Below are 72,089 nucleotides of genomic sequence, written 5' to 3' on the forward strand. Positions count from 1 at the left end.
TAAAATAAAGTGGTTTATCTAAAGTTAGCTACATGTAATTACAGTTGACAAATGTAAAGTTGCTAACTTCACTGTACATAAACAAATGTTAATTCCACATATTCCAAATGTCATAAGCATACATATCATTCATATAATGATAATCTTATTATCCGTTGTTGTTTCATTCATGTGGGCTTTATGTGGCGCTGAGTTTATTGCCAACCGTGTCACATCTGCATACGGGGCCTACCCGGAAACATCTTTTTTCGATTCCACGCTGCTCTCCTCTTATTCTGCACAAACTTCTTCCATAACGATTTCTTCTCACCCTACAGCCGGATCCCCTTGGAGTACATAATTGTTGCCCGCCTATTTGCGTGATTTCAGTTAGGATCACGATCAGAATCAGAAGTCCAATTACTACCACTTTTGTGCCCTTTCTATCAAACATGTTTGTAAACTGGTAGATGTTCCTCTTCTTCACAGCACCAGATCTTTAAAAGATATTTAAATTTTAGCAAGACAGACTACTTCTCTATTCTTTGAGAATTAAAAATTTTGTAATGTAAATTTATCCTTGTTGAATCATTCTGTTACTAGATATAGCTGATAAACGTGTATAAACTGTGTTCAAAGATATGGAATTTTGATATATCTCATGAAAACACAAAGTCGCTCTGATAACTTTGCCTCATGTTACAGTTAACACGGCACGTCATCAAAATCCCATCTTATCATTTAACAGTTTCTACACTTTGTGATACGCTAAACATGAGACACAATGATGTTACTTTTAACTATGTCATGTTTTAGTTTTCAAATGAAAAGAAAACAATAAAAAGAATACATTTGTTATGCGCATAATGCTAATATTATAACAGTTCACACGTTACGTTATTAAAAAAAGACATTGATTTAGTACAAATAATAATTCCGAAGACATATAACAATTACATAAGTGATAAGATAAGATTTAAAAAAAACTAAACAACAGAGCAAAATTTAAAAATGTATGTACAGTTGAAATGATTATGAATCTATTAATAATTTCTAAAATGTATTTGATGTATATGATATAAAAAAGTGATTAAAATAGCTTACATTTTATAAGTCCGTATGTATGTAACTATGTATTACATGATAATTACGCGTACTTGAAGTGGTTTCTGGGAAAAATTATGCAAGTTATTTGTAGAAAGCGGATCTACACAGAAATAAGCATTTCTAGCAGCAAATACATGTACACTTCATATTCTTAGACTAAACAAGTAAATAGATACGCAATGATGGAAACATATTTAGGAGAAAGTATCTGTATAATTGCCTCAACAGACGGTACTATTTCTTGAATTCGCACAACCTAATACTAGATTTACAGGATAGGATATATGCTATCTCTTAATTCTTGTTACAGTGACCTCCCATGATTACAGGTGACAGATTTTTCATATATTCTCTGATAATGTGTTTAATGAACATATATAAACTATTTTTGTGCCCCACTTTAGGAGGGGGAGGGGGATTTTGATTTATCGTCCGTCCGTTCACTTTCGTGTCGCACGTAGCTCAAAATGTATTTGACCTAGAGTCATGAAACTTTACAAGAATGTTGATCAGCATGTGTAGTTGTGCACCTGGGTATCTTTTGTGGATATTTAGTATTTTTTGGAGTTTTTGCCCTTGACTTAGTAAAAATTTACAATTTTCAACTGGTGTCGCACATAACTCAAAAAGTATTTGACCTAGAGTCATGAAACATAACAGAAATATTGATCAGCATGTGATGTTGTGCACCTGGGTATTTTGTCGTGAATACATTTAGTATTTTTTGGAATTTTAGCCCTTGATCGACTTAGTAAAAATTTACAATTTTCAACTTTTGTCGCACATAACTCAAAATTATTCGACATAGAGTCATGAAACATTACAGGAATATTGATTAGCATGCGAAGTTGTTAACCTGCGTACTTTCATGCGGATATATTTAGTATTTTTAGAGTTATTGCCCTTGACGTAAAAATTTTTTTTAACTTGCGTCGCACATAACTCAAAAAAGAATTTGACCTAGAGTCATGAAACCTATCAGGAATGTTGTTCAGCATGTGTAGTTGTGCACCTGGGTATTTTTTTGTGGATCTATTTCATGTTTTTTGAGTTTTTGCAGGAATAATGATCAACATCAGTTTAAAGCAATGCACCTGGGATTTTTGCATGTGGATTTTTTCAGTTTTGTTTGAGTTATTGCCCTTGACTCAGTTTAAGTTAGCAATTTTCAACTTGTTCAGGCATAGCTCAAAAGTATTTGACATGTAGGCCTGAACATGTACAACAATGTTGATCAGCATGTGTATTTATGCACCTTGGGGTTCGCTTGTGAATATATCCAGTATTTGTAAAGTTCTTTCCCTTTACTTAGTAAAAGATTTTTCAACTTGTGGCACATATAGCCCAAAAAATATTTGGCCAAGATACACGATTGACAAACAGTGGAGTGGGGTGGGGCACCCGTGTCCTATGAACACATTTCTATTTTTACATGGATGAAAAATATATTTTCAACGAGTGACCAAAATACAGAACAGAACAGGATTAAGGTTCTCAGTTATTTTATTCATTCCAGAAATACTAATTTTCTAGATGCACTCTCCATGTTATCCGCGGCCTACCTCTTACGCAATCTTCTTAATTGGTCAATTCCAACAATGACAACATTTACACAAGTTCAAGTAATAGTGAGAAAATTCTGTAAGGGATCCGTTCTGAGGGAATTGTTTTGAAGGGATACCTGGTGATTGTTTGATTGCAAATGTTGTATTGCGTTAAAAAGTGACATCCTATCTTACTGTACAACTAAATCCTAACGTCTGTTGAGGCCTCAACAGTAATTGTAAAGCACATTTTGGCAACAATTATATCTTAACATGTTATATCTGTTGTGCTATGCTATGTTATGTGATATCAGCTCGGATTTTACTCTTTACCTCATATAGACTTGTTCAGACGGCTTTTTGTATTCAATTAGGTATTAAAGTTTATCCCGCTGGCCCGCCATCCCGCCCATTTCACACTGCTAACCCGCTACACTGTTAGCCCGCCCCCTTCGCACTGCCAGGAAATGTTTCATTACGTTTTCATGCTGATTCAATTAAGTATTAAAGTATAGCCCACTGGCCCGCCATCCCGCTCAGTTCACACTGCTATCCCGTTACACTGTTAGCCCGCCCACTTCACACTGTAAAAAAATGTTTCATAACGTTTTCATGTTGATTCAATTAATTATTAAAGTTTAGCCCGCTGACCCGCCAGCCCGTCCAGTTCACATTGCTAGCCCTCTACACTGTTAGCCCGCCCACTTTACACTGCTAGGAAATGTATCATGATATTTTTAATGTTGATTCAATTAAGTTTTATAGTTAATCCCGCTGGCCCGCCAGCCCGCCCAGTTCACACTACTAGCCCGCTACACTGTTAGCCCGCCCACTTCACACTGCCAGGTAATGTTTTATAACGTTTTCATGTTGATTCAATTAAGTATTAAAGTCTATCCCGCTGGCCCGCCATCCCGCTCAGTTCACACTGCTAGGTAATGTTTCAAAACGTTTTCATGTGCAATCAGTTAAGTTTTAGAGTTTGGCCCGCAGGCCCGCCAGCCAGCCCAGTTCACACTGCTATCCCGCTATACTGTCAGCCCGCCCACTTCACACTGCTAGGAAATGTAACATGATGTTTTAATGTGGATTCAATTAAGTATTAAAATTAAGCCCACTGGCCCGCCAGTCCGCCCAGTTCACTCTGCTTTCCCGCTACACTGTTAGCCCGCCCCCACTTCACACTGCTAGGAAATGTTTCATAACGTTTTCATGTTGATTCACTTAAGTGTTAAAGTTTATCCCGCTGGCCCGCCAGACCGCTCAGTTCACACTGCCTTCCCGCTACACTGTTATCCCGCCCATTTCACACCACCTGGAAATGTATCATAACGTTTCCATGTTCTTAAAGTTTAGCCCGCTGGTCCGCCAGCCCGCTCAGTTCACACTGCTAGCCTGCTACACTGTTAGCCCGCCCACTTCACACTGCTAGGATATGTATCATAACGTTTTCATATTGAATCAGTTAAGTTTTAGAGTTTATCCCGCTGGCCTGCCAGCCTGCCCAGTTCACACTGCTAGCCCGTTAGACTGCTAGCCCGCCCAGTTTACACTGTTATTCTGCTAGACTGCTAGCCCGCCCAGTTCACTCTGTTAGCCAACTAGACTGCTAGCCCGTTCAGTTTACACTGTTATTCCGCTAGACTGCTAGCCCGTTACCCCGCGTACTTCACGGCCATTGAATTGGTTTGTAAGCTTTTTGTCATAATAAGACCAATAACTTAGCATTATTATGTTCATTTATACTACACGTTAGACTGCTAGCCCGCCCAGTTCACGCTGTTATCTCGCTAGACTGCTAGCCCGCCCAGTTCACTCTGTTAGCCAACTAGACTGCTAGCCCGTTCAGTTTTCACTGTTATCCCGCTAGACTGCTAGCCCGTTACCCCGCGTACTTCACAGTGTAAACGTTTTGTCATAATAAGACCAATAACTTAGCATTATTATGTTCATTTATATTACACGTTAGAAATTGTAATTGTGGATCACACTAGAAGCCTATTTTTAGATGACAAGCAATTTGAATTACTAGAGTAAAACCTATAAGTAATAATCTTATAAGTTTTATAATAGATGATAAACTTTTTTTTTTTGAAACACTGTTAATGGAAATTAGGGGAAAAACTATTTCGTACTCATCGTATAAAAAAACAAGAAAACAAAACTCAGGAAAAATTAATGATAGTAATTGGTAATTTAGAAAGACAGTCAAATGTTAATGTTCAGGTTTTAGATTAAAAAAAAAAGAAGAATTACATCAATTCCGAAATAAGAAAATGCAAGGTGTTTTTATAAGATCCAGGGCCAAATGGTTTTCAAAAAGGGAAAAACCATCAATATATTTTTGTAACATGGAAAACAGAAATTATGTCTCAAAAACAATGAATTCTTTATATGATATATCGGGTACTTTGCTTACAGATCAAAAAGAAATTCTACAAGAAGTAGCTGGTCATTACAAAAATTTATATACTTTAAGGGAAACAGATGATGTCAACCTTACTGCTTTATTTAATAATAATAACATACCAAAACTGAATGATGAAGAAAGCAAAGGACTTGATGGTCTTTTAACTTATAATGAAATGTTAGCCAGATTTAAAAAAAATATCATATGATTCTTCCCCAGTTAGTAGTGGTTTTACAGCGGCTTTCTTTAATGTTTTTTTTTTTTTGGAATGTTTTAGGTCATTTTGAAGTTCGATCAGTAAACCAAGCTTTTGTTTCAGGAGAATTATCAGATACTTTTAAACAAGGGGTTATAACATGCATCCCTAAAGGAAACAAAGATAAACTTTATATTAAAAACTGGAGACCTATTTCTTTATTAAATGTTTCTTACAAAATTGCATCAGCGAGTATTGCCCAATGCCTTAAAACTGTTTTAAATAAACTTATAAGTGAAGATCAAACTGGTTTTTTATCTGGAAGATACAAAGGTGACAATATAAAATTCCGGAAACAAAGTGATCCCTCGGAAGCATTAATCCCAACAAAATTACATAAGACTTGCAGACTCGGTTTGATTGAGTCTGTACATGAGAGATAATGAATAAGTGCAACATCCCTTACGCCCCCTAGCACCGGCTAATAAGACTTATTTATGATATTATGCAATACACAGATGATCATCAAATTCCTGGAATGTTGTTACTTATTGATTTTGCAACCGCCTTTGAATCTGTATCATGGACATTTATGCACAAAGTTTTAGAGTTTTTCAATTTTGGTGAAAATTTCATAAGTTGGGTAAAGTTATTTTACAAAAACATTCATTCTTGTGTCACAATAAATTGAAATTTGTTAGACTGGTTTCAAATACAACGTGGTTGTCGTCAGGGCGATCCCCTATCCCCTTAAATTTTCATATTATGTGCAGAAACTCTTGCATTACTCATGAAAAATAATACAAATATAAACGGGAATACTCAAAAAATTTGCCCGGACTTAAATCTTCAGTGGGAATCTGAATGTTGGCATAATTCTATGTTCAAAATAGGCGGTTCTACTGTTTGTTTCTCAAGATATGTAAATTGTGGTATTATATTAATGACTTCTTAGACAATAGAGGAAATTTGCTATCATTTGATGATAAATACCAATTGTTTAGAGTATCAAAACATTATAAAGTCTATCAGGAGATTTTTAAATCAGCTGTCTTTAAGACACCTTCATCAGAAAGAGGAAATGCCTTTTCAGCCTTAAATTTTAATGATCAAGATAATCAATAGTCAAAAGAAGGGATGTAGACAAATCTATGAGCAAATATATCATCTATTGCTAAGAGAAAATGGGAAGATGAACTCAATTTAAATAATGATTTTAATTGGAATGGCATTTATAGGCTCCCTTTTAATATTACAAAGGATTCAAATTTACAATGGTTTCAGTATTAAGTTAATCACAGGATACTAGCAACAAATTATCCTTTACATAAAATGAGAATAAAAGATGTTAATATAATTATGTTCTTTTTGCAACAACCATATTGAACCAATAAAACATTTATTTTGGGATTGCCAATTAAGTTCTTCTTTTTGGGAAGATATAAAATCACGGATAAATTCAAAATGTACAGATGTTAACACACAGTAGACCTTAACAGATATTATTCTAGGCAATGAACACTTAGATAATGCAACATTGAATTTAATTCTGCTGGGAAAGTATACTCTCTATAGATGCAAATTAACACAGTTCCAAGCGTTCAACTTTATAAAAATTATGTCGCTATTCTTTTGAGAACACAATTATATAGTGCAAAAAAAATAAAGTTTCAAAGTTTGACAATTTATGGGGAAAATATATTTCTTTGCTGCCTAATTGAGACTAATGTTTTAAGATTATTTATGTAGGCTTGATCCGCTCTGTAGCACCCACTGCCCTTTTTGTGTCTCCTTGAATGACCTTTGGTCTTTTTTAATCTTTCTCATGATATAACTGCATAAAGTATTCATGACAAGAGGTGCAACTCTTAAATGGATATCAATTTTAAGATAGTAGGGGTTGTTTCCCTTGAATTAATGACATTTGTTTTCAATATAAGTTCAATGTAAAATTGGAATTTCTCCTTTATACCAAATAAGTTCTATAATATTGTAAAGTAATAAGTTCCGAAAATGAATCTTTTGCTTATGTTATACTAATTAGGTCTGGTATTAAAAAAAATGTCAACGCTGTTGAGATACTATTGAATTATTACCTATATTATATTTATAAACTTTGTAGATTCTAAAAAGTAATCTCTTATTCCTCCTTATACGTTTATCTCATATATTGTATGTACGTATATACATAAATGTTGTGTATTGTTTGGTTTTATTAACCTGTCAATTACATACTGATTACACGGTCGATGCACACAGTATATTCATCTTCCGTAGATGTTCGGTAAGTTCCGTGAGATGTACGCTGTACGATGGAATTTAATTTAATTTGTATCTCTAAACTAAGTGTACTCAGCGTTATAGCGCAATAGGGTCCAAACCGAAGTGGGATCGAATATTTAAATGAGTCCTATAATGTATTCATAATTGACAGGTCAATAAAATCAGACTATATTGTGTAAAAAAATGAAAATAAAATAAAATGAATGACTAGCAATTTCTTTGTTGAAGGTTTTTTGACTTAAGTATGTTGATGATAGGTAGTTCATTGTTCCTCGTATTACTTGGAGTTTTTTATTACGTATTTAAGTTTTACCTATGATTATGAGATTACGGTAGATGTGTAAATTTATTATAATTGCTTCTTTTATTATCTTGTAAAGTAATAGACAGTTAAATGATGTGTATAGAAAATGTTCTCCCCTTTCGCCGAATAATGAACATTAAGACCTGGTCTTACTAGTTATAATGTGATGATATATTAAATAGTTTGATGTTATGCAAATATTATTATCATTAATTCGTTGACAGCATTTTATTTGTTGGAAATATATATCGTTTCGCGTTACGATTATGAGCATCCAGTGTTTTGAAATAGTTTACAAAAGTATCATAACCTGAAAATATGTATACATATGTTTATTCACTATTCATTTATACTCTGTTCCAAAGATTTATTAAATTTAATATTATACAGCATACAAAATATACTACAAATTTCTCGCAGAGTATATGAAATACAATAAGAAAGTATGATTGTATTTCAGTTATTTTTAATAGTACTAAAAAAGTGCTAAGTGGGTTATTTTGGAAATTTATATGACGAATAATACCATTTTGTTTAGGAACATTTATTATCCGTTCTCTAACACGTGCTCGTGTGTTCTTGTCATTAATCGTCTTCTTGGCTATAATTCGTACTTCTTCTTTATATTCATTCATGTTCTATTATTTACAACTTTTAACTTCAACTAATATCAATCGATCGCCATAATTCAATACTCATTACAGTCATCAGTTTTATTGCTTTGCTTTCCCGTTAGTGTTATCTCTATTCTGGACTACGTTTCACAAAAATTCCAAACTGTATGCATAAGACCAGCATTAAAATAATTTTAGGAATCTTAAGTTTTGTCCAACTACTTCTCTTATACTACTAATGGGATTTAGATTAGAATTTTTATTTCAGGATTGATTTTGATCAGGTACTTGCGTGTTACCGTGGTAATATACCGACATGTATAATGTATTGTTTTTTATTGTTATTCTGTATTATGTCGATATATATTCCCAGTACCTTTGTCAATTTGTTTACATGATATAATAGATATCCCCTGTACGTTTGTCAATTTATGATATCATATGTGTACATGTCCTATATCATATAATCGTGCTATTCATTTTCCCATATTTTTCTCATTTTTATTCATCCTATTCATTCATTGCAACATGTAACACAACAATTCTTAACAATTATTTTCTTCTGAATGGGCCTCTAATAGTTGCACTGGCTAATTGACAAAGGTACTGGGAATATATATCGACATAATACACAATAACAATAAAAACAATACATTATACATGTCGGTATATTACCACGGTAACACGCAATCCTGAAGTAATGGGATGTATCGTTTTGAAACACATGTTTAACTATCTACAATGAAAATGTGTTAATATTTCAAAACAGATCTTGCCAGGTTACTCAACTATTTTTTAATACAGATATGTATGATCAAATCGTAAGGCTTTAGACAACGCAGAATCTGTAGGTATGGTTCGGAATTTCAGAATATTCATTGTCTAGAAAATTATTCAATGAATAGAAACAAGAAAAGTTTTGTTGGGACTTCCTTTTCTAATTTACTTCACCTTTATTGTGGTGTCCCTCAAGGTTCGGTCCTTGTGCCTCTTTTGTTCTTAATTTACATTAATGATATTGCTGATTCCCTTCTAATTATAGCACGACGTTTTGCAGATGATAGTTATCCTTCAAAAACCGAGATTATGTTCTTCTCGTTTTGTAATAGAGATGACCACAAGTATGTTCTGATAATGTTTAATTAACCATAAACAACTCGGCAGGTGGTGTAATGGCACGAACATATTTCTACTATAGTTTCTTCGGCATCTAAAATTTTAGGTTCTATGAATATGTCAACAATTTAAAGTTCAAAAGAGTACACTCAATAATATAAATATTTCATATTTATGTCCGCATCTCGGATATGCTTCACTTTAATGAGATAATTGTACCCATTATGAGAAGGATATTTTAGAAGAAAAATGCAACAAGAGCCGCTAGAATTGTTAACGTTTTAACAAGATCAAGATCAGTCTCCATTCTTATTATTTATTAAAAGAAATAAGATTGGTATCTTTGGCAGAAAGAAGAAAAAATCAAAAACTCCTTTTAGTAAACAAAGAGAAATATAATTTATTGCCATTATATTTATCACAGTTTCCCCCTTAAATAGAAAATGCAATTTAAAATCATTATAGTTTAAGAAATTACATCAACTATGTTACTATCGCAAGGGAGCCGAAATATAAATTCAAAATCAGTTATCCCGTCATTAATATAGCTTTGAAATCAATCACTTTAGCAAACTTTAAAAGAAAACTGAAAGAAATGTTAAACCTCTAATTGTTCCGTCTTTCGTTATAAACGGTGAGCGTCCACCAACATTACACCATACACGTCTTACATCTTACCATAGACGCCCCCGTATATTCAATCAGAGATGTTATATTTCCGATCCTTAAAGATCGTTCAGCACGACATTATTGTTATGTTTGTGGTACTTTTAGTTTTTACTTTTGGCATTTTTCTACTAGGGTGGGTGGTTCCAATATTCCTCTTGAATAATGTTGAATCACCCTTAGAATATGTTGCCTGCTTTTTAAATTTGTCTTTTGACGTCATATCTGTGATATGCAGGCTTCATAACCTCTGATCCCCTTTCAAAGTTCCATTTTATTTAGTTCCGCCCATTGTTTTCTCGTTAAGGGTACACACATTATTTAACTTTGGGACCATACGCCGCTTTTCATGGAATGGCACTACTGTGTCACATCGAAAGTTCCATGATAACCGCCACATGAACACATCTGCGGATGTTTCTAAATTCAAAATTTCACCATTGCTATGATTAAATGTTGAATTCTGCTTAAACCGTGGCTAGGAGGCGTGGACGGTAACTTGCACTTTCCATTGCGTAGCTAACAGGCCCTCATGCAACGAGCTGCAATCATTGAAAATGTGGGGTGGATACAGTTTGTATTGAACCGTCATCAACGTGTACTGGAAAATGCAAGCTACAGCCCATGCCCCCCCCCCCCCTTCATCGGCTTAAGCAGAATTCAACATTAAAACATGAAAATGGTGGAATACGGTGGTTATCATGGAACCGTCAATGTGGCGCAGTAGTACTATTCCATGAAAAGCGGCGTATGGTCCCCAATTCGAAGAATGCGTGTGCCTTAAACGAGAAAACAATTGACACAACTCATAAACACTGGAACTATATCACTGCAAGGTATATTGATAATGCTTTCTTGGAAATTATATGAATATTTGTTTAATATAAGGCAGTGACAATTTCATCTGCAAGTCTTTTCTGTAATTTTGTTGCGGTTAATGCTTCCGAGGGATCATTTTGTTTCCAGACTTTTATCAGTAGTTAGGAAAGAAGACAGAAATAGTGCATTTGGTTTGTTTTTAGTTTTATTATGGTATTCGTTGAACATTACGCTCTTATTTTAATAGCAATTGAACAAGGACACAAATGATCATTTTAATGCCAATTTATACTTTTATATTCATAATAAGATGAACCAAAGCAAAGCTAACTTAAAAATTAACTTTATCTACTTTCAAAATCAGTATTCTAAATTATCCTAACAGAATGAGCATCTCAGTATGTACAAATCCGCATTTGCATCACTTATTGTGTCTGCAGGAGTTGTGTCATAAAGTGAGCATTCACTTTCCACAATGTTATACGAATATGCAACACAAGAAGCGCTAGGAGTATTTAAGCAGGCATTTCGACAGTCCACCGATGTGAAAACAAATGGTATGAAAGCTGTAAAAGAGGGTGACCATGAATTCGCCACAATTATATCATCGGCCTCGTCCAGTACATAGCAATCTGAAAGAGAAATAGCATGCTTTAGAACGAATTTAAATTTCATATGAGAGGTAATAGCTTGCACTTCCAGTACTGTCTATAAGCAGGCTCAATCCGAGACTCTAACAGTTTGCCGTTTTGGAAGTTCTTAAAGTATTACTTAGCCTCTCTGGGTTTTTTTCCAATTTTTCAGCAAGATTAGTTGTCCATTTATTTTCTTATTTTCCGCGTCTGCAGTGGGGTCGGAGAGCCATTCCTTACTGTACCTTACATTGATATTTCATGGCATGTATCATCATATATTGTAAACATTGATTAGATACAATATTGATATTATTAGAAAACAGCAAAAATGTTTTCTTTTGTGGGTTTTTTTTACACAAGATTTTAGTTGAATTAACATTTTCCTATAATCAATGTATTATATATTATGCGAACATTTTACTTAATTTAAAAGAACAAGTATAAGAAAAAAAGACAGAAACGAGTCGTGGGGATTTTACTTCCAAATTATTGACATTCTCTTAATACTTGAAAAGGTCACTGATGGAAGGCTTGTCGGAGATGTATACTGCTTGATAATATTGATAATTAAACAGTCTCATTAGTGACTAAATTTTTAATAGTTTTATCCCATCATGTAATTTGTTTATTTTGAATGAATGTTTTAAGAACATTGTGAGGGAAACTGCTATAATCTGAATGATTTTAAGAGAAAATACTATGAATCTAAATTAATTTAATACAATCTAAAAATTGATTTACATTTATTTAATATTAAAGACTTATTTAAACATGATTGCAGGAAGCTAACTATAAGTATCGTTTGAGCTGAGGAACATTATAAAGAAGCAAAAGTGAAAAAATACTAACCCATAATAGGTTGACTGCATGATAAATATGACGAACCACAATTATTTGCTCTGCATGGCGATGCTGTTGTTGCACTTGTTGGTGTTTCAGTAGTAGTTTTACTTGTTGTTGGCACTGTAGTAGTTGTACTTGTTGTTGGCACTGTAGTAGTTGTACTTGTTGTTGGCACTGTAATAGTTGTACTTGTTGTTGGCACTGTAGTAGTTGTACTTGTTGGCACTGTAGTAGTTGTACTTGTTGTTGGCACTGTAGTAGTTATGCAATTATTAATGTAATAGTTCATTAATTAATGTCTTTACCTTTTAGAAATGTTAAAATTGTTTCCTTTTCGCCAATTTACAACCTCGTTTAATATGTTATAAAATCATTTATAAGAGCAAGTGTCATGACGATAACAAACATTTGGTCGTTTCCAAGAATTAACAATTTTGAGATGCAAAGGCACGGTTACATATTGCTGTAACATATGTTTAACACAAATTAAAAAAAAATAGTATTGTCATCAGAAACTTCAGGCACTTTACTAACAGATTATAATTATATATTGTATAACTTCTACTCACTTATTTCACAACAAGCCCCTGTGTTACCAGAGTCTTCGCAGTCGCAGTATATAGTCCTATTCCTTGTAAAATGACATTGCGATGAGTCTTGACAGCAACCTGTTTAGCAAAAGGGATTTCGTATTATTAAGTACATAACAGTTAATCTCGTTTTCTTTATTATTAAGGATGGGAGCACACTAAAACTGGAACAAATGAGCAAATAAAAATCGATGTTTTCCTTAAAAGCAAGAAAAACAGAATACTGAAAAATCTGACCGAAAGTATTTATCATGATAATCTTAGGTACTTTTAATAAAGATGGTTTCTGGTTTTAATTTTCAATTGAGTACATGTGTTAACTTCGGTGTTCCGTTTGGACAATTGTCACTTTTCATTTAGTCTGTACCCGCGATGCACGGTGGTGAAAATGCGATGGTACGATGGTGCAAAAATGATGGTACTATTGTGAAAACGCGATGGTACGATGGTGAAATCGCGGGTGCGCGATAGTTCGATGGTGAAAACACGATGTTACATCGCGTTTCCACCATCGTACCATCGCGATTTCACCATCGTACCATCGCGTTTTCACCATCGCGCCATCGTGTTTTCATCATCGTGCCATCCCGTTTTCACCATCGTGCCATCGCGTTTTCACCATCGTACCATCGCGCTTTCACCATCGTACCATCGCGTTTTCATCATCGTGCCATCGCACTTTCACCATCGTACCATCGCGCTTTCACCATCATACCATCGCGTTTTCACCATCGCGGTAACAGACTAAATAAAAATTGACGACTGTCCAAACGGAACACCGTAGTTTACAAATTAAACATACTCGTATAAATTTTTTTTTCAGTAAAACGGCGCACCCTTTTGCGGGGATGAATAAAATTAATTATTTTCGGTCCAGGTGATTGGATGCCTGTCTTATACAATGACCTCAACATGATTGGTTGTAATCAAAATATAATCACAAGTAAAATGGTTTCCTGCGGGGAACATTTTTGATGATATAAAGATATTTCATTTAACTATCTTCAACATTGTTTGGGTGGGTGGATAAATAAACGTTTGCATCAGGAATATAGTTGACAATAATCGATCAATATAGAAGAAGGTCTTTGGAAACTGGTGACCGTTAATGACCGGAGAAGGTCGAACATAAAACAATTATTTCTTTTTAAGAAAATGATTAAATAGGCCTACCATTTTATGAATAATTCCGAGCAATAAAAAAAAGCAAACACACAAGTTTTCGCAGAAAACATCTCTATTTATTATGGCAGATGCCACTACTGCCACTACGAATATTTTAATTTTGTAGATTTTCAGTATAAACAATTTATTGTTTGTAACATTTTGAGATACATATTAAAGAAACATTGATAATTTTCAAACACATCATTCAAGTTTTTCCACCTTAAACGGTATTATAATTATAGAAAATTAAAAATATCACGTAATGGTTTTTTGTTCTTAATTAGGTATTATTCTGACTAGAGGATTATCCGTAACGTACCGGCAAAAGGTATTTAGCCAGGTTTTCGAAAAGGTCAATTAACCAATCATGTACGGTTTACAGATCACATGCTCCTCCATGTACCGAAAACAGGTCACGTGCTCCTCCATGCCTCAAAAGTTAAACGCGTACCAATACCCTGCGGTCTCCAGACCGAAGGGAATAATCAGATTATTTTTGCTATTATTAAATGATGACAACAAAAGTATACATTGCTTTTAAGGTTATTTTAGCGTCATATGCATGTATTGTACTCACATGGATAACATTTCATCCTTGCCTTTGTACTCGCTTTATCGAACCCAGGGCGAAGACACGCATAGCCCTCTGGACACTATTATAAATATACCAAATAACGAATAAATCTCTGCGTCTAAACAAACTTAATCATCTTAATTACCTATCATAAATTTCATGGATACAAACGTGAAGACTGTTAACTTGTGAATGATTAAATTGAAAATATTAGGTTGTAAATATCACTGCAAGGTATATTGCTAATGCTTTCTACGAACGTTACCTCTAAACTTGGTCCACAGTTTTGTAGGTAAGGACTTCTACCTCTTGCTTTCTGGACTATCATTATCGTCAAATAAATCTGAAGTTATTTAAGTAATATAGCTTTTAAATAAATATATAGATACTTATTAGTTCATATTATCAATTTTCGTTTTTGTAATAATTGTATAATTAGTGCCATTTCTGCCATTTCATTTTTTAACTTGAGTACATTTTATGCGTTATTTTGTTTTCAATAAATTTAAATTATATATTGACGCATTCGTCGAAAATGATATTATCATATACAGTAAGGTATCTTATTAGTCCCCTACCGGTTTAACCGGAGGGGACTTTAGGTTTACCCTCCGTCCGTCTGTCCGTCTGTCTGTCTGTCTGTCAGTCCGTCAGTCCGTCCGTCCACAAAACTGGATCCCGCGATAACGCAAAAAGTACTGAAAATATTTTTATGAAACTTGATATATGGATAGATGGCAGTATGGAAATTATGCACGTCTTTTTTTTTTCTTCCTTTGTTGAAAATTCTGGTTGCTATGGCAACAAATAGTCTGAAAATATGGCAAATTTAACACATAAACTGGATCCAGTGATAACTCAAAAAGTACTGAAAATATTTTTATGAAACTTGAAATATGGGTAGATGGCAGTCTGGAGATTATGCACATCTTTTTCTTTTCTTCCTATGTTGAAAATTCTGGTTGTTATGGCAACAAATAGCCTGAATTTCAAGATTTCTGATTTAAATTTTTCAGCTTTTCACTATATGTTCTTTATTTCTTAAGGTGTTTACTTCAAACTTTAAATATAAGTTTCTGGTCATCAACCACATCATATGTGACAAGGTTTATAACTCTAGCACAAAAAATATCAGTATTACCTCCCTTGAACTTAGATTTTTTAGGGGAAAAAATGTTGTCTTTTTTAAATAACTTCTTTATTTCCTAATGTATCTACTTCGAACTTCATATATATGTTTCTTATTATAACTCGACATTTTTGAGAAGGTTAAATACTCTAACAAGACTATTTCCAGAATTATGTCCCCCTTGAACTTAGATTTTTTTCGAGAAACTGGTATTTTCACTCCAACTTCTTCATTCCTTATAGGATTTACTTTAAAATCCCACATCGTAATAATATGACAAGGTTTTATAAACATAATTTCCTTACTAAGCATGGAAACTTAACACATTACTGTGATATAGACAAACTTATTTTATTATGTTTTGTGGTTGATATTTTCAAATACAGACTTCATCCTCAAATTCATTATAAATGGCAATACACAGGAGTGTATGACAATTAAAGAACTTTTTGAGGGACCGGTAGGGGACTACTGTATTGCCCGCAATACTATCAAATGCTTGTATTGTACATGTATCATAATTTAGGTAAGTACAATGCCCGTTCATAAATTCAAATGATGCTTACGATATTTAGAATCGATCTCCACTGCATCTTCAGATGTCTGAAGCATAACATACACAATTTATTAGAATTCTATTTCATTTAGTATCTCCCCTAACTAATAATGATTTTCACAATGGAAATTTTTTCTGATAAAAACATGCAGTATGTAATGATATTCTCATATTAGTACAGAAATGGTTCTCGTATAAAGACTAAATGCCGTGCTATATAGCTTAAAGGAAGAAAGAAGGAAACAAACAAACAAAGAAACAAAGAAGAAAAATATAAAACAACATATTTAATTGTTAAATTCGTAGGAGGAAGAGTTCTTCCAAATGAATACTTAAAAGATATACTATGTTCATTTAGAGTAAAATATATTTATCCCAGAAACTATTTAAAATCTATGTAATTCTTTCTGAATATGTCTAATTTTAATAAAAGAATGTACAAACTGTGTGTGGGAAGCTGCATATCCTATAACAGGTCAAATAATGTAGGTCCTTTCTTAAAAAGAAACTGCCAGTTTTTTAAATGACATTATATTTTCTTATTGTGTCGACCTATAGTGTGTAGAGTTTAAAACATAAGATATTTACTTAGAGTGTAGTCAAAACATGTTTATTCTATATTTACAAAGAGACTATGTAGCAATTACCAAAATTTAAAATATAGCATTTGAGCATAGTATATCTTTAAGTATTTCAAAGTATTGCATTCAAACATTATCAATAATCATAAATGTAATTTGAAAAACTTTATTGTGTTCAGTCACTAGTTTGATTAATTTGCATGCATTGTGATAATATGATAATAATTATTAATGGTTGTTAAATTTGATTTACAAATGAATTATTTCCTCGTTGTATTCTGCAGGATTGAAATTTCTTTACTTATTTATACATACCCCGAATTATTCCTTAAATGTAATGACGCAAAAATATTAAACGAAAACAAGTCTTATACTTATGCTTAACACTTTACAAACCCCTTCACATCATTAGTTATTGAAATGAATTATATGACCAGAATAGATCTATATTTGATTATTTAATAATCTTCATTCGCCTTATATAACTGTTTCGATGCGGTCAATAAATGTATATAAACGCACTGTACAAAAACGACGCGCGAAAAGGTCACCATGTTCAGTGAGTAGTTGATATTCATAGGTTGTACGAGTTATTTGGGCAAAATCATGTCTATGAATGTTAATTTTTAATGATGATAAACAATAATTATTTGCACCTTTACAAATAAAATAAAATTTATATCATTGGTTACAATAAAACAGCATGTACAATGTATAACATCAATTTGATAACAACAATAACATGTAAAATAGAACCCAATTTTATTGTAAATTCCATTATGAGAATAAATTACACACAAGACAAAAAAGAACAAGATGAAATAAAATAAACATCACAAAATATTTACATAACATTATTATACGAATAAAGATCAAAGATTTTTTCAGTTTACAATGTTGTCATATTATCCTTAATTCTTATAATAAGCATGCCTGCCTACAGAGAATAATAACAGAATAAGAATTAGCATGTTAGAATATCAAACAAAACAAAAGACGGAGTGGCGAATATTACGTCCATATAACGTATCTTTAATTGTGAATAAATTCTTAATTGGTTGACTACACAAATGACTTTGAGCAGATGCTTTGAAGCGTAGCATAATTTATACAAGAATACGCAGGAATCAAGAGGTACATTACTCGTTACGTTAAATATCTTGATTTCTTTTATCATTTTAATTTATTATTACTTATTACTGTACAGTTATTCTTTCACAATATATACAGTATTTTATAAACCTGATGAAGACTCATGAGCGTAGAAACATCCATTATCATCATTAAATAAACCTTAAAACTTAGCCTGTGATGATTGTTTGTTACATTTATGAAACTATATGAGTATAATTAACGGATTGGATTTGTATTCCTTAAAGCTTATCCAGAAATTTAATAAATACATAAGAGAAATGTGTATATCACCTAATGCCTTTTCATAAATTGTAATTATTTAAAAGGATAACAGTAACAAAGATAAAATACAGTTTACCTTTTATTTTCCCTAGAAAATGAATTTCAAAGAAGTTATTTTCCTTGTTAAGCCTGTAAACTTCAAACGTAAAATGATTGTTAAGTTAATATAATCATAGCATATGACACGTTGAACAATTATTTTACAGGGATTTGTAAAATAATCGATCAAAACCAGTTATTTGTTATAATGTCGTATTACTACCAATAACATGTGATGTTACCACAAATTACAGAAAAGTAAAATCTGATTATAGGCATGTCATTTGTTTGTCCAGTTTCATATGCACTATCAGCTACTTATTTGGTAAATTTTGGCGGGAAAATAACAACGAAGGGTTGTCTTTGGATATGAGATAAACAAATTTATGCACCTCTTGCAATTGTTCTCAATACAAATGAAATAATAACGACTGTTTCAACATGTAAAATGATACTTGAATTTTACAATTATGTGAAACATGTGCTTCATTTGCATTATAATGTAATATGGTTATTCCGTTATTGAATAGTTATACTTGGTGTCCATTATTCTTATTTCTAGTGTTTTGTTTAAATATTAGAATTTACAAGTACCAGTGTAACTTTATTCTAGTTGTAGAAAGTTAAAACAGGTTTAGAAATGTTCCATATGCATATTTAGTTTAAAAGAATAAATTTTTAACCTATTGTGTTATATCAAAGATAATTTTACTAAATTGTTAAGGAATATTCGTTCTTATTTGAACAATTCTGTATTTTTGGAGTGTTTTTTATAGTACATGATCATATGATACTTAACCCTTAATTATGTTAACAATATAAAAATACTTAAAATAGTATGAATAATTGATTTTTTTTTTGGTAAAGTCAATATATTCTTTGCTACTCATAACAATATATCCTAATACAATATTTACCATGTATCCTAATACATTAAGCATATATATCATGTATAGCTCTCATTTTTTCTTATCAAGGTTCAGAAATACCTCAGTCTTACCCGGCATATAGCTAGAACACTCATTAACTGGGAGAGGACGCTCATAAGCGTGATAGCCTTCTGCCCAATCCACAAATCTACTTTGTGAATATTGCCACATGTTAAATGTTTTGTTGAATATATATGTTTGAACCAATACCGTCTGACAATGTTGTAGGCATTTAGAAAAACACTTGCTATATGATTTACGTTTCATATTAGTTTCTTGTATTTACTTTCTAAGTGAAAGTGTTGATTTATTCACAGATTCCTGTGGGATAAATAACAAACTGAGTCATATTTTACATGTGACTGTATGTAGGTGTTGAGGAGAGAGGATAAACATCTGGAATATAAAACAATAGTTTTGATCATCAACACGACCTCAAGTGTAATTAACTGTCAAGTTATCATTCGTTGTTTTTGGTTTTTTTGTAATTTGTAACAGATTGTGTAATTATTTAATTGCGCATTATGATTGTTCTCTATACGACTTTAATATAACACTAGAGAGTAGGGTTTATGCGTGAATATATACAATAACATGGTGACTTTTGTAAGCACGAGTTGGCAAGGCGAGGGATTTTATACATTCGAGGGAATCAAAAAGAGTCAAAAGATGCGTATTTAGGTAGTTTATCTTTAATGGCAATGTTTCATCAAGTTCGTTCTAATGAATATTATTGGCATGTACACAAATGTGAAATTGTGTTATGATTATGAAACGAAAAATACGATAACTATAATATAAGTATAAGTGAAAGAACTGCATGGGACATATGATATTCTCTTAAATATTTTCTACATGTTTTATTTTGTGAATATTTGTGAATATTTTCATCAATATGACAATGCTGATTACTAGAATCGTTTTGCTAAGTTCACTTTAGAACATTGTATGTCTATGAAGGGTATCATTGCTGAATCGAGCAATAGGCGTTAATAGTTTCCCTTTATACCAATCCGTTTTATACCCCCACCACAAAATGGGGGGGGGGGGGCTATAATCGATTAACTTTGTCGCGTCGTTCGGTCCGTCCCTCCCTCTCCATTATTGTGTCCGCTCTATAAATCCTATACCAACTGAAGGATTTTCTTCAAATTGGCTCAAATATTCTCATCAACAAGGGGGATGTGCTGAACCCATGTTGCCCATGTTTCAGTTCAAGGTCACAATTGAAGGTCAAATATCAAACAATTAAATATTAGACAATATGTCGTGTCCGCTCAATAAATCCTATACTAATGGAAGAATTTTCTTCAAACTTTACTCGACGGACCGGTCCGTCCGTCTCCATTTTGGTGTCCGCTCTATAAATTCTATACTAATGGAAGGATTTTCTTCAAACTTGACTCAAATGTTCACCACAACTGGGCAATGTGCAGAACCTATCTTACCATTGTGCTTAAGGTTAAGGCCACACTTGAAGGTCAAAAACTGACTGAGAAAATGTTCTTAAGTTCTTAAATATATATGAGGTGTCACAATTAAGATATGCAGGTTAAGTTTAATAACTCTGTGTTGCATTTTGACAAAGTTTTACCCTTATTTAGTCTTTAAATCAACATACAATCAATACTGGACAATCTGTCTAATGGAAAGATTTTCTTCAAACTTGACTCAAATCTTCACCCCCAACTTGGCAATGTGCAGAACCTATTTTACCATTGTGCCAGCTTAAGGTCAAAGCCACATTTGAAGGTCAAAAACTGACTTAGAAAATGTTCTTAAATTTTAACATGTACTTATTTTTAAAACTATGACAGAAATCATTTGAAACTTCAAATATATACGAAGTGTCGCAAGTAAGATATGCAGTTTCATAACTAAAAAAAGTGGGGGGGGGGGGGTAGATTGTATTTATTTTGATAAAGTTAAGTTCATTTTTTATGTCTTTAATTTTATTTACTATAATATTTCTTAAACCAGTATAAATATTCACTTGAAACTATATAATATATGAAGTGTCACAAGTAAGCTCAGTATGCAAAGTTTTTCCACTCCTAATTACATTTTGACATAATTATGCTATTTTCTTAACTTCACTGTATTTGTTATAGTATATTTGGAAAATGAAAGGTTATTTGTAACTGTTACGAACATGATTTGACAATATGTATTTATTGTATTACTTGTACACTTTGTATTATTTCACCAGAGATAATTTCTTTTTATGTATATGTATTTGTGCCACTAAAGTTATTCCCTTAACCACCTTTCCAAGTCGTCTTCTGTCAAGGACATTGGTGGGGGTATGAATCGAATTCAGCGATAGTTCTAGTTTATCACTGTACACCATATAAATACAGCTTCTTTAAAATTAATAAAGCATGATATAAACTCAACAAAACATTTCGTTCGATTACCCGTGACAATAACACCTTAAAGACGACTTCCTAGCTTTCCTGGTGAAGGAAAAACTCAGGGGTTCTCTGTGCATTGTTTCATGCAAGAACGGGCACCTGCACAGAACAATAGAACCACTGACGTTCTATAAGCTAATTAAGGATTTTCCTCACATGAAAAAAAAAATCAAATTTTTCATAGCAGGATTCGAACCTATGTCTGCGGGGGCAAGTGATTTGAAAAAGTAAACTTAACAAGACGGTTAACGCATATAATAAAGGCACAGGAGTAATAGTTTGAAGCATTGGACTGGAATGGAGACGCGAAAAAAATATTTACAAAAATATTGAAAAAGGAATTTCAAATCAATATACTTTATTATTTGTTGGTTTTGTAAAGACTTTATACATTAACTTAGATATTTTGATATGTATACGAATCTACGGGAATCTCATAAGTCTATTAAATGCAATCCGCGAGATAATTGAGCAATGTTTCGCTTTTTTGCAGTAGACGAAACACTTTGCAGTGTATATATATATATATGAAAGAAACAGAATTTCCAAAAGAAACATATTCCAAAATTAGCCCATACACTAGATAGACTAAGGTAGTATTCTTTCGCCAATACATTTAATATATATAAAAATGTCACAGGATCAGGGGCCCGTCTTATCAACGATCGTACGATTTTGGAAATCTTAGCGTACGATTTTGATCTACGATTGTCGTACGCTCGATCGTAAGACTGTCTTATCAACGCGGTCGTACGTTCAACCTAAAATCTTACAATTTTCATAAGCGTACGATTCTTACGCCTGCGCACTAACACGTACTCTTCAAAAAAGGAGGTAACGCGCATTTTAATGTCAAACTTGAAAGACGACGTCTGCTTTAATTCTCAGATGTCAGAGAACATGGAGAAAGGAAAAAAAGTAAACTGGTCCGCTGATGAGCGAGATATGCTCGTCAGCAAGTGTGAGGATGCTTCTGTGGCGACAGGAAAGTTTTCGTCGTCACTCACAGCCGCCGATAAGGTCCGATTTTGGGTCGATGTGACTGAAAGGTATGATTTTTCCGACTTTGACATTTATTTTCGATCCTTCTCAGGGGAAACAGACTTTAGCAAAAGAGAAAATCAGATTATTGTACATTCAATTAATAAAGATGAAATACACAAATGGTTGGGAAAACAGCACAGTATTGTTTGTAAAAGTGAAAGAAAAAACTTTTGGTAATTTGATGTATTTTTCTTGGGTGGGGGGCAGGGGGGCAGCACGAAATATCATATTTGCAAACTAAAACAAGGCCAAGCTTTCCTTCATATTTAACATTTATATTAAGATTAGAATTTTATGTGTCTTAGATTTTCAGTGTATTTCAGTAATTGTTAAGTTACTTTAAAAATAAAAAAAAGAGTATGAACTTATCAGCAACTGATTTGGGTAGTCTATCTCATTAAGGGCATAATAAAGTGCCATTTGAAATATAAAATTGAAAAAATAAATTGTTTATATCTGGTGACCATCATGGCATTTATTTTCGATCCTTCTATTTAACTATTTTGACCCATATTTTATGTTATTTCTTTCATTCATTTTTCAGCAAATTTTACAAATTTTTGGCATAAAATAAATTCGACCAATTGCCACTTTCTATAAGTTGACCAATTCTATAAAATAGACTGGTTTAGATTATTATAGTATAAAATTAACAATGGTCACTGTGAAGTTGTTAGTTAGGGTAGTGAATCAGAAGTTGTTATTTAGGTTAATAAATCATGCCACTCATTGTCACAATTGTATATTTAATACTTCTGGGGCTCTGTTTTCTGCATCATACAATTTTGAATCTGTTAAATCACATGTATGATTTGCTAGCCCAGCATATTACACAGCAACTGTATATTTCTCATAGGACTAGAACATGTACAGTACATGTCAACTCTACTTCTGTTTTGAGGAAACAAGGTTGTTTTTATTGTTTAAGTATAATCAATAAAAGGGAGCTGTTATTGTTTCAATATACTTCTCTTACTTAAAGCCTAATTAAGCATCAGAAATGGTTGTCACAGTTTAAACAAATACTTATGATGGTAATTGGTATAATTATAGTGATTGGTAAATTGTACAGCAATGTAATAAATTCAGATTTGAATCAACTAGGCTTGTCAGACTACCAGATTGGAATATACACTAGCCCAAAAGTCATTTCACTAGCATGATTTATTTGTTCAGACCAGTTGTTTATATATTGCCTCTGAAAATACAGTAGCCTAGTCGGGCTTGTTACTGTGGAAAGTTGGTAGCCCGAGGAGAAATTTAGTAGTCAGGAGCTTTCGGACTACTGCTAATTTCGAACACTGGTACAGGACCTTGAAATTATGTTATTCAATAACAGCATTAATGTCTTGAGAAAAAAAAATTTATTGACATAAATTCAAGGTCCTGTTATGGAAGTCAAAATACTTCATGTGTACTTTGTTTACATTTTGCTACCTTAACAACACATCACTGCACATTTAGTGCTGTTAAATTACTTCAGTTGTTAATCATCTTACAGGTTCCTAAATCATTATCAAACATTATTTAACACATGTTTGACATTTCTAAAGAATTAACAAATATGCATAATGTGCCTTTAAGTTATCAATCTTCTTTCTAATCTTTCTTAACTTTTTTTGTATTTGCAAATAAATATTGTACACTTGTCACTTATTACTTTTCATGTTTCCCTTATCCTTAAATATATACTATATGCTTATCCTTAAGTTAGTATAATATTTTAATCACAGAAAATTATTGAAATCAATGAAATATTTACTGAATTAATAAAATAATGAATAAAGTATGTATGGGAAGCTGTGTTCCCCTAAACAGGACAAGTGAAGTTGGTCTTTTTAAGAAAAAACTGCCAGTTTTTAAATGGTTCTTAATATTTACATTGAGACCACCTATGACATTTAGAATTTTAAATATAACTTATCTACTTTGTGTGAAGTCAGAATGTGTTTGTTATATATTTACATATATATGTATATATAATATATATTTAGTAGTTATCAATATTTTCTAATGTCAAATTTGAGCATATATTATAAATCTCTAAATTTGATTTATTTCAGTGTGAACAGTGTAAGCGGGTGTTCAAGGACGCTTGAACAAGTAAAAAAGAAATGGATTGACTTAAAGGTTTGTATTTTAATGCTAAAATTTCTCAGGGTTCGACACTAACTGTTTTAACAAGGGATCCCATAGGAATCCCTGAGATTAAATTCAGGGATTCCTCCTAATTGTCAGGGATTCCTCAGATCAAAATAGTAAAATATGAAGGCAAAGAATAACAACAAGGGTGTGCAGCAATCCGATTTAAATTTTTTTTAAAGACCACATACATGATATATTGCCTTGTTTCAGATGCAGAAAATGTAGTTTATGAGCCCTTTGGGGTTTTTTTTTGTTTGCTTGGATTTTCACGGCACGTCAACACATAACTGGCCATATGAGCCCTTTGGAAATATTGCTGTTTAAAGTTTTAAAAGTGTTTCAAAGTGTTTACTTTACTAGTGTATATATAATTGGACTGCTAAGATAAATTAAAACATAATACATTTTTTACATGCACGTAAACAGAATAACATTAAGCTCACCCACTGAACAAGAGTTCGATTTGAAAATAAAACCTGTTTTCTTCCTGGGGTTGATAATTGTGAACCAGTTTCTGTAAATGAAGGTATAATGCAAGTGACTGGGCAATGGGACTTAGGGTTTGAACTTTTGAAGTTAAGTAGGAACTGGGGAAACATTTTCCCAGATAGCCTAGGGTTCACTGAAATAGAGCCAACATTATCATCTGTAGATCTTAAAAAACTTACAGGTAATGATTAGGCTCCATATTCCAGTAAGTTCTGGTATGGATAACTTTTGGAAAATATTTACTTTCATGTCATTTAAAAAGAAATGTTTTATTATGATCACTTTAAAAAAAAAGTGATTTTCATCTTACTGTACACTTTTTGCGTTTAAAAGGAAATATCCCATCGATTGTTGTAAATTAAATATTTTGTTAAATTTTTACTAAAGCTAAAATATCAAGAAAAAAGTTATGTTTGCATTACAAATAGGGTACCTTCAAATGATTTCGTTTTTAAAAATAAAAAGTTGCTCCAAGTCCATGACAGGATGTGTAATATCCAAATTTATTGTTCTCAATTTTTACACTGAAATGCCCGATTCTTTTCCTCCCTGTGTGTATTGATTTCTTTTAAGTTTTGACATATGCCACATCAAAGCCACTCACCGCATACAGCAGTCATGTAGTTCAGAGCACTGATTGGCCCAAAGAACTGTCAGATGAAATATACGTCATTTGGTGTATGTTTCACCTAAGGATTTTTCTATTTTTTTGTCGGTAAATTATGCGTGACCTTGATTGACCTTAGAACACTTCAGTCTTTAGTTAGACAATATTTTTTAGCAATTAGGCTGCAGAGTTTCAAAAAGGATTTTAAACTGAAAAGTATGGATTCTTTTTTTCTATTTATTAATTATACTTTTGCTGTACTACAGCACAGGTTATCGGCGTGGGACCAAGCCCTACCCCTAAGGTACCACCCCCAGGACCCACAATACTACCCAAATATACTTCAATATATTCAAAATACATGTCAATACAAAATCAAACAATTCTATCAAAAAATATAGTACTGATACTATAGTTTATAAAGGCATAAATATATGAGCCGCGTCATGACATAACCAACATAATGGGTTTGCGACCAGCAGGGATCCAGACCAGATCGCAGTCTGATCAGGATCCATGCTGTTCGCTTACAGTTTTTCTACTTGTTATAGGGTTTGTAAACGAACAGCATGGATCCTGATCAGACTGCGCGGATGCGCAGGCTGGTCTGAATCCATGCTGGTCGCAAACCCATTATGTTGGTTTTGTCGTGACGTAGCTCATGTATGTTATTTGTTTCATGTGGTATGTCATTACTTCAGTGGCATGACATTTTCACAAAAATAGGGCCAGAAGTAGAGATCAAAGTTGGGACAGCATCATTTAAACATATTGTAAATTCATTATCAATAAAGGTCATGTAGTGAAACACTTTATGATAAAATGGATCAATACAATTTGGCGGCGTGGCCGAGTGGTTAACGCGTCGGACTATTAATCTAAGGATTGCTGACCGCGTGGGTTCAAATCCTGTCAGGGCCACGCCGTTGTTTCCTTGAGCAAGAAACTTTACATTCATTGCTTAGTACTGGTTGGTTCCAGGAACGGATTCGAGAGTGTTTCAATAAGCTTATAGCTTCCAACGCAATCGAACTAAAATAAATTTGTATAAACTAAACTAATACAATAATTACTTTGAATGATATGCAATATTTTACCTGAAACGTGACTTCAGTATACCAAAGGCTTTTTCTACCACCATTCTGCCTCTGCTATGGTGTTTATTGAAGGCTTCCTCTTGTGGTGTTGTCGGATTCACCTTTGGGGTCAAGAGGTACCTCCTTAGAGGATACCCACTATCCCCCAATAACAACCCATTGTTACTTTGTTCTAAATGTGTCTGAAAAATGATAGATCATCATAAAGCAGTTATTTTCAGATGACATATAGTTTTCTTTAGAAAATTCACAAAAGCTAGATAAAATCAGAAAGAAAAAATATTTTTGTCCTTAATCATTTAGTAGGAGGTTAGCACAAGCATTTACTAATATAATTATAAGTCCATTAAGGGTAATGCAGCTTTAATTCATGTCATGAGAAATTTATTGTGAAAAATTTCACCTTTAACCCACAAGCATTGAAAATGGCCGCATCATGCTGTGAACCAGGCCACCTTGAGACAACATCTGTGAATCTACAAGAAGTATATTTATTTGATAAGTAAATCTACAACAACTACATCAATTTGATACATTAATCTACAGGAAATATATTGATTTAATAAATTTATCTGAAGTTGTACTTTTTTTTTTATAAATTGCAAGTAGTATGCTTCCCTTTTTTCTCCTTAGCATTTTAATGTTATAAAAGTGTATGTTAAGTCTGGAACATACGATACGGGGACGGGAAACACAGAGATTATCGCTCCTTATGTTTTCGTCCAATCAGGAATCAGCGCCGCCATTTTACAATTTTAGTTCAAAGCGGAGGAAATGTTCGGTCAGAAAATCGATCGGTATGTTTACTTAATGGGGTTGAAGTCCCCAGAAAGTAAATGAAATAATTCTGTAAGTATCATGACATTGATCCGATGTATTTTTAACATGGTGTATAAAGTATCTAATGTGAACAACTCTGTCTGTTGATAGAATAAAAAATTCAATCGAACTGATGTTTTGTGTTGATCGCCGTGAAAGGGTAATTTTTGTCTGCAAAACTTCGTTTAAATAAGTAAATTACAAGAAAACTGACAGAATATTTTGATAGATCCTTTAAATATCTTTGGTTTAACGTTAAGATTATGGAATTTTAGTGAGATAAAATGAAATTTTACGGGTTCCAATTTTATGAACTGTGACAAAAATCCGAAGAATAAAATGGCGGAATGCAAACGTGATGTACATTTTTTGTCCCGTAAATGAACGTTATATGTTAATTAAATTTGTCCCATGTTAGTATTTTTTAGTAAAACATAAACATATCTATAGCAAGAAAATAAAATTGGATCAATTATCTTGTAGGATTTTTCATTACGCTGTGTCAAATTTCAACAATTTTTTGGTGAAATCTGAGACCAAACCATAAATTGACGAATTTGCAGTTAAGACGTTTGATATTTAAAAAGTAGAAAAAATAATGTTTTAGAAATAGGTAGGGTTTCTTTTAATTTTTGAAAACCATAATTTGTTATCTGAATGAAAAAAAAACAACATCTTTAAAATTATAGATTCCTTAGCTGTGTCATTGGATATCATGAATGATATCCTGTCATGGTGTCAATTGTTATTTGCACTTTTAAAGTCTTTTATTTCCTTATTTTTTGTATAATATTATTTCAATCTCAATTGCAGGTTTATCGAAGATTGAAAACTTTCCATCAGATGCTTTCTTCACAAATTTCTTTTTGCTTGAGAATACCAGTAATGATGAACAAGATACTGAGTGTAAGGTCACAAAAGATACCATGAATTTGTCGATTCAGATTGAAGGATTAAAATATGTATTCGTGTCACAGAGAAAATGAAGTTGGACCTACTTGTGCATTCATATATCTGATGAAACATTTTTTCAAAGCCGCATGCCTCCAGATTACCCAAAATATTTCAAAGAAATTACACTTGGAAAAAAACATACTAAAACTTTAAGAAAAAAGTAAACAGATCAAAGATTCAAGTGATAATTTATATCTTATGTGCAATTAATGACTGTATATTGCAGTATTTATCACCATATTTATACTGCGTTACTAACGCAGTAGGGGCCATTCATGCACATTTTGACTTCTTTTTGGTAATTTATGTAGATTATAAGTGCCGATTTCAATGTGTCAAGTATTTCTTTGTTCATTTCACAATATTTTTTGTATTTGTATTCCAATTATATTTACATTTGTACAGCTAATATTCATAAGATGAAATAAATATTTTAAAAAAAATTGTAATGTGTAATATATTGATAAAGTGTTTTTTATCAACTAGGTAGTCCTTCATGCTGCCTAGCCTTTTAATTAACGAGTAAAAGAATTTTAATAAGTCAGTGGTTCAGTATAAAAAATCACAGATATATTGTCCACTGGTCTGATGCATATATATACATACAGAAATGTCACATGACAAATGGGTCGAAGCTGGAACTCTAACAATGGGTATGCAGGTTGATGACCAGTATGACGTGGCCATTGCAAATATGAATCTTAGTTGTTATACTATTTACAATTGAAAAAGACCACAGTAAGAAACATTGCATAAAAAAAGTTTTTCTAACATTCTTAACTCCATGTTTATTCCTTAAATGTCCTCTTATACCCGATACAGAATTGTATGACTTATCACACTGATCACAGACATAAGTTTTATCTTTTATCCTCTTTAGATTTTATACTTATCTTATCCTCATCCTCAGAATTTTCATATTCACTAGCTGTAAATTCACCAAGAAAAAAATCTAAATCAAAACCTCAAAGAGAACAAAATCCGATTTTCCATATGCCATATTGCAGTGTATCAGTATGTATAAATTTCATATATGAACATTGCATCTTAAATGTTATCTTTTTATGAAAAATTTGAGTTATAATTTATAATTAAAACTGTCATTCAATAGCATATTTTAAAAGGGCATTATTGTGTGAAGTAAGAAAAAATGAAGATTAAAGCTAAATAAGAACATAATTACAAATATATGTGAAAAATATGTTTAAACATCAAAGATTATCAAAGGCATCAAAGATTATCAAAGGCCATGTTGAAAACAAACATGAATAAAACAAAGGTCAGACATTTTATTAAACCAAAAATTATTACATGTTATAAACATGTTTATAGCAGCTGTACACTTTAATTACATAAATAATAAGTCCCAATACAAAATAATTTCTATGTTTATTGACACATTTGACATAATTATATTCTATAATTAATATAAACCATGTAATAATTAACCAATAATAAACCAAGCTATAATTGAAATTTAATGATTAAGTTATTTCTGAACGTATTTTAATAACAAAACGTAAATTGTCTATCATAATTAAATATGGTAAATTACTTTTCTGTATCTGTTTCATATTTATTAATATTAATATTTTTAAAATTGATCCAATGAAAAAAGTATTTAAGAAACCAACAACCTTTTTTTCCTACTATTTTGATTGCCCACCTCCCAAAATCACCGGAAAATTTATGCACGGAATATATCCGATCAACCCGGCATGTACCGTGATTACGGCGTTTAAACACGGCGCTTATCGATCGATCGATTCCAATTGGACACCAACATTGGCACTGATAAGAAAGCGCGAGTGACATATCCCGTTATAGTACATCCCAGGTTAAGTTCATCTTCATTATATTGATTTAAACAGTTATCAAATGAAAATACTTAGTTCCTCCTGGGACACTTCTTGGATTAAGAAACTAAATTAGATTCTATTTTATAATTTTTTTGTAATTTAACACAGGACTTGAATGTTAGACATAAAATAATGTACCTCATTTCAGCATCGACTACTGCCTGAACATTAAGAGCATGGAACCCTTTTCTGCAGACATAAGCTGCCTCATCCTGTGATGGACCCTGAATAGGGATGAGGGTTCCATCTACTGCTCCTACAAAAAAAGAAGCTGAATTGATATTTCTTAGTAAGGATTGTATACAAAGAAGTGCCACTTGTGCCTGTAGAAATGATATCAAATGATTTTAAACATAAAACAATGTAACAAGCATTTCCAAAAGCATAATTATTATATTTTAAAACAATGCTTTTAATATATATGTATATATGAAACTAATGTTCAGTTATTAATGATCAATTACCGATTACGTTTGGGATTCTACATTTCTCATAGAATATCCTCTTCAAATGATGTAATCTTGACCTCTCAGTTGGAAATCTGAAATAAAAGAATAAGTGGTATTTAATTATAGACGTTAAATGAAAAGAGTATATGTACTGATTAAAGAAGTGGTAGGAATAGGGTTTTCCTTTGCTATATGAAACCCCATAAAATATCATATTGCTACCATTATTATCTAATAAATGCCGTACGAAAACTTCCGCCCTGACTGTAGGTGGAATCCGCCTATGTAGTTAAGCGGATTCCGTCTTAAACTGAATATAGTTGAATATTGCTTCTTAGGCGGACATTAAGCGGAATATGGTGCGAAATAATTAAATGAGCTAAGGTGGAATCCGCCTATCTAGACGGAATCCGCCTTAGCTCATTTAAATATTCCGCTTAAGGTCTGGCTATGTAGGCGGAATCCGCCTAGGGTCTATGTAGGCGGATTCCGCCTACCCTAGGCGGATTCCGCCTACTGTAGGCTGAAAAAATCCTAGGCGGAAAAATTTACGCCTTGTAACAAATAAAAAATTAAGGCCTTTTTTTAAGCGGAAAAATTCCTGCTTGTTGGATTTTAGTTTTTAAAAAAATCCGCCTAACAATTTTGCAACAAATTTTTTAGAAAGTTACATGTATGATATAGACTTATGTTTTTCACAAAAAATTATTATTTTCAATCTTTTAAGAATTTATGTACAATCATTTAGAATCTAATAGAGACTGTAAAAAGTGTAATTAAAAATTGCAGAATATATAATACATAGATTTATCATATGAAAAACATATGAAAGTTCACATATATTTTACATAATTATGAAAACTTATTGATATAAAAACATGTGATAACCATGAGTTCAACATATCCTTGATGACACATGCTTTTCATATGGTACTGTTTACATATGTTAATCTTTCATATGAAAAACACATGTTTTTAAACACATGTTGTTCAAAACACATGAAACACATATGTTTTACATATGGGGTACCAAACATACAGCAAACATGTGGTGCATATTTACCTGTGATATACAGGATTGCCTTAGTTTTTTTCAAATAATATATCTAGTAAAAATAGATAAAATTTTGCACAGATTTGTATTGAGCAATAGACTACTGTGTATGAATGTAATCACGAGAATATCAATGGATGCTAATTGACGAAGTGTCTCAGAAATTAAATTGAATTAGATTCAATATAACCCCGTCCTATTATAGAATTTATTATAAGTAAGTAAAATTACTTGTATATGTGTACAGCTCCACATACTCACCTAATATTCTTTAATCGAAGGTTTACACTTCGTATGAATTGGTGAATGTAAACGGCAGCTCTGGCTTTAGACACCCCGTGGATGTCTCCAACTTCTGATATGAAATCGCCTTTTGCGAGGTATCGAAGTCCAATAAGAACCTACAATGAAAGAAAGTCGAATTGCTTTATTGATGTGCTTGAAATAAAATTACTTTGATAAAAATATATCTAGATCTTATATGATTTTTACGGTGGCACAAATGTGACATGTGTGTGTTTTTATTTATCTCGTGGCCACGAGATACTAAGTCGTGGCAACAAGATACTATGTCGTGGCCACGAGATACTATGTCGTGGCCACGAGTTACTAAGTCGTGGCCAGGAGATAGCTAACTCGTGGCCTCGAGTCACTAAGTCGTGGCCACGAGTTACTAAGTCGTGGCCACGAGTTACTAAGTCGTGGCCACGAGATAGCTAAGTCGTGGCCACGAGATACTATGTCGTGGCCACGAGTTACGAAGTCGTGGCCACGAAATAGCTTACTCGTTGCCACGAGATACTATGTCGTGGGCACGAGATAGCTAAGTCGTGGCCACGTGATAAATAACCAAGGATACCCCTACTTCACCAGCCTGTAAAAGTGCAATTTATACAACTTATTGACTTGTCGCTAATTTTACACTCAGCGTCACTGTGACTTAGTAACTCGTGGCCACGACATAGTATCTCGTGGCCACGAGATAAATAGAAACACACACATGTCACCTTTGTGCCACCGTTCTAATACAGATTCTATGTTTTTGTATATCGATGGAAACATGTGTTTTGGAAAAAATATTTTGGATGACTTTGATTATTTAAGCATTTTACATAGATTTCAAACTAGCAAATGCTAACGAAAACAGAACATTAATTCATGTAGGACTTCATGCATTTATAAGAAAATGTTGAAGAATATGTAGCATTTATAACGAGCAAAACATATATGGTGTTAACAAAATAACGAAATGAATAAATATTCAAATAATATATATATATGTTAATGGTTTTAAGAGTGTAAAGATTCCCCATTACACTTAAACAATACCTTATATTACGCTGATTAAAACTATCAAATTTAGGTGTATCGTGTCAAAAAATTAGTGTCTTTTATCCGGTAATTGTTTTCCCACAACGTTATACTCGCACGCGGGCCGTTGCTATGGGTTTATGTACACTATACAGTAGTATTTTATTTTTTACCTTCGTCAAGCTGCTAACAGCAAAAGACCGGCCTGTCAAAGGTGAAAGGTCTTGTCGGCAAATACTTTCAAGCTCGTAAATGGCAGCTTTATCAAGCCGATAGCGGGCCACAACTTCCTGATCACTCAGGCAATCCAAATGCACCATTCGCTGCCTAAAAGTCCGGCTTTTCCTTCGGCGTTGTCGATTCACAAGAAGTACGGCGGCCATTTTGTTTGATCTGCGACTGCTACTTAGCAATCGTAGAAAAAATGCATGATCTTACGATAATCGTAAGATTTAGGAAATCTGCGACGTTTGATAAGACACCGCCAAAAGCGTACGATCGACGTACGACAATCGTACGATAAAAATGGTCGTACGACCGTTGATAAGACGGGCCCCAGATGTTTTCATCATAATTGTGTACTTTCTAATTTTAAGTAAAAATTTGTAATTCATGAATTTCAAAGCAAACATTTTCTTTTTAGGTCAAGTGTAAGTATTGCTGTTCTCAACTGAACAAAGAGTTTATCTGAGAAGAACATGTACATCTATCTAACAAATTCTTTGTAGCGTTTTTTTAAACAGGACAAATGTAATGCATACAGAGGCTTAATGACGCTACATTATTTCTTAATTGTTAAAATAAATGTGCGAATTATGAATTTTCTCTCATAATAAATGAAAAAAGCGTTTCTATTGGAAAGTAATGTTTCTTTATCTTGACCTCATCTTGCGCAATATATGTTGAAAACAATAAATGTATAAAAGTGTTTAACCCTTTAAGCCTTTCTTTTTATATTCCAGGTTTGTTAGTAATTGCAAATTAGAAAATAACTTGATTTTAATTCAATTTTGAAAACAGCATATGAAACTTCAATGTAATATTATATATTGTAATCGAAATGGAAACATCACAATATAAGATAAAAATAAAAGTGCTTAGAGTAGACAAGTAATGTAAGATCCATTAACAATACAGTTCAACTGACTAACTTTATTAGGAAAAATATCATTAATTATAACAAACACAAGTTTTGAATTTCGAGTCTAAAACATTTTCATATGCATTATTATTGTTTTCATGTGGCACACTGAGCTCTTTTGCGAACTTAGTAAAGTAGTATCATACATAGTAAGTACTGCTTCCTGAAAACATTTTCAATTTTGCCGTTTTGGACTTTCTTAAGGAATTCTTATTTTTTCTATTTTATCGTAACAACGTTTAAATAGAAAAAAGTATGTAAATAGTGTGGTATTGTGCAGAAATTAAACGGAGAAACTTCGTGTTTTGCTATATTTCTATTAACTAAATATCTTTGAAAAATATTTGAAGCATTTTAGCTTGCTTTAAAAACCAAAATTGTTTTATTTGTTACATTTGAGATATAAAAATATATATGACTTATTAATCTAAAGTAAATTATACGACAATAGAATGAATAATTTTAAATGCAACATTATTGTTGTTATGAAACGCAAAAAGCTACGTAAATTTAATTGGAGATGGTTAATTATTTATAATGCCGGACACTTCAGATACTGTTGTAAATTTATTGGTAGTCAAATAATAAAAAATTTCAATTTTTGTGCAAAGTTCATAAACAACGGTTTTTATGCCGTCAAAGGGTGGCATATTTAAATCGTATCGTGTGTCTGTCTATATGTCCGTCCGTTTGTCTGTGCGTCCCAACTTCATTCGTGTCCGGACTGAAATATATTGAAGGATTTTGAACACAAATTCTTTAACACATATGTCTACCACATCTAGACAATGCGTCATTTATGTATTTGTATATGTAATATGGAAATGAGCTTGTTATGCTTAAACAAAGTAATAATATTTCTGTTCTGTTCTATTCTGGGGGTGTTCTTGTCAAATCTCAGAAACTTTACAGGCTTTTATGTCATTAAGTATATTTTGTTCTCTTATATTTAATCCTGATCAACAGTTGTTGTATTATAAATATCATTTCATTTTGTTTACCCCTTTTACATATACAGCGGCCAATGTTCGTTTCTTAAACTACTGTTCTTGTAAATCAAGAGACATGCTGCGCTTATATGTCGAGAACCGGTCATAATTCTCTAACAAATAAAATACATGCATTTTATTTTCACGGAATCATCACATCCGGGGAAATTCATCAAGACTGTTTGATAAACACGTGAATAGGGTGAAATGATAAAGAAACATAATTTAGGTAAAAGTGATATCTACACTATATGTAAAAGTATTAACGTAAAAATAAATAAAAATTGTTAAATAATTTTTATTGTTTACCTTGTATTATCGCTTCCGAAAATATAGGTCATTGACACGTGTGTGAGACGATAACAACGTAGATTTTTGGTCATGAAAAGTTTTTAGCTCACCTGAGCTAGCTCAGGGTGAGCTTTTAGGATCGTTGAATGTCCATCGTCCTTCGTCCGTCGTCTGCCGTTCGTTGTTCGTCCACACTTGTTCGTAACCACTCTAGTGGTCATATTTTTGCCTCAATCATCATCAAACCTTGTCAGGATGATACCTTGGATTGGTTCGAACATGGGTCATCTGGGATGAAAAACTAGGTCACCGGAGCTAAAAATAGAACACTCTAGCGGACACATTTTTGCCTCAATCATCATCAAACTTGGTTAGGGTGTTTGTCAAGGTGATAGCTCGGATGAGTTTGAACATGGGTCATCTCGGATGAAAACTAGGTCACAGGAGCTGAAAATAGAAAAACCTTGTTAACACTCTAGTAGTCACATTTTTGACTCAATTGTCATCAAACTTGGTCAGGTTGCTTTTCTTGGTGATTGCTCGGATGAGTTCGAACATGGGTCATCTCGGATGAAATACTAGGTCACAGTAGCTAAAAATAGAAAAACTTTGTTATCACTCTAGCGGTCACATTTTTGACTCGATCATCAAACTTGGTCAGGATGCTTGTCTAAATTATGCTCAGATGATTTCGAACAAGGGTCATCTCGGATGAAAAACTAGGTCACAGGAGTTAAAAATACAAAAATCTTGTTGTGTGGCTACTGTTATGATCCAGATATCCTGGAAATCGGTCTGAAAGTTTGTTTTGATGGTTTCTAGGTCAAGTTCGAATATGGGTAACCTGGGTTCAAAAACTAGGTCACACCGCTCAAATATGGATAAACCTTGTTAACAGTCTAGTGGTCACATTTTTGACTCAACTTTAATCAAATCTGGCCAGGATGTTTGTCTAGATAATTGCTCGGATGAGTTTAAACATGGGACATCTCGGATGAAAAACTAGCTTACAGGAACTAAAAATAGAAAAATCTTGTTAACACTCTAGTGGCTACTGTTTTAATTCAAATATCCTGGATATTGGTTTGAGAACGCTTGTCTAGGTAATTGTTCGGATGAGTTTGATGGGTCAGGTGAGCGATCTACGGCCATCTTGCTTTAGAAATTTTCTGTTTCCCTGCTTTTGTTCGGGAAACATTACAGTCGTCATGAATTCGCAAAAAAACATGTGACACGGTTAGGAAATTTTGATTAAATGTATACAGCTTGTAAGAGATATACGATTAGATAGTAACATATATTTATTCATTAGAAGAATATATCCACCGACTGTTTTATGCACGCGATACCATAAATGCATGGAATTCATGTAGGTCAGTTGTGTTTACATTTCGAAGCTTGCCAATGGTATCTTCAGGAAATTGAAGCGTTGGTTAATCAAAGTACTGAAAGCACTGATGGGGCCTAATTTGTTGCAAGACCAAGAATAGTAGAGAAATCTATTAAATTTAAGGTGTTTCAAGCTGTTATCAATCTATTTGTATACAATATAGAAGTAATGCCCCAAGACTCTTGATAAGAACCGGTTGATGCTCCCCCGAGGAGGTTTTGGACACAGAAAAATATACCTCTTGAAGTGTCAAAGTTATGTCCTTGACAAAGTTCAAAGTGTAAATATGAACAAAGGACAATAACTCCAAAATTAAGCAAGGCAGAGTTAAGGATATTTTGCGCTGCACTTTTATTTAATGAGATCAATCTACCTACAAACTATTATGTTTTCAGAGCTATGTCACTAAGTTCAAAGTAAAGAAATATACCAAAGAGCAATATCTCCAAAATAAGGCAAGGCAGAGTTAAAAATGGCTCTTTGCACTGCATTTCTATTCAATGTGATCTATCTACCTTTTAAGCTTCATGGTGATATCTCTTATAGTTTTAGAGTTATATCACGGACAAAGTTCAAAGTGTAAAAATAAACAAAGGGCAATAACTCCAAAATTAGGCAAGATAGAGTAACGGTTCTGTCAATAATGTCTGTTAATAATGTCGGTTTTGTCATATGTTTTCCTTTGTGCATGTATGCATCAAATATGTAAATAAATACGAAAGCTATAACAATGTTAGCAAACTTCAGAGATTTGTTGTCAAATAAAGGTCAGGGCCATTTATGAATTATTAAACATGCCAGTTGTGCCAAATGAGCAATAAAATCCATAAATTAATAACAAAGTGATGACACTCCCAGCTAATTGACAGTTCATTAATCGGTCAAGGTCATATTTAATTCATTAATATGTCAGCTGTTCTTTTGTCCAAATAATACTAGTAGATAAAATAAATCCATAAATAAATAACAAAGTTATGGCCATTTTAAGTAAAATTCTCGAATCTGACTTATAGTGACAAGGCCAAGGTCAGATAAAAAAAAACATTAAGATCAAGGTCAAGTTTAACTAAATCTTCTTTGATGTCTTGACAGAAGGAAAGGGGCGTCTGTGACAGAGTGGTCAAGGTTTTGACTCCACCAGTCATACTGGACAGTAGCTAAATTTTAGGACCTTTACTGTGTTAATGTGACGTGAAGATAAAAAAATAGTAAAGTTATAGGGAATTGTGGCTAAAACTGCAAAATATAATAATTTCATCGCCAAGTTCATCTATGAGTCGAGGTCAAGAAAAACTTACATATAACAAAGATTAAGAGAACAGGATATGTTTGTAAAAACATGTATGCCCCCTATCGGCAGCCAATGAATCATAAGCCAGGTATATGTGACTGACTTTTGACCTAGCGACCACACAAATGTTGAGTTATTGGTCAGAAACAGTTTTACGTACAAGGTCAATGTGACTTTGACCTTTGACCCTTAAATTAAAAGGGGTTATCTTCTGGCCAAGACCAATGCACCTGTGAAGATTGAAGGTAATAGGCCCATGAAGTGTTAAGATATTGATCAGAAACTTTCTTTACCTATTATGTAAATGTGATCTTGACCTCTGATCCCTTGACCCCAATAATCCATTGAGGTCATTTTTTTACCAAAAGAAAAACATTATATAAGTTGACACGTCTAGGGTCCATATCATGTCAAGTAATTGATAGGAAACTGATTTGACGTACATTAAGCTTTGACCCCTTGACCCTAAAATCAATAGAGTTCATCTTTTTGCCAAGACTAAGACACGTACGATGTTTGTGGGTCAACAGCCCATTGTAAGTCAAGTTATTGATCTGAAACCTTTTACCTACAAGTTCAATATGACCTTGACCTTTGACTCTCTAACCCAAAAATCAACAGGGGTAATCTTCAGGCGAAGACCTATGCAGTTTGAGGGCCCAAAGCCCATGGGTTGTCAAGTTATTGGTCGGATATCATTTTTGTCTACAAGGTCAATAAGACCTTGACCTCTGACTCTTGATCCCAAAATCAATAGTGGTCATCTACAGGCAAAAATTAACGCACATGCGAAGTTTTAAGGTCAAAGTTCTACGAGTTGTTATCAATTGGAAACTATTTTGACATTAAAGGTCAACTTGACCTTGACTTTTGACCTAAAGACCCCAAAAACATTAAAGGTTATCTTCTGGTCATGAAAAATAACCATACTAAGTTGGAAGTTCCTATACCTAAGTGCTCTTTAGTAATTTATCAGAAACCATTTTTCTACAGACCGACTAACTGACAGACAAATGCAAAGCCATATACCTCCACTTCTTTAAAGGGGCCATAAATATATCAAAATTCAAGCAAAATTCGTAAATTTGACTGTCAAGGTCGTGAATATATAAACGTCATAAACAATTTGGACTTCTTGAAGGTTTGTCTATAAGATTGTTGCGTCCAAGTATTTGTAAATATATAGGCTGGAAACAATCTATTTATAAATTGTACCAAAATCAATCCAGCATTTGACCTTGAAGGTCAATATTATCAGTCATGAATCAAGGTCTTTTTCAGCCCTGTCTTCTTAAAGAGTTGTTGTGTCCAAGCATGAAATAAATCCATTTACAAAAAATGGCCATTGAGTAGTTTATGGTTGGCTATATGTACAGGAATAACAACCTGACTGTAGCAATAACATGAAATTCTTTCTAAAAAAACATGACTGAATTCATATCAGCTTCTTGAAAATCTACTGAATATGTTTCACCATCTGCAACAAATTTGGTTTTTAATCATGTTCAACGGGCAGTAGTGTAATAAGAAAGCTATGCAGCTAGTGGTTATCACACTAATGAATGTATTAACAATTATCAATACGCATGAAAGAGGTGTCAGTAACACAAGTTGCCTAAATTTTTCTTAGTGCTACATAAATTACAGTTGTATGGTGTATCAATAAAATAAATGTAAAGAAACCAAACCATATTCCCATAGCAGTTTAAAATTATGGAGTCACACTGTATAAGTTATAAGACTATCAACTTAAACCTTTGTAGAAATAAAAAGTATCAATTAGCATTCATAGGAAATTCTCATATTATTTTTTTTTGTACATTTATCAGCAATCAGAATTTTTCATGAATAGATATAAATGAAACTTGTAAAACATTTCTTGTGAAATTTGCAAAAGAAACAAATTTATGCCCTTTTAATTTTAAAGGTTGTTTTTGCTAAACATGATAGCATTTTTATTCCTTACATTATTTTAATAAATCTGATGGACCAGCCTAACAAAGATTTCACAAAATATACTAACTTTTTTGCCATTCAAGTATCTTTTATCAAAAATGAACAACAACCAAAATTGTTATCAAACAACAATTTCACTTTGACATAATTACATATAGGATTAAAGGTGCATGCCTTTAGACACGCCAAAATAATTCAAGAACATTAAACTTGATAAAAAAGATATAAAGAAAAGTAAAATTATCCAAGAAACAACTTACATTCATAACAAAGTACCATAAATGACTCATTTTGCAACGTTGATCACAATATTTCTACTGTGTGACTAACACTAACAAAGTGGATTGGAAGTGCCATTAGCAATAAGTACAATTGTTATTACTAATTTGTTCACTTGACTATAGTTGACTTTTAAATACATTTTCAAAATTTTAATTGAAATACATTTTGAAAATTTTCATACCGCTTCAAGATAAAAAACACACTGTATATAACAGCCATATTGGAGTAAAATGTTTTGTAGGCTAGATTTTCTATCATCAGCAATAAATTGAGATCTATGGTATCAACCCTTTGGTTATTCGTTTTTCTTTAATCTAGTTCAACCATTCTTTTTGTACTTTCAGATTAGTGTTAAATGGAAAACATAATCAACTCCAATTGTATATTTATTATAGATATTTATTGGCTAAATCAAGCTAAATACAATGACAGAACATGTTAGACTAGTAAACTCTATATGTTTTCAAAATCGAATAAAATCAAAGTGTGTGACAAGAATTTTTTTAAAAGTACATTGCAATAGTTATTTGAATAATGCACTCTTTTCTGGAATATTTAAATGGCTGTAGTAGTATAAATGTTTAATCATTGTACTAAGTTATTAGTCTGTTCTTGATAAAAAAAATCTTGCACCTTTTATAATTCTGTTCAAACTAATTTCAAACACTGATAGACTATCTTATGTTCCTTGGGAAAGACTGTTGACTTGACATAGATGTAATTATCTCCTCAATGTCTTATTAGATTTTGTAAGGGTAGTATCATTTATTAGGCTTTTAACATCTAAAAATTCATTCTCTTCTATTGCATAGAGCAAGCAGTCTCCTGGTTTTCCAACTTATTTTAAGTATTGAACAACCAAAGTACTTTCGTGTTTTCAAACAAGAAAATCTTCTCTCAACACTTCTGCTTTTACTGTTTCCATCAAACAAGCGCCTCTGTTTACTGAAATATATGTTTAGAAAAAGTTTATTACAGACTTTAAATTCCATACGTATTTGATGGGTTGCCACCTACAAAGCATAGGTCATATGGTCACTTTCCACATGGTTCGTTCAGACTTCTCATACATAAATTTATGGTCTTTTAAGGGCTTTTTTTTACTAAATATCAGACATAAAGAAGCGTCTGATTTGTAGTTCTTTGTTAATCATGCAACAGTTAAATCCTTTTAAGTGATCTCTAGTGACCTTCAACAAATAATGCTACCTAAATTAAGTTACTTAACAATATGCTGTATTAATTATTTCCAAGATGATGAGCTAATACTTAGATCATTAAATGTACTATTTATGACTTATTCAAACAGTTTAGACCCAGATCAGGCCATACATTTAGGTAGGCTTTGATATGAAGGATTTTACATTTCATTTCATGACTACATTTATAAATCATGATGTCAAAATGGTACATGTTCCAACTAACTTATAATATGCTGACTTAAGCACCCATTGCAACAATTACACACTATTTTTGACCTACCTCACATTTGAACATTTTTTAGTTCTGTGACCTTATCAGTGATCTTGCTCTCTAACTGAGTACATATCATTTGTTTTTCCTTACACTTTTCCCTTAAAGCATTTGATTTGGTTATGTGTGAAAAGTTTCTCTCCTTTTCTGCCTTCAAAGCATAGTCATCAGCTGTTTTATTTATAGATTCAAAGTCTAGTTTCGCCTGCTTTGCTTGTGTTTTAAGGTCAGCTAGAGAGTCCTCTTGATTTTTCTTTTCTGAGCATCAGATGTTTTCGACTCCCTCTCTTTCACAAGATACTGGTCATACTTTTGTCTTGCCTGAGATGCACTTTTGAGCAGTTCCTTGGTAATTTGAACACCCGCAACAGACTTGGCATAGTCACATATCAAACACTGTGCTGTAATGGATTGTTTTTAAGGTTCTCTGTTTCTACTTCCTTATGAATGGAGAAACCTACATCCACAGTCCACATATCTTCAAAACCTCTAAATGTTTTTGATACTTACCCTGAGACATCATATTGGAAATGAATACATCCACTCTGTGACTATGCGGATTAAATCCAGAGAATTTCTCTGTACCTATTGTTGGAATATCATAGTCAATGAAGTTAGTATATTGCCTAATTACTTCATCACATTCTCTTTCGTGCACTCGGTTACAACTTACTAAATGTACTTTCTTCAGCTTAGCTTTGATGCCATCTCTCTTGGATCTAACTGTGGCAAGTTCCTAACAAGGGCATAGGTTACTGGACATTTCTCACGGAGGTTCGTAAGCAATTCCACAACAAAACTTTTGCATTCCAACCTGAATTCCATAACATGTCTATCACTAACTTTCTTAACCTTAACTGTCTGCTTTAGCGCTTTAAAGCCTTTTACTGTTTCCCAATCCATTTGTAATATGAGTCTTCTCAATGAAAACAGCCCTTTTTCACAATATGCTCATGCGGTAAAAGGCTAATCGAATAAAATAAATCAAATTGAACATCACTAAATATATTTCTTCTACTGTCCTCAATATGCAATTGAATAAATTTTATCTGATAATGTTGAAAAGGGTTAATCAAATTTCGGTTGGTTTAAGTATAGCTGCTTGTGATTTGTGAAGTTGCTGTATCTAAAAAAAACCAATGCATACTCCAGTACTGTGACATGACATAAACATTGATGAAATATGTTATGTTTGTTAATGCTTCTTCTTCTTTTAATATAAATGACCTCCCATTTCATCATGTTATTGGTACACTATAAATGAATTGGTTCGATAATTGGTCGCAAGGGATCAACTTTTGTACCCCCAATGAGTTCACGGTAGCCATTTTCAAAGGTTATGTTGACAATTTTTAAGTAGGTCAAAACGGACACAATACATGTCACAGTCAATAACTTTACTAAGTTTAAAGAAATTTAAATCCTAAAAATAATTACCGTTAACTGAATTTATAGTACATGAGATGGTACAATACATTAGCTCTAAAAGACAGCATGCAGTTCATTATATTTGCTGCTGTGAGGTATTATTTTTCAATTTTAACTTGCTTCCTTTTATTTGTTGTCGTTCATTTATTTTTTGTTTCTTTCTTTCTTTGTGTCCTTGGTTGTTCTTTTTTCTCAACGCATCCATATATAGATCATATTATCAAGTATGAAATGCCAATTATTCAAGCTTTTAAAATATTAACTACAGTAAACGACACACACGTATACATGTATATTCATTTTGAGAGAAGACATTAAGTAAATCTTACAATCCCGTTAATCTTTGATTTTCTTAATCAATTTGCTTTATCTATGATGTTGTGATAATTTCGACCACTCGCACATTTGTCTGAACAAAACGGAAACAAAACATTAATTTGCACGAATACAATTACAATTATTTGTATCCTCTCTGGGTTACGTTGTAGACTCATTAGCAAAGAAACAAGGAGTGGAATAAAAATTATATTTCGTGTAGAATGTAAAGCCAATTACATATCTCACTTCTTGACTATCTTGGGCATTGCAAACAATGCAAATTTACTTTTATATGTATATAGAATTTACGCAATGTTTTAAGTGATTTGACTCGATTTTATTCCGTTATAACATCTCACACATACATACATTTTGCACGGCATGGTCATTCTTTATTTGTAAATAAATTTACCCCTATTGAATTGGTGCGTTTAAACTAAAGTCTGAAAGACACTGCTAAAGGCAATGCTACGGCTTATCATGATAGAGCATAAATCGACAGTGTTACTTCTAGCACGAAGCGACACTGAATAGAACTAAAGACTTTCTCTCAACCAGCTGGATAGCTTTCTTAATAAGCATTCGGGCAACTAGCGTTGAGAGGTAAGCGACCTTCATTCTGCAAATATATTTACAAATAAAAATGACCTTATAAAAAATAAAGCGACCGTATTGACGACTAAGAGGTTGTTTTCAAAACAAAACAGGTAGAGACTCTTATTAAATATTTTCAGTGTTATAAATGATGTAAAGTTCAACAAACAAATTCTGATACATCTTTGAGCGGTTTGTTGTTTGATTAGCTAAGACATAATTATAACAGTTCCTTTCCGAGTTATTCATTTAAAGTTATTTCCTCAATTACAATTAACATTTCAATATTATTATGATAAATTACTAGTTTCATATTCCCTGTACCTTTGTCGAGTGCAAAAGTACAACGTTTTCTTCCCTGAATGCGTGTCTATGAAGGGTAGATCGTTGTTTAGTCTCCATGAAGAATATTCTTGCAAAATTACCAAAAACACATAGAATCAACTAGTACTGACCACAAACCAACCATCCTTCATCCTGAAATTTAAAACTTACGAGAGATGAAGCATTTCTGAAGGAGAAAGTTGAATGAATTTATTTCCGTGTAGAGAAATCATTAGTTTCTTCGGAGAAAACAGATAATGATACTCAATTTTATCATCTTTTTTAAGAACAAAGAAAAAAACGTACATAATTAGACCAACATGATAAAGTTCCTTCTTCTTTTTTTCAATGCTATAAAATAAACTTTAAATGAGCGTTTAAAGTCATCAAAATTCAATTATGGCGCGGTAACATTTTCAGACTCCATTAAAAGATACTATCACACATTATGTCTTCACGACCTTTACATCAATCAGGGTTCCCACGGTCAGGGAAAAGTCAGGGAAAAATGATTTTTTTCAAGGTCAGGGAAAAGTCAGGGAATTTTGAAATTGGTCAGGGAAATTTGAAAAATAAGCAAAAGTCAGGGAAAAGTCAGGGAATTTGTAGAAAATAATGTTTGTCAAACAACAAGAAACAAAATCAGTAAAAGCTAAGGCAATTTCTTCCATTATTTTTGGTATCTTTATTGTTATTTTTTATTATTATTTTATATTCTTTTACTCTTAAAAATGATTATGCTTCTGCCTGAAGATTTTGTCATTAACAGTAACTATCTTTTTAAGAAAGAAGCTAAAAGGAGTTTAAGCATCCCTTGCCCCCTGTGCTGTTTATGGTTTGTTCTTGTGAAAGAAGCTGATAATCTGCTCAGGAGGCTGAAAAAAGATGAAAATGGACTTGCTTGTGAAGTCAAATGCCAAGTGCAATGCCTTCAGGGTCAAGGTCAAAGAAAAGTAATAAAGGAATCCCGTAAAGATATTGTTTTTGCACACATGCATTAAACCATAACTTTGATAAACTAACTGTCATAGCTAGTTTTATTAGTAGTATTATTTGCTTTTACTGCATTTTGCTTTTTATGTAGCCACTTCATTACCACATGAGCACAGAGCCCCAGCTATGAAATAATCTGCAATATTTCAATTCAGTCTTTTTACATAGTCACAAAAAGACATCTAAACATAATGTAATATCTAAGTTGAAACCAACCTTCATCTTACTGTTTCTTGTTTATCACCAGTTTCCATTAATTACTTTCATATATTTTATTAAAATGCAGTCCTTTTTAGTTTTAGTCAATCCTCCATTGATAACACTGCTTTGTATTTTTAAGAGAATGAAACATCTTTTAGCATGACATGTATTATCAAATACTTTACATTTTGGATAAATGTACTCATACTTGTTGAAAGTTAACAAGACAAGTAGCTTATGACAATTGCTCGCTAATATTCATATATTTTTTATCTTGAATAATTTGAAATAAAGAATGGGAGAAAATAGGTTGGCTATTTGGGAAGGAGGAGGTCGAAATACATGTATAAAAAATACATTAAATGCTCTAAGATGATGCTAACTTGACGCTGTTATTGGTCAGGAAAAAATGGTTTTGGTCAGGGAAAAGTCATGGAAAAGTCAGGGAATTTTGATTTCTCTTCTTTGTGGGAACCTGCTTCATCCTGAAATTTAAAATTTACGAGAGATGAAGCATTTCTGAAGGAGAAAGTTGAATAAATTTATTTCCGTGTAGAGAAATCAATAGTTTCTTCAGAGAAAACAGATAATGATACTCAATTTTATCATCTTTTTTAAGAACAAAAAAAAAACGTACATAATTAGACCAACATGATAAAGTTCCTTCTTCTTTTTTTCAATGCTATAAAATAAACTTTAAATGAGCGTTTAAAGTCATCAAAATTCAATTATGGCGCGGTTACATTTTCAGACTCCTTTAAAAGATACTATCACACATTATGTCTTCACGACATTTACATCAATGTATTTGACATCAATCATATATATTTGCTATTGAAAAGGATTAAATTTATTCTAAATAAATCGTTGCATAGCACCTACATCTGTTATAATAGTAGTTTTGATCTAGAAGAAATGATCTTAATCCAATTTATATTCGCAGCTAAAGTAGATACAGGTCTGTTTTGTGTCGGATCGCGTCCTTTGTACATTGGCTTTGCCTTGTTGGTAATGACTATTTCCGACCGTAATATCACATGAATCTATTCTTCTTTCTACCTGCCAGTGAGGGTAAAGATTACTGGATGTTTGAATAAATGATTGGTAGAAATGAAGATATGTATTTAGTTATGATGACTGATTGTGAGACAATTTAAAGTGCTTTTCTATATACGTATAATGGATAAACTTTTTAACTTATTCATGTATAGAAACGTAGATTAACAGCAAGCGTTTACTTTGAAAACTGTATCTGCCAAATCCTACAAGAAACAAGTACAAATGTCGCTGCAATGCAGCAATTGAGAAGCTCCGCGCAAAAATTCGCTCATTACAGATATCTTACCAAATTAATCCTACGCACATGACCAAATTATTCCTACGCACAGGTCATGTTATATTCAGATTAAGTACTATTGTAGATTTTTTCCGAATGTTTTGTAAACCATTTTTTGCATAATTATATTCATCTTATACACTGTCCATAATTAAAAAGAGGGGCCAGATATTTAATTTGAAAAAATGCTTTCACTGATGCCTACCTGGTAAGGAAAGTAATTCCATTGAATACAAACAAGACTTACAAGACTTGTAAATGTTATGTGACATGACTGTACTGTGTTCTGTTTGTGTCACTACTGTAGTCAGTAACATAAGATGATAAAAATATAAAAGTCTGTTTTTATTATTATTATAATTGTAACAAATATACAAATAGTAACAAAAGGGACTTATATTATAATATAGTAATATTACATGCATTTTTTATGTCAAATTAAAAAAAAAATGGTTTCTTTCAATACTGATAGAAGACTGTTACCTGAATTTTAGGCAGTTGTGAGGAAATTCACTATGCGAGTCAGATATAAAAGCTACTTGACATTGGTGATATATAAAAAGCTATTGTTAATTGATTTATTGGGAATAAAACCATTCATAAAAAACAATACACCTCACGTTGAAACTGCATATCGAAGTTTCTGATTTATCTATCTATAGTCTATGCTGAATGAGGGTCCTTCCGCCCGTACGGGCACAAATGCAGCTTTCGCTGCATGGCATGGCGTGCATTACCAATGTTACCACAGAAATGTAACCTTATATACTAGAGTTACAATTATTTCAAAACAACCAATATATCAACATGTTATTATTAAACAATTAGTTTCATAAATATAAATTAAGAATAATTATCAAAAGCAAAATTATTAAAGTCTTATGCCTGAAATCTTCTTTATATTGACAAATTCAATCACTAACAGTATACTTGATATGCTGTGTGTAAGTGTAATTCAAAATGTAAAAAATTATAATTTCATGTACTACTAAAAAAGGGAAATAACAAATTTATTACTAAGTGTCAAAAATCAGAACATTAATAGCTATTTATAGCTTTTCGAATTCATGTACAGCAGAACTGCTTTCCGGTTTTCATCAATTAATATGACACGCTGCGAAACACCGAAGAGGGAACCAATATAATAATCGAAAGGAGTTATTAAATCCGATTTTATTTTTAGCTGTAAATCGAAAGAATTAATTGATGAAATCCGGGCCCATGGACAAAAAAAAGTAAACACAAATAGCTCCGCGCCTGTGGGCGCGGAGCAATAAATTTATTATGTCAGAACTCAAGAAGTTAAAATGTCACCATCGGTCTTCGTCACAGTTTATGAAAAAAAATGTAAAATCCTTAATCACTCTTAGAAAATAAATTGTTCATAACATTGATACAATAATACTAAAAAACAATTTTTTTAATTTCTTGGTTAATTTTATGAATCCTTAAGTTTATTTTACAGCAATTTTGTTTTAATCGAGCTGAAGAGAGCAAGGCAATGTCAAATAAGATTGTGTGTATTGTAGCAATTAATGGTTTCGATTATATGATATGTCACTTGTGTTTGTTTAATAGTGTAAATGTATATATAATTAAAGATGTTATATTTTCGATCCTTGAAAATCAATCAGCGGAACGACATTAATGCTGTTTGCTCATGTTTGTGATATCTTTAGTTCCTTCTATTTGTACTTCATTAGTTCATTATTTCTACTTGAAAACTGTTTAATTACCCTTAGGATATGGTAACTGCTTTCAAAAGAAATATCTTTTGATACCTTGTGTTTGTGATATGAAGGCTCCATAACCTCCAACCCCCTTTCAAAACACTCTAGTTAATTTAGCTCATTGTTTTCTGGTTAAGGGCACATGCATTCCTTTATTTTGGAACCATACGCCGCTTTTCATGAAATCACATCTAGTCACAAAAACCGCCGTATAAACACATCTGCAAATGTTTCTTAATTTAAAATGTCACAATTTTCATGTCTAATATGAATTGTGCCAAGACTGTAGTGAATGCATGTGTGGTTACTTGCGTTTTTGTATGGTGTCCGTCAAAGAACAGGCTCCTGCAACATTTTCAATTTTGTCGTTTTTAGTGGTCTTTAGGGATTCTGTTTTACTCTTTTCTATTTCACTTAAAATATTTGCTATCAAAGTATCCTTGAGAATATGATATCATTCGCATACATAAAGATAGCAATTAAGTTCAATTCAACATAATGATATATAATATTATGTACGTTCCTGATTTTCTTTTTTATTATTATTATTTATTGATTTAACTTTTATAGTTTTGCTATTGAAAAAAAATCATTCCTATTTAATACACATACCAATAGGCATACAGTCAAATGATTTTTTAAAACTGTGGCATTTTGCAATTCAATAATTAAAAGAAAAACAGTGATGTTGGATTTAAGATATAACTCTAAATGGTAAATGTTTATCAATATTGTTTAAAAAAAATTACAATCCATATTGGTAAGGATACAGAGGTGCGATTGTAGGCTTAGGATTTAGGCGAAATTTGCACGAATATATCCACCCACGTACATTTATTGGGCCCAAAAAAAGAAGAATTGAACTACGAAACCATGCTCTCATTTTGTGTTTATAATATATGACATTTACACTTCACCTTCTTTTAATACTAACTTTAATTGTAACTGATATTATATGTTAAGACATTATGGCATCATAATGTAGCCATATAACTTGAATTTAAATATACATGTATTTCTATCTATTCATGTTAACGACTGTGAATCATGTTCCGCCTTCTGGATAATGACAGCTATTTAAAAACTACTTTGTCTTCGTAGTTTTTTACTTCAATTTCAAGCCGATAGGACAAACGTTCAATTATACTTATAATACATGTAACAATAAAACACAATGTCATGTCCACGGCAACTTCAACACAACTGCAGAATCCAAAAGTTTCCAAATTTTGAAAATCATGACATGCAAGAAAATAATTTACATTTTATTATGCTGATAATTGATTGACATTTAACTAAAAGAAGATTAATTATCTTGTCTAGTCATACCGGTTAAATTCGACGATTTTTAGCAAAAGCACGAGGCGATCATGCATGTGAAAGTTTAACTTTAATTCAAAAACTTAAATAGAATTTGTACAATAATTAAAGTCATTGCGGTATATGATATAAATATTATTTGTTCAAATCATCAAATTTTGTTGATTCATACGCATAAACTACGAAATATAAATTTGGATGCAAAAACGATCAAATCCTGTGGTAACGCTATATACAAGTAATCCAGGTGTTGTAGGTACGACTCCCTCGTCCAACAACTTAAAATACCGAGGTCAAATGTATCGGTGGTTTACAGTAAGCATTTAATTTAATCAGGGAAATAATTATTTTTTCGGCGGCGTCGAGGAAAAATGCAACTGATATGCAATAGTAAATGAACCAAAAGAAACAAGTACACAGATGTAAATTGTTTTTACTAGAAACTGGGAAATAGTTATATCCCTCTAAAAACTGTTTTACGAGTGCAATATTTGTATGGACATGAATATTTCGGATAAGCTAGTGACATTTTCATGTACATGACATATTTCATTTCATTTTAATAAAATGTCAAGAATTAATGTGCCTGAGTACATAAGTTTGGCTTATGAATTCAATGGAATTCCGAACAAAATACTTTGTTCAATACTTAAACGATGTTACAAGTAACACAGATTAACTCGCAACCATTAAGCAAATAGATTGAAATGGGATCTAGATTCTCTGAAAATTAGTTCAACCAAATTACAAACATTAAGAGAAAATACTGATGAGCCATGACATTTACATATCAGGTTGTTAGAGATTTTTACACTTTCCCAGGATCAGGAATACCTATAGCACATATTTTTATTATTTCAATGACGATGTTTAATTGTTTTATTCTTACATACTATTAACACTGGACAGTTTACAGAAAAGTAACTGTAGATTCCTTCGGTTTTCTTATTTTATCTAATGTCAATTTAACAATTATTCTAGTATTCAGAGAAATAGGTTTGTTAAGGTGAAATATTGAAATCATTTCCGCGAAATATGATAAAATTCAATCTATCATTTCATGAGCCGGCTTTCTTAAATTTTATCATGTTGAATTAATATGTAAATGAATGTTTTAATGAAAATGCATTCTTATTTGAAAATGTGTTTTTAGTAAAACTTTTGCATGGAAACACATATACATGACATATCGGACCTATATACCTATGTCGATTCCATGTACACAGAATTTCTTATATTTCAATACGTATCGAAACTAGTATGTCTTTCATAACAAGAGAAGTACATCCACAAGGTTTATATATACAATTGATTTGGACTTACTTCCCTTTCTGCATATGAAATTTGTTAAAGTATTAAGTATTTGAAGTAAATAGTTTATAAGGGACAATGGGAAAGAACTGCCAATTTTCGCCTATTCATATTTACCCCATGATTTGTTTCAGATTTTTTAAATGTTACAGGAAGTGTACTGTAAAAATAATTATAAGAGCTGCTCTCTGAAAGGTAAAAACCTGATACACCAGCGCATGCATATCAAAGTCAATGGCTTTCAAGACATGTTTTATACGTAAGACGGTACAATTATAAATGTGTAACCATATATTCTTTCGGACATTTATCTGTTAGCTAACGGAAACAAAAACAATATCATACGCACCTTGTATGTACACAAAACGAAACACAAATCTGGGTAAAACTGATTTTCCGATTTATCTTATTGTAAGAAAATAATAATAGATAAAAAACCAGAAGTGTAGAACTAATATTCAATTTATTTGCAAAGGTTAGAAGATAGACCATTTGAAATAAGAATACATGAACATTTTTGTTACATTATATATTTTTTTCATAGTTTGAATGCTTACAGTTACAGTTGCATTTAAACAAAAAACTGTGTTCCTATATTTGCATTTAAAGATTAAACTCGACAAAGTCATCAATAGCTTTTTGATGCAATATGCCATAATCCCATTGGCATCTGCAGCTTCGACCAATCCGGAAACATCTTTTAATGATTCCTTCTGTCTCCCCACTGATTGCGCACAAACTTCTGCCTTGGCTATTCCTTCTGGCCCTGCAGCCAGATCGCCATGGAGAACATAGCTGTTGCGTGTCTGTTTCTGTGATCTCACTTAAAATCACGAGCGAAATCAGAAGGCCAATGATGATAGTTTTAGCGTCGTTTTTACGATAACCGAACATGCTCGTCAGCTTGAAGAGACTGTCTTTGAATAATCGTTTTCCTTTACCGCTTTATCTGTGAATTTAAGCAAGAATTGAGTGTACAGTTACATAAACCTTACTTTAAATCTTCTAATCAAATATTAGCTGAGAATGTTATATATTTGGAACAAAATTAATGCCATTCTTAACTACATAGATACCACATGCGCGTTATTGAAATAAGATTGCCCGACATCTGTTTCATTTCGGTTGAAAATGTATATTGAGTATATTAAGTGATGGACATTCAATCAATCAATCAGTCAATCAATCATTCAATAAATCCAGTTTTTAACTATTTTCATCATGAATTTTATGACCAGGACATCAGTTTTAGATTATACCAAGGTTATAAAGTATCATATGTAGAAAGATAATGAACTGAGTCTAAAACTGTATAATTTACATGTAATCTACTAAAAATATATAAGAAAATTGTAATTACTTACATTTTAAGTCAGTAAATCTCCGAATAGTGGCTACGCAAAGTGTTTATAACAAGGATAACCTTATTTTTATATTGTAAGTAGTAATTTCTTCGGGAAGTAAAAGAATGTCAAAAATGTATCTACTTATAAATCTACTTTTGGCAAAACACTTCATATCCTATTTTCTTGAGAAAAGAACAGATTAAAACATAGCTAAAAACTCTGAATACACGGCAGATTGTTTTACCGCATAAAGTACACGGAAATCTGGAGGTGAATAAACATATGGTGATTGAATGATAACGTATGAAAATATTTTAGAAACAAACAGTATATTGTTTTTGATAGAAATACATGTAGTAAATTACTATATAATGTGAATCCTTGACTTCAGGTACACAGGTATTAAAAACAAGTTTTGAAAATATGAACAATTTGGCAATTTATAATTCAGAGTTGTTTGTATACAACTTTTAACTTCGGAATGAAATTTGACATTTTTAAAAAAAATTAAAATAGCAAATTGATATCGTAACATGTAGAAAATGACTTTGCAATAAAAATTTAAATGTTATGTTTAAAAAATATTCTATGGACATGTTCAAATTGACTTCAGTATATAATTGATACGTTGTGGAAAGCCAAAATACACTAAGTGCATCAATGCTTAGCGTGAATTGATACTTCAGGTCAAATTAACTACCTTTATGATAAAAACAGTACATTATCTCAGAAAGTTCCCTTACTTGATGCTCAGTCTTGAAGGGGCAATAATTATTGTATGAATGGACAGTCTGATGTTAGTAGGGTTTAACAACATTCAACCATATTAAGTGGTTGCGATAATTAATTAATAAAACATGTGTCCGTCCGCTTAGCACAATAGTGTTTGTAGTACAACGGTCGCTGGTTCAATCCTAGGGCAAGACAAAACTACTCCTCGACAATTCAGGGATATTGAATCTAGTGCTGCTCTCATAATTATTGTAATATAATATTAGTAATCGAGCATAATCTCACATCGTCTTTTTATTTAACATTTGTGTATGTCGAGACATGAAACCTACAAAAATGTTTACATTCTTTTGAAATTGATTAAATTCTATCAAAACTTAAATTGCTCTTAATTTGTTATTCTATAATATCAAAACATCCTTAATGAATAATTGAAATGTGACGTCCCCTTATCATTTTGTTGTTATCTATGTAACTGCTAACGCTTCTGCTACTCTTGTTGTTTACAACTGATGATACACGTGATTATTAACTAGGAGACGGACGTAGATATCGGATGAGTTTGAGCCGCGCTATGACAAAACCAACATAATGCGTTTGCGACCAGCATGGATCCAGACCAGCCTGCGCATCCGCGCAGTCTGATCAGGATCCATGCTGTTCTCGATTTAATTGAATGTCATACTTAGAGGTTAAAGATTTACATAGTCTGTTATAGGGTATATTTTGTGTCGGATCTATAACTTCTTCATAGTTCAAGGTATTTTGAAAATACTTGGCACAAATAGTCACAATAATAAGTCGTTATGTCATGCACAACACCTGCACCCCTACCTCCAAGGTCAAGGCTACACTTAGAGGTCAAAGCTTAACATGATAGATTTTTTAATTTCGTGTTTTATTTTATTTCTTTAATAAATTTATTGTTGCATATGCAGATCTAGCATTGATCGTAATTTTAGACTGAATGTCCTGAGATCCATACCTCAATCTTTTGAAATACCTCAATTTTATGCTTCATATAAAATTTCCCGAGGCGGGGGACGTTGGTAACTATATTAAAAAAACAATGTTTACAAAAATAACGTATGATGAAATCGTAAATATTTTATAAGTTCAAAGGCTTAGACAAGTTTGTGTAAAAATGAGAACCTTATTTTTGTTTCATTTAAGTAGACCTACTTAATTAAGTTCAAGACAAGTATAATGTCACATATTTGTGCTAAGTGAGATTACACAGAAACATGATGCATATTTTCTTCTTGTTATATTATGATATCTAAAGTTAAATGGCCCGAGTATTTTGTCCTTGTACTAAAGTACTTCACATCCTGTTAGAATAAGTAGAATACAATGTATAACATATTTTATTTCATTTTATTAAGAAAGATGAGTTCACTTTTATGCTTTAAAAGTGATATAACATTTAATAGTGTCAGGTCTAGAAGTAAATGAAGACACTAACACATTAAAGTGACATGATGCCTATCCAAGATGTTTAAAGAGTGAACAGGTTAAATTTAAAATAAGTGTACATTTTGCCATAATTCGTCTTTGTTTTATCATTTAATTAGCATTAATTAAACGATAGATACACACATGGCCAAAAGGAATTCCTGTAAATATCCACCGCAATTAACCTGTAACATTCATTTTAAAGAGTGGGCCAGTATTTCTATGATTTAGGCAGATTTATATTTTATCCAAAGTAATTTCAAATATCAACTGTTGGTCTGTCGCCATTATAACAGCCAATCTTTTGAAACATTAAAGTCATTCAGCTTGACTTGAAAATGATAAAAAATGAATAATTTCAATTAAATCGAGACTTGTAATTCTTTAAATAAAGCATAACTTATGCATCCAACCATTATAGCTACTATACAGTATTAAGCTTCACACGGAACAAGATATATATCTCTTTTATAATAATCCTATAAAATAAAGTGTTTTAAAGTTAGCTACATGTAATTACAGTTGACAAATGTAAAGTTGCTAACTTCACTGTATATGAACAAATGTTAATTCCACATAATCAAAATGTCATAAGCATACATATCATTCATATAATGATGATCTTATTATCCGTTGTTGTTTCATTCATGTGGGCTGTATGTGGCGCCTGGTTTATTGCCAACAATGTCACATCTGCATTCGCGGCCTACCCGAAAACATCTTTTTTCGATTCCACGCTCCTCTCCTCTTATTCTGCACAAACTTCTTCCATAACGATTTCTTCTCACCCTACAGCCAGATCCCCTTGGAGTACATAATTGTTGCCCGCCTATTTGCGTGAATTCAGTTAGGATCACGAACAGAATCAGAAGTCCAATTACTACCACTTTTGTGCCCTTTCTGTCAAACATGTTTGTAAACTGGTAGATGTTCCTCTTCTTCACAGCACCAGATCTTTAAAAGATATTTAAATTTTAGCAAGGCAGACTACTTCTCTATTCTTTGAGAATTTAAAATTTTGTAATGTAAATTTATCCTTGTTAAATCATTCTGTTACTAGATATAGCTGATAAACGTGTATTAACTGTGTTCAAAGATATGGAATTTTGATAAATCTCATGAAAACACAAAGACGCTCTGATAACTTTGCCTTATGTAACAGTTATCAGTTGTATGAAACACGGCACATCATCAGAATTCCATCTTATCATTTGACAGTTTCTACACTTTGTGATACGCTTAACATGAGACACAATGATGTTACTTTTAACTATGTCCTGTTTTAATTTTCAAATGAAAAGAAAACAATAAAAAGAATACAGTTATTATGCGCATAATGCTTATACGAGGGTTGTTCGAAAAGTAATAGGACTGGGAGTCTTGCGTATTTAAAAATCATTCAATTTAGAATATTGTCATATGTACAGCAATCGCAAAATGTTTTCTACAAATCAAACATAAGTTTTTTGATCTATTGTGCTAAACGCGCTTTTCCTTTGCTATTGAATAACCATGGTAACACGCACCCGGCGCAGCACATAAATATAGTTGTTGGAGCTATGTTCTACTTCTAATTTATTCATAAATAACTATTTGTTTTCCCTTGTATTCCATCAATACGTTGAAATATATTAATGCGACATTATGTCCAAATTTGACGTCATTCGGACATGAAATGGCCTATTTATTAAGTTTTGAACAATAGCTGTCATAGCGTTAGATGTAGAAATATGACATTTGTTAACAAACAGAAAATGTGTGCCATCGTTAAATTTTGCCAACAGATTGACTATAATCATTCAGATACACACAAAATGATTAAATAAACAAAGGACAATTATCCTGCCATCAAGACACTTGTTTTCAGCTTGCACAAGCAATTAAAAACCTGAAAAGACAAGATCAATAACGAGAAAGGGTGAGGATGAAAGTTGAAAATTGACGGGACGTTAGTGACGTCAATTGCAAAAGCGCTACAAAAGAATTCACGGTAATCGGTACGCGAATTGTTTATCGTTGTTTTTATCTGCTTCGGGTCTACTTATTCAGTTTTAACCAAAGGATTATAAATATAAGACATTTGTTATAAACACTATTTTATTGTATTTAACTAGATATACGTGTAATCAATAAATTAATGTAATAGTTAACGGAAATAATTAGTAATTAGTAGTGTTTGCCGAAAACTTGTTTTAATAAACGATAGACTGTGCTAAGTAGAAAAGGATACTTTTCAATTGAGAAATATCTTTATTATTCTGTATATAATCATATTGTTTTAAACACAATGACATGAGTAAATTAATAAAATAAATTGCTTTTACTTTAACATTTTCAGTCCTATTGAGTTCCACGGTTACTCAAAAAACACGAGAAAACCCGGAAAATGCCCGGCTATCGGGCATTTATTTTATTTTATTTTTTTAAACAGTGGAACAAGAATGTGATCGCTTTTTTTTCTTGCTTCATCTCCACATATGAGGCAAAGTAAAAGTTACATGACTCATACAACTAGAGACTAAAGGAGACTACTTTCAGAAAGAATGACGCTTATTACAATTTCGATTTATTTTACGACGTCATGAACGTCAATTATTGTATTGTTAGCGTGCGCCGCGTTTCGTACCCCTTGTCACTTGAAAATTTCACAGAAATTTTATTTCTTTACATTTTGTTTTGATTTTTTCACTGTATATAGAGAACATGTTCCGATATTTGTCTCATGTAAAATTGTGTACGTAAATTTAAAAATGTGAACAGTAGAGCTGCAGTCCTATTACTTTTTGAACAACCCTCGTATTATAACAGTTCACACGTTACGTTATTCAAAAAAGACATTGATTTAGTACAAATAATAATTCCGAAGACATATAACAATTACATAAGTGATAAGATAAGATTTAAAAAAAACTAAACAACAGAGCAAAATTTAAAAATGTATGTACAGTTGAAATGATTATGAATCTATTAATTATTTCTAAAATGTATTTGATGTATATGATATAAGAAAAGTGATTAAAATAGCTTACATTTTATAAGTCCGTATGTATGTATGTTCAAAAGTAAACAGTTATTTGTAGTCTATGTAACAGCTGTCTTACATGATAATTACGCGTACTTGAAGTGGTTTCTGGGAAAAATTATGCAAGGTATGTGTAGAAAGCGGATCTACACAGAAATAAGAATTTCTAGCAGCGAATACTTGTGCACTTCATATTCATAGACTAAACATGTAAATAGATACGCAATGATAGAAACAAAGTTAGAAGAAAGTATCTGTATAATAGCCTCAACAGACGGTACTTTTCTTGAATTCGCACAACCTAATACTAGATTTACAGGATAGGATATATTCTATCTCTTAATTTTTGTTACATCATAGACCTTCCATGATTACACGTGACATATTTTCCATTTATTATCTGATAATGTGTTTAATGAAAATAAATAAACTATTATTTTTTTTACTTGGATTAAACATTTTTTATATTTTCAACGTGTGACCAAAATACAGAACTTATTCATTCCATAACATACTAATTTCCTGGCGATTCGTCTGATTGCAAATGTTATATTGCTTTGACAAGCGACATCATATCTTTAATTAGTATTGTACAACTAAATCATACCTTCTGTTGAGGCCCCAACAGTAAAATTGTAATACATATGTACATACGAAGCATATTTTGGCAATAATTATATCTTTACATATTATTTCTGTTATTCTATGCTATGTTATGTGATATCAGCTCTGATTTAAACCTTTACCTATATAGACGTGTTTTGACGGCTTTTCGCCCCTCCCCGTTTTTGAGGCCTCAAACAGTGAAAAAAATGCCCTATTTAGGCCCCAAACACTGTTTTTCGTATTGAGAAATGTTGATAAAAAAAGTAATCACTTTTTCGGCGCCGCCCCTATCAAAAAGGTACATCAAGGGGTTGCCAGAAGGGGAATTTGCCCACTTCTGTTTCTGGGGTGCCCTCATCGCCAAAAATGACAAGCTAAAAAAGGCCTCAGGTCGATCGTAAGATAACGTGTAACCAACGCTCAAAAGTCTTTTACTCTATCTCAATCCATTGAGAAGTTGCAGCACCTTGAAATCAGTTTTGATGGGGAAAAAACAATGCAAAATAATGATTTTTGGCAAATTTGAGACGTGCCCCCGTTGCCATGGTAACAGGAAATTTAAGATTGAGCATGTTGTTACAGGGGTTATGGTCCAGTTAACATTTGTGCCAAGTTTCATCAGTATTGAAACATTTTTCATAGTTTCATAGCAGTTTGAACTTGTAACAGGGGCTTTTCAATGAAAACGGCCATTTTTCACAATATGCTCATGAAGTAAAGGGTAAATGAAAAGATATTAACTAATCTTCACTTTTGTCCGTCTAAAGTAAAGAACGAGTTTAAAGGGTACTCAGGCAAATTTATGACAAAAATATCAAAATTATCTTATGTACTCGAATCATGCTAAAATGACATTTGTAAAAGTCCCAGCATGAATTTCTGTATAAATTGATTAAATTCTATATATTTTGGGTTTGAAGCGTAAAAATACCTATATATGTTGAACAAAATTTAGACGCCGACAGAATCACCGAGTAGTTTTAAAACTAGTAATGTGACTTAAACAAACCGTGGAAGTTATAATAATAGATATTGTGGACGTAGTATGACTGACACAAACCTAAATCTTTCATTTGGCATGTTTTTAAACGTTTCCAGATAATTACTGTGACAATTATTGTGAAATCTTAATACTCTAACCTGACCCGCGTGGGTCAGGTTAGGAAACCATCATAGTATTCTTTATCAGGAGAAAAGTTTTGTTCATGTGACTGCCTAGTGTATTCAATTTGAGGGCATTAACAGATAAATGAATGAAAAATTCAAAACGAAGAAATGAAAATTTTGCCTGTGTATCCCTTTAAGAACGAGATAATTCCGTTCTTAGACACTTAAACTTATACGTTTCAACTGCTCACATTTTAACTTATAGGTTTCAACTGCTCGCATTTAATTTCATACGTTTCAACTGCTCACATTATATGTGAAGATATGAATTTAAGATATTTTACACATAAAGGTTTATATTTACAATCATAGATAAATTCAGAGATTTATTTTTGTATTTTCCCTCCCTTTATAGTAACTTAAACAGAAGTGTCATACAACTTTTCATTTATTCGCCATGGTAATAATACACATCCGACAGTTTTAACACGATTACATTAGCTTCTATTTTATAATATAGAAAAGCTTCATTTTCAGGGTTTGACTAATTAGACTTTTTATTAGACCGCCAGCTTAGTTCAATAGAGAGAACATTGGATACGTATCCAGTGACCGCTATTTCGATCGTCGGGTGAGGCGTAATCTTCACGTGACAATTGATATCAGACATTGGGTTTGATGGTCAATTGTCTCGTTTGCTTTCATTTGTTTGTTTATGTTTTACGGCCACACTAAGACATTACTGTCGTTTGCTCCAAACACCATTATAAGTAGGGCTAAAAGACTTGGCACAAGTGACTATGATAAATCTTAGTATACAAGTTGACTCCTTTAAGTAATCGATCAGGGTTATATTATTTATATATATTATACTATTTGCGTCTCCGTTGAATTTGTTTGGCCGTGAAGTACGCGGGGTAACGGGCTAGCAGTCTAGCGGGCTAACAGCGTGAACTGAGCGGGCTAGCAGTCTAGCGGGCTAACAGTGTGAACTGGGCGGGCTAGCAGTCTAGCGGATTTACAGTGTGAACTGGGCGGACTAGCAGTCTAGCGGGTTAACAGTGTGCACTGGGCGGGCTAGCAGTCTAGCGGTCTTGCAGTGTAAAATGGACAGGATGGCTGGCCAGCGGGATAAACTATAAAACTTAACTGATTCAACATGAAAACGTTATGATACATATCCTAGCTGTGTGAAGTGGGCGGGCTAACAGTGTAGCGGACAAGCAGTATGAAATGGGCGGGCTGGCGGGCCAGCGGGCTAAACTTCAATACATAATTGAATCAACATGAAAACGTTATGAAACATTTCCTAGCAGTGTGAAGTGGGCGGGCTAACAGTGTAGCGGACTAGCAGTGTCAAGTGGGCGGGCTGGGGGGCCCGCGGGCTAAACCATAAAACTTAACTGATTCAACATGAAAACGTTATGATACATTACCTGGCAGTGTGAAGTGGGCGGGCTAACAGTGCAGTGAGCTATCAGTGTGAACTGGGCGGGCTGGCGGGACAACGGGATAAACTTAAATACTTATTTGAATCAACATTAAAACCTCATGATACATTTCCTAGCAGTGTGAAGTGGGTGGGCTAACAGTGAAGAGGGCTAGCAGTGTGAACTGAGCGGACTGGCGGGTCAGCGGGCTAAACTTTAATACTTAATTGAATCAACATGAAAACGTTATGAAACATTTTCTAGCAGTGTGAAGTGGGCGGGCTAACAGTGTAGCGGGCTAGCAGTGTGAACTGGGCGGGCTGGCGGGCCAGTGGGTTAAACTTGAATACTTAATTGAATGAACATGAAAACGTTATGATACATTTCCTAGCAGTGTGAAGTGGGCGGGCTAACAGTGTAGCGGGCTAGCAGTGTGAACTGGGCGGGCTGGCGGGCCAGCGGGCTAAACTTTAATACTTAATTGAATCCACATTAAAACTTCATGATACATTTCCTAGCAGTGTGAAGTGGGCGGGCTAACAGTGTAGCGAGCTAGCAGTGTAAACTGGGCGGGCTGGCGGGCCAGCGGGCTAAACCCTAAAACTTAACTGATTCAACATGAAAACGTTATGATACATTTCCTGGCAATGTGAAGTGGGCGGGCTAAAAGTGTAGCGGGCTAGCATTGTGAACTAGACGGGCTGGCGGGCCAGCGGGCTAAACGTTAATACTTTCTTGAATAAACATTAAAACCTTATGATATATTTCCTAGCAGTGTAAGTTCGGCGAGCTAACAATGTAGCGGGATAGCGGTACAAATTCAGCGTGCTAGCAGTCTAGTGGTCTAAATTCCATACTTAATTATTTTAACACTAAAACGTTATGATGCATTAAATTTTGCTAGCAGTGTGAACTCGGGGGGCTAACAATGATTGTGTCATATGGTATACACGATCCTTGAGAATTGTCACATATATGTACACTAAATGTTTTAAAATCAGTATTGATATTCAAATCATGTATTATATACAGAAAAAAACGACAATCTTAACTGAAACAGAAAAAACACACACTGCAACATAAGATTTTAGTAGGGCAATCAAATGTAGAACCTCATGTAGTGAAGCAGAATATGCACCAGAGTTACATACATGGCTGTATATTTCGTACAATGACAGGAGCTTGTCCATAAATATAAGGACATCTAGGAATCTAGCGATTTATTTAGGAGCGGATCTGTGGTCTGGTGGTTAATACATATATATAATCCAGGGGTCTTGAGTTCGATCCCCCGCTCCTCCCTAACATTACCAACAGTCTTTCAGAAGGGACTTTAATCACCGAGGTCCCGTGTATCGGTGCTTTACACCGGGCACATAAAAGATCCAGGTATGCTTCTGAAATGGTCAATATTCTGTACTTCCTGCCCTTTCTTCACAAATCTAATTACGAATGTCAAATTGTGATAAACCATAAAGCGATGGCCCCTACACTGTCAGTCCGCCCACTTCACACTGCCAGGAAATGTATCATGAGCTTTTAATGTTGATTCAATTAAGTATTAAAGTTAAGCCCGCTGGCCCGCCCATTTAACACTGCTAGCCCGCTACACTGTTAGCCCGCCCACTTCACACTGCCAGGTAATGTATCGTAACGTTTTCATGTTCAATCAGTTAAGTTTTTAAGTTTAGCCTGCTGACCCGCCAGCCCGCCAGGTTCACACTGCTAGCCCGCTACACTGTCAGCCCGCCCACTTCACACTGCTAGGAAATGTATCATAAGGTTTTAATGTGGATTCAATTAATTATTAAAGTTTAGCCCGCTGGCCCGCCAGCCCGCCCGTTTTACACTGCTAGCCCGCTACACTGTTAGCCCGCCCACTTCACACTGCTAGGAAATGTTTCATAACGTTTTCATGTTGATTCAATTAAGTATTAAAGTATAGCCCGCTGGCCCGCCAGCCCGCTCAGTTCACACTGCTAGCCCACTACACTGTTAGCCCGCCCACTTCACACTGCTAGGAAATGTATAATGAGCTTTTAATGTTGATTCAATTAAGTATTAAAGTTTAGCTCGCTGGCCCGCCAGCCCGTCCAGTTCACACTGCTAGCCCGCTACACTGTTAGCCCGCCCACTTTACACTGTCAGGTAATGTTTCAAAACGTTTTCATGTTCAGTCAGTTAAGTTTTAGAGTCTCGCCCGCAGGCTCGCCAGTCCGCCCACTTCACACTGCTAGGAAATGTATCATGAGGTTTTAATGTGGATTCAAGTAAGTATTAAAGATTAGCCCGCTGGCCCGCCAGCCCGCCCATTTCACACTGCTTGCCCTCTACACTGTTAGCCCGCCCATTTCACACCACTAGGAAATGTATCATAACGTTTTCATGTTCATTCAATTAAGTATTAAAGTTTAGCCCGCTAACCCGCTCAGTTCACACTGCTAGCCTGCTACACTGTTAGCCCGCCCACCTCACACTGCTAGGATATGTATCATAACGTTTTCATGTTGAATCAGTTAAGTTTAAGAGATGAACCCGCTGGCCCGCCAGCCCGCCCAGTTCACACTGTTAGCCCGCTAGACTGCTAGCCCGCCCAGTTCACACTGTTAGCTCGCTAGACTGCTAGCCCGCTCAGTTCACACTGTTAGCCCGCTAGACTGCTAGCCCGTTACCCCGCGTACTTCACGGCCATTGAATTTGTTTGTAAGCTTTTTGTCATAATAAGACCAATAACTTAGCATTATTATGTTCATTTATACTACATGTAAGAAATTATACACGTGGGTTGCAAAGCACACATAAGAGAAGCCTATTTTTAGATGACAAGCAATTTGAATGACTAGCAATTTCTTTGTCTTAAGTATGTTGATGATAGGTAGTTCATTGTTCCTCGTATTACTTGGAGTTCTTTATTACGTATTTAAGTTTTACCTATGATTATGGGATTACGGTAGATGTGTAAATTTATTATTATTGCTTCTTTGATTATCTAGTAAAGTAATAGACAGTTAAATGATGTGATCAGAAAATGTTCTCCCCTTTCGCCAAATAATGAACATTAAGACCTGGTTTTACTAGTTATAATGTGATGATATATCAAATAGTTTGATGTTATGCAAATATTCTAATCATCAATTCGTTGTTGGAAATATATATCGTTTCGCGTTACGATTATGAGCATCCAGTGTTTTGAAATATTTTATAAAAGTATCATAACCTGCAAATATGTATACATATGTATATTTACTATATGTTTCTACTCTGTTCCAAAGATTTATTTAATTAAATATTATACAGCATAGACATATACTACAAATTTATCGCAAAGTGTATATGAAATATAATAAGAAAATATGATTGTATTTCAGTTAATTCAAATAGTACTTAGAAACATAATTAATATATTGAAAATATAAAAGGATAGAGTTCTAATTGGGTTATTGACGAATAATACCATTTTGTTTTCCCTTGTTCGCCACGTGCTCGTGTGTTTTTGTCATTAATCGACCGCTTGGCTATACTTCGTACTTCCTCTGTATATTCATTCATGTTCTATTATTTACAACATTTAACTTCAACTAATATCAATCGAACCCCATATTTCAATAATCTAACTCATTACAGTCCCCAGGGGCCAGATAGTGTTATCGATATACTGGACTACGTTTAATAGAAAGTCCAAAGTGTATCCGAAGTCCTAGTGTATAAGACCAACATAACAAAAAAGCTTAGGAACGTTTCAGTTTATTTTAAGTTATGTCCGGACAATTTGTCTTGTACTACTAATGGGATTTGGATTTAACTTTTAATTTCAGGATTGATTTTGATCAGGTACTTGTGTGTTACCGTGGTAATAATAATAATAATAATACCGACATATTGTGTCGATATATATCCCCTGTACTTGTGTCAATTTGTTACATCATATGTGTACATGTCCTAAAGCAATCATATTTTGATAAAGCTCCATTAAATTTTGAAGAACAGCAGGTGGGTCATTGCACGAACATAGTTCTACTATAGTTTCTTCGGCTTCTAAAATTTTTGGTTCTTTGAATATGTTAACAAGTTCAAAGGATCCCACAATAACATATATTTCATGGTAACGTCCGAGTCTAGAATTTGCCTCACTTTTATGTGATAACTGTACCCAGTATGAGAAAGGTATTTTAGAAAAAAAAATGCAATATGAAACCACCAGAAGTGTTACCGGTTTAACTATTCCGAGGAATCACTTTGTTTACAAGATCAGTCTCCATTCTTATTAATTATTAACAGAAATAAGACGGATAGCTTTGGCAGAAAGAAGAAAAATTCAAAAACTAGCTTTAGTTTACAAAGAGAAACAATTTATTGCCATTATATTTTTCACAGTTTTTCCCCTTTAGTAGAAAACTCAAATCAAAATCTTTATAGTTTACGAAATAACATCAACTATGTTACTATCGCAGCTTATACAGCTTTGGAAGGAATTAGGCACTTAAATTTAGCAAACTTTAAAGGAAAACTGAAAATTTTTAAACCTCCAACTGTACACCATACAAGTCTTAGGAATAATTGCAGTAATTTAAACTCCGACTTATATAACAATCATATTATACAAACCCAGCTTATGAATGCAGTACTTTAATAAAGTACGTTGAACACTTAATTTCAATGATCAAAGGATGGAGCATTTTAGAAAATACAAGAGAGTTCCACCCTCTTAGTTCACAAAAATATTTTTTGGTATATTAAATACTTTGTGAATTATTCTCAAAACATGCTTTTAAATCAACGTGTTCATCATTGCATTGAAGAAACGAAAAGGCTTAGATAGTTTTACAACATTTAATTTTTTATGATTCCTTACAACTTTATTAGACTATCGTCAACCCTGAAAATCCATAATAAAAACTGCTGTTGGGGGTACGCGGCTTTTTCTATGTATCAGAAAAATTAATTAATTTACTAAAGTTTTATTTCTTTATTATTTTTTATTATTATTGTCAGATTTAAATATAACAAGCCATACTTTACATACGTCTTTTCATGTCTATTTTAAATTACATTACAGTGGTAACTCTGGTTTGCGCCACGTAGTAGTGTTGCGTTTTTCATTCTTTGATTTGTTTTCATGCCATCACAGGCCACAACAGTCCCTCCTTCGTTAGGAAAGAGAACCCTTAGACTTATGTGGCCAGTGTAGCTTTCCTTATTTTTCACGGAAAAAGAACGCAGGGTACTTTTTTTGGGAACGATTTTGTTCCATTTGCCATGTTTGGTGTGACATGTTTCCCTTTGCAAGCAATCAGATTGAACATCCACTTCCGGAGCAACAACAACAATCACCGGTTTCCCTCAAGAAATGCTCATTTTAAACAAGCATGGGAAATGATTTGTACAGTGCACTATTTCTACGCTTTTAATCATTTGAGCTCATAAACATTTTCGTTACATAATCATGTCATATTTCTGCATTAATTCAACATATGTGTCGTCAATAAAAATAATTTAATTGTGAAAACAACAAGTTCAACCGTTTAACATTATACAGGATATATTCATCAGCTGTTCTTTGACACTGTTAACATTTTAAAGAACTGAATTTTTCTTACATTTATATAATCTTTCAGTGTAAGTTTTCAATGATAAAATCATTATGTTTCATTTTTAGTGTTGACTTCTGCTTGGGGGCGTGGACGGTAGTTTGCACTTGACAGTATCGTCTATGAACAGGCTCAAACAAACTGAGCCTGCAACATTTTCAATTTGCCGTTTTGGGCTTTCCTTGGGGATTCTTATTTTCTCTATTTTATCGCCACATCAGCTTTGTTTGTGACGTGTGGAGGCTATAAAAATCGCCCCGTACATTTACTCAGAGAAGTTATATTTCCGATCCTTAAAGGTCGTTCAACACGACATTATTGTTGTGTTTATGGTATAATTTAGTTTCAGTTATTTGGCTTTTTCGATGTGGGTGGTTCCAATTTTTCCCCTTGAATAATGTCGAATCACCCTTAGTATATGTTGTTTGCTTTTCTACTTTGTTTTTTGACGTCTTATCTGTGACATGCAGGCTTCATAAGCTCTGATCCCCTTTCAAAAATTCTTTCATGTTTTCTCGTTTAGGGCACACGCTTTCTATTACTTGGGGACCATACGCCGCTTTTCATGAAATGGCACGGAAGTGTCACATTGAAGGTTCTATGATAACCGCCGTATGAACACATATGCGGATGTTTCTAAATTCAAAATTTTACAATTTCATGTTTAAATGTTGAATTCTGTTTAAGCCGATGCTAGGGGGCGTGGACGTAGTATGCACTTTACAGTACCTTCCATGAACAGACTCAATCAAACCGAGCCTGTAACAGTTTCAATTATGTTGTGTTTGACTTTCTTTAGGGATTCTTATTTTCTCTATTTTATTATTTGTAGGATGTCATTAATTCCGTTGTGTTTAACTTCTTAAGGTAATATTCGTTTTAAGGGTTAAATAATGTTTAAATTGTTTAGTCTTTTTTGCTTGACAGTATTGATTGACTACAATGTACACTGTTTTACACTGCCTAGTGGTTACTTAGAAAAAGTTTGTGGTAACTCATTTTAGTTGAAGTTACAGTTTTCTTTGTTGGCGTGTAATAGATAAAATATGATAAACAAGAACAACAAGGAAAGGTGGCGTTCAATGAACACAACCCTCACACAATCCAGCAGCAAGAGCTAGTGGCAAGTACACTTATACAAGTGACACTTTTGCTTGTGTCCGTTGTTGTTTTCTCGTCTACGGTAAGTATCTTCCCCATCTAGTTTCTATTTCTTTGATTACAATAATTGAGAGAAAAGGTACATTTTTATGGTATTAATATGACACTATCAACTTTGAAACATTTTATTTAATTTGTTATTCGTGTTTAGTAAAGATGCCGAGGAATTATTCAAAGTTACAAATTAGATAATTGGTTGATAATTTAAAAAATGATCAAGAAAAATACAAATGTACATGTATATGGTTTAAGAATAAACAATATTATATATGGAAAGAGTAACCATAATTTACTGACTTTTTCCAGTTAAGTTTTGACTTATAATCGTCGGTCAATATGACAATTGAATTCTTAAAATAGTAGTAAGCGTAAAAACTCAGTATTAAAATAGCACATAAAACACAAAAAAGAAAAGAAAAAAATATTCATAAAATCTGTATTTTTTTTATTAAAATAGGTATTACAATTATTGTATAATAAACAATTATACTCAACATGATCAACATGGTAATATAACCAGTGTCTTGTATCATAGTTTGGGGACCTTGCTGTTGAAAATGTGTCAGAGTATTAAAATAGCACATAAAACACAAAAAAGAAAAGAAAAAAATATTCATAAAATCTGTATTTTTTTTATTAAAATAGGTATTACAATTATTGTATAATAAACAATTATACTCAACATGATCAACATGGTAATATAACCAGTGTCTTGTATCATAGTTTGGGGACCTTGCTGTTGAAAATGTGTCAGAGTTAAATCGTATACATATACATGCACAGTGCGTTAACTGGAGTGCAGGTATATAGTTACCCGCACTGCAGAGCATGCCCATTGATTGGTTCATTTTGTCTGGGGTTTACATATTGTGACGACGGGGAAAGGGAAAGCGATAGAAATATCATATCCAGATGCTCGTTCATTGGTTCATTTTTTCTGGGGTTTCATATTGTGACATCAGGGCACGTGTTTTTATTTTTGACTATGATACAAAAGAGAAAGAACATCAAAACACTCAGCAATCTGATTTATACTCGGGGACTACGCCCCATCGTACAAATCAGATACCCTCGTGTTTCGATGCTCTTTCTATTACATATTGTTAGTAAGTGTGAACAGATACCTTTAGAGGGGGTCTTCGCTAATAGGGAAAACATAATAAGGGACAATTACACAAGTGTGTGTTGATCATGCGTTGCTCATATGGATTATAAATGATTGTATACATGTATATCCGTTGCTATTAATAACCACGATCATAAAGAAATAACAAGTAATATTCTAATCTCTAGCATGCCAATCAAAGTTAATAATGAACAATGTCTTTCATCCGTTCATTCATAAGTGGTAAAAACCAATTATTCATTGAAAAGTTTATAAGAATATCTTGTCATCATATATCTACTAGTTCATCTTCACCTGCTGCATTTCTTGCTTGGACGCCCTTTGATGCTTTGCATCAATGCTTTTCTTGTAAGTTATTATAACAGGAGACACAAACTGAAAGAGGTCAGTTGTCGAGGTCTTATTGAATTTTATGACTTGGAGGATGTAAGTACATTAAGTAGTACTGGTTGTCAGACTGTAATTGGTACTTGTAATAGTAAAGAAATAATTGCTATGAGAGATACATGTTTGACATGTGTTACAGTTGAGCGTGACTGTGAAGCAAGATCAAATGCTGTAGAAAAACAGGAAATATATATTGAACCTAACGTGAGGTTGCGTAAGTGGAACGCATTTCCGAGGTACAATAGAAGCTTTGTCTGTGGAAAATCTGACCTTTCTAATTTTGCCGTGTGTGGGCTTTCTTTATGGATTCTGTTTTTCTCTATTTTATGGCGTTATTATTGGTTATGTAAAGAGCGCATCATATTGATTTAATTTCAACAATTGATCCCAGAGTTAAAAAGCTGGCGAAGTTATAGATTCCTTCTCATATTGTGTAAGGTGTGTTAGAGATTCCATTTTATTCATTTATTATTTCTAAAGACATTGTCTCATATTTATCAACAAAGTTTCTTTAATAGATAGAAACGTTACTTTTATTTCACCAAGATTTCTACCTACCTTTTTGGTAAAAGCAATCATAAATTAAGCATGACCGCGGGACATTCATAGAGTACAGACATTCTGCTAAACAATATTTTTTTTCTTTTGTTTATATTATCTAAACCAGAGGTGTAAGACAATTGTTCGTTATTTCATCACGGTATTGACCTGCATTTTATTATTTAAAAAGATTACTAAAGCTTTTATTATGATATCAAAATAAAACTTTATCTTCATGACCTTGTTTTCCTTATTTTCAGTTTTAGATAAATGATTTGGGTATATGAACCGATATAATGATAGCAGAAGCATTAACAAAATTTACATCATTGCGTTGAATTTCTGGTTTCTTTTAATCTAACATAATCATATTATTACATAATAACATTGCTAAATATATGAATGCTATTAATATATCATTGCATGTGATCGATTTTAATAGTAATGGTCCGAAATAACATGGTTAATATTGAGATTTGTATTTTTAATAAAGCATACCTAAAAATTGATGCACCAAGCCTTCATTGTCAGATTTACATGGAACTAAATATAGTTTTTGTTTATTGGTAAACTGGATATGTACAAACGTTAATTTCAAATTTTCCAAATATTATTTACATCCTTACAATATATCACGAAATTATACATATCATTTACATAAAACTATGGTTCGGGAGTTTAAAAGAGTTCGCATGATTAAATATCCTAAAGTGGATTATAAGTGCCGGCGGCTCTACCAGAGACTCTGTTGCATCTGCACTACCTGCTAATCCCGAATCACATTTGTTAATTCCACGTCCCTCTCCACATATGTGTTTACACGTCTGTCTTCAATAACGATTTCGTCTCGCTCTACCGCCAGATGGAGTATATAATTGTTGTCAAACTGACTTTGGATCACGAGCGAAATCAGGAGCCCAATTACTACCATTCTTACTGTTACGTAGCATGTTCAACAACTTGTAAATGTTCCTCGGGTAACCAAAGATTCGTCACATTTGCACTGTAAAACATATTTGAATTTTAGAAAGCAATAGCGCTTCATATAATTTTTGTCGTGGTTTTATTATTTTGATAGGGAACACGTAAAACAGTTATATAAATCTTTCTGATTTGGTTTAAAACTACAAAGAATATTCATATATTTAAAATAAGCCTACAACAACAAAGTTATACAAAGTTATCCCCAATGTTAATTGCCTTTATCATATTTATAACAATCAAATAATCGTTAACAAATTTTAAAGGAAACCTGGTATTTACATGAAAAGTGTGGACGTGGGAAAGTCAAGTTAATAAAACAGGAAGAAGCTAAATTTCAAATGTTTAGTTACATCGTAAGTAGTTTCAAACAAGGAAAATTTTGTTTGTCATATTTCACACTCGTATCATTGCGTGACGAATCTGGCAGGTATAAATTAACATGATACTGGATGAGTGTTTCGTTTATATATTTATGAAATAATTTTATTAATCACAAGA

At 32.9% G+C, this 72,089-nt stretch overlaps 2 protein-coding genes and 3 long non-coding RNA genes across 7 annotated transcripts in view; 1 reads left to right on the forward strand and 4 right to left on the reverse strand.

Moving 5' to 3' along the window:
• Positions 1–1,116, reverse strand: part of LOC132716682 (uncharacterized) — a 1,920-nt gene extending 804 nt beyond the window's left edge. Inside the window, exons 1-2 of the long non-coding RNA XR_009623853.1 lie at positions 1,084–1,116; positions 1–476 (exon numbers count right to left, since the gene is read on the reverse strand). The exon at positions 1–476 is cut by the window's left edge and continues 804 nt beyond it. This is a non-coding gene — a long non-coding RNA (uncharacterized LOC132716682). The remainder of the gene's footprint in view (positions 477–1,083) is intronic.
• A 10,115-nt stretch (positions 1,117–11,231) lies between these two features.
• On the reverse strand, positions 11,232–18,724 carry LOC132716683 (uncharacterized). 2 transcript variants are annotated; one of them, XM_060700004.1, is made up of 8 exons: positions 18,606–18,672; positions 16,977–17,028; positions 16,543–16,579; positions 15,113–15,190; positions 14,851–14,926; positions 13,086–13,184; positions 12,523–12,768; positions 11,232–11,670 (listed from the first exon to the last, which is right to left on the reverse strand). In XM_060700004.1, the coding sequence occupies exons 3-8, from the start codon at positions 16,567–16,569 to the stop codon at positions 11,417–11,419; spliced, it is 780 nt and encodes a 259-aa protein (XP_060555987.1). In that variant the 5' UTR covers positions 16,570–16,579; positions 16,977–17,028; positions 18,606–18,672; the 3' UTR covers positions 11,232–11,416. The 2 variants fall into 2 exon arrangements, with proteins under 2 accessions (XP_060555987.1, XP_060555986.1); XM_060700003.1 differs by lacking the exon at positions 16,977–17,028 and having other exon boundaries at positions 18,606–18,724.
• Positions 18,725–26,877: 8,153 nt separating this feature from the next.
• On the reverse strand, positions 26,878–33,151 carry LOC132716685 (putative nuclease HARBI1). 2 transcript variants are annotated; one of them, XR_009623854.1, is made up of 5 exons: positions 32,690–33,151; positions 31,390–31,466; positions 31,064–31,181; positions 27,697–27,769; positions 26,878–27,475 (listed from the first exon to the last, which is right to left on the reverse strand). XR_009623854.1 is itself a non-coding variant. In XM_060700005.1 (3 exons), exons 1-3 carry the CDS (start codon positions 31,066–31,068, stop codon positions 27,290–27,292), a joined length of 264 nt encoding a protein of 87 aa, XP_060555988.1. In that variant the 5' UTR covers positions 31,069–31,375; the 3' UTR covers positions 26,878–27,289. The 2 variants fall into 2 exon arrangements, 1 of the variants encoding a protein (XP_060555988.1); XM_060700005.1 differs by lacking the exons at positions 31,390–31,466; positions 32,690–33,151 and having other exon boundaries at positions 31,064–31,375.
• On the forward strand, positions 27,947–29,186 carry LOC132716686 (uncharacterized). Its single transcript, XR_009623855.1, has 2 exons — positions 27,947–28,142; positions 28,926–29,186. It is a non-coding gene; the product is annotated as an uncharacterized LOC132716686 (long non-coding RNA).
• Positions 33,152–52,553: 19,402 nt separating the features above from the next.
• Positions 52,554–58,888, reverse strand: LOC132716687 (uncharacterized). The gene is made up of 3 exons (XR_009623856.1): positions 58,670–58,888; positions 53,472–56,594; positions 52,554–53,056 (listed from the first exon to the last, which is right to left on the reverse strand). It is a non-coding gene; the product is annotated as an uncharacterized LOC132716687 (long non-coding RNA).
• Between the last annotated feature and the right edge of the window lie 13,201 nt (positions 58,889–72,089).

The sequence above is a fragment of the Ruditapes philippinarum genome, unplaced genomic scaffold (genome assembly GCF_026571515.1).
Source record: "Ruditapes philippinarum isolate M1 unplaced genomic scaffold, ASM2657151v2 ctg59_1_1_1_1, whole genome shotgun sequence".
Lineage (NCBI taxonomy): Eukaryota > Metazoa > Mollusca > Bivalvia > Venerida > Veneridae > Ruditapes > Ruditapes philippinarum.

Coding starts and splice junctions, on each gene's coding strand:
- LOC132716683 (XM_060700003.1), bottom strand. CDS start 16,569: ATGCAGTGGAGATCGATTCTAAATATC. Junction 15,191..16,542: donor GGAGATCGATTCTAAATATC/GTAAGCATCATT, acceptor AAATAACTTCAG/ATTTATTTGACGATAATGAT. Junction 11,671..12,522: donor ATGCAGTCAACCTATTATGG/GTTAGTATTTTT, acceptor TTTCTCTTTCAG/ATTGCTATGTACTGGACGAG.
- LOC132716685 (XM_060700005.1), bottom strand. Junction 27,476..27,696: donor TCAATGCTTGTGGGTTAAAG/GTGAAATTTTTC, acceptor ATCATTTTTCAG/ACACATTTAGAACAAAGTAA.